The sequence below is a fragment of the Populus alba genome, chromosome 4 (assembly GCF_005239225.2).
Source record: "Populus alba chromosome 4, ASM523922v2, whole genome shotgun sequence".
NCBI lineage: Eukaryota > Viridiplantae > Streptophyta > Magnoliopsida > Malpighiales > Salicaceae > Populus > Populus alba.
Genome location: NC_133287.1, coordinates 13,956,293 through 14,028,381, shown reverse-complemented (window position 1 = coordinate 14,028,381; position 72,089 = coordinate 13,956,293). Strand labels below are relative to the sequence as shown.

Genomic DNA, 72,089 nt, shown 5'->3' with positions numbered 1-72,089 from the left:
GCCATTTTGTTATGGAGTATTAATGCAACTGGTTTGATGAATAATACCTTTGTGAGCATAAAAGCTTTCAAGTTTGAATTCAAGACCGTTATCACTACGAATCATTTTATTGACTCTGGAATCAAATTGGTTTTCAGCCATGTTGATGAAATTGACTAGAAGATCCCTAGTGTCGGATTTGTGTTTCATAAGATAAATCCATGTGCATCTAGTATGATCATCAACGATAGTAAGAAAATATTTGGCACCTGAAATAGAAGGAATTTTATAACCACCCCAAATGTCAACATGGATTAAATCAAATGAAGATGTAGTAGTAATGGAACTTGAAGAAAATGAAAGTCTGGTTTGTTTTGCTAACGGACAAATCAAACACTTGTCGTTAAAGAAAGAATTAACTTTAGGAAATAATGGAGAGACTTTGGTTGAGGGATGCCCAAGACGTTGATGCCAAAGGTTCAGGTTAGAAGTTTTGGCATGGTTGCAGGTTCCTTTCTTGGCTTGGTCGAGAAAGTAGAGACCCTCCCGTTCAATTCCCGTCCCAATCATCTTCCCCGAACGTAGGTCCTGAATCACACAAAATTGGCTTAGAAAAATGGTTATGCAAGAAGAATCAAATGCTAGTTTGCTAATGGAAATTAAATTCAATCGGAAATATGGGACACATAAAACATTATTAAGGATCAAATCAGGAGATAGATGAACTCTGCCTATGTGAGTTACTTGTGCTACTGATCCATTTGGTAATTCAATAGTGCGGCCATTAACCGATCTTGAGTATGTGAGCAGATTTTGGTCATAAATCATATGATATGTGCACCCACTATCCAAAATCCATGTGCTTCTGTTGCCATTAGAGAAGAGTGAAAAAGCTTTACCTGAGAGCTCATCATGAGCTGGATAGTTACTAACATGGTTGGCAGAAGATGTTTTAGTTTTTAACATGCTGAGTATCTGTTTGCACTCGTCAGGTGTGAAAGGAAAGTTCATCTCCTTCCTCTCATTTGTATGGGATGCAACTTGATTTCCCTTGGAAATTGCCATATTAAACTCAGCTTCAGTTACTGCTTTCTTCTTGCGACAATATTCAGTCGTATGTCCCTTCCAGCGACAAAAAGTACATCTGAGATGTGTGCGACAATCCTTGGTGTTGTGATTTGTTTTGTTGCATCTGGAGCATCTCTGTTCAGTTTCAGTCTCATGGCTTGAATTCTTTACAGCAAAGGCAGCAGCCTCTGGTTGAGCAAGACCTTTCCCAGTTGTCACTTCTGATTGTTTTTCATGACGGAGAACCAGTGAATATGCCTTGTTTATTGTTGGTAATGGATCCTGCAATAGAGTGTTGCTACGAACACCCACATATGAATCACTTAGACCCATGAGAAATTTCATAGTTTTCTGTGTGTCCAGGTATGCAGCTACTTCCTTGACTGATCCACAAGTGCAGGTTGGAAAGGTGCAGAGTGCATCACGCTCATCCCATAAACCTTTTAGTTTTGTGAAGTAGGATCCTATAGACATGTTGCCTTGCACACAGTTGTGAATTTCATTCTCAATATTAAATAATTGAACCACATTCACATGTGAGAATCTTTCTTTAAAATCAAGCCACATTTGTCTAACATCCTTGCAGTTGATGACACTGGTTGCAATATCTTTGGACATAGATCCCAGCAGCCAAGTTTTAACCAAACTATTACACCGATTTCATTGTTGATGCTCATCTGGTTTCTTCTCATCAGGCTCCTTCATTGAGCCATCTATAAATCCAATCTTGTTTTTAACTGTCAGAGCCATAGTCATGGATTGGCTCCATGTGCTGTAGTTGTCTTCAACCAAAGGTTGTGGCACAAGAACTGCGCCAGGTTGATCTGAATGGTGAAGGTAAAGCTGGTGATTGGGATGATCCCATCTTGCTCCTGAAGACATGCTTCCTTGGTATTCGTCTCCCATGGAAGTTGGCTAAAGGTTTTGTGTTTTGTTTTGATACCTAGATTAATTGCTCTGATACCATGAAGAGAATGATATATTCTTATTGTATTACAGAGTAAGCAAAGGTTACAATTTATACTAATGGCTTGATACAGGGAGCCTAAATTATAGCCTACGATCAGACCTAATTACCTATGAATAAGGAAACAAATAAGTGAAGATTCAATTACAGTATTTGACAAAACACGATTTCCTATTCTGTGGTTGATTTCCTATGCTGTGCTTGGTTTCCTTTAACACTCCCCCTCAAGTTGGAGTGTATGTTAATTACACCCAACTTGCTAAGTAAAGTCTCAAACTGTGTGGAGCTTAATAACTTAGTAAACAAGTCAGCCGGTTGGTGTGTAGTTCGAATGTAGGTTGTCTGAATCATTCCTGCTTGAATTTTCTCACGTATCAAATGGCAATCTATTTCTATGTGCTTGGTTCGCTCATGAAAGACGGGATTCGATGCTATGTGCATTGCTGCTTGATTATCACAGAACAAGGTTACCGGCTGTGTGTGATTTATCTGCAAGTCCTTCAAAATGTTTTTCAGCCATGTAATTTCGCAACATGTAGTAGCCATAGAGCGATATTCTGCCTCTGCACTTGAACGTGATATTGTTGTCTGTTTCTCGGACCTCCATGAAACTGGTGCTTCTCCAAGTAAAATGCAGTAACCAGTAACTGATCTTCTCGTGTCCTTACAACGAGCCCAATCAGCATCATAAAATGCTCGTAACTGAAGTGCACCTGTGGACGGCAACAAGATGCCTTGCCCATGTGTTTGTTTGATATATTTGAGCACAGAAGGGGTGAGCTCACTAACTGCACCTAATAACTAAGCCACGCATGAACCCAATATATCAGTCACTTCATCAAGCTTTTACATGGAATGGTATCTTAACAAAATAATAATAATAACAATAAATTAACGAAGAGGTGAAAGAAAACTAGCGTCATGGCATTATCTGAGTGGAATTTTCCTTTCATAGGTGAGCAAGAATTTATTTAGTTAGTCCTACCATCCAAGCCAAATCTTCTTATAGAAAGAGTGAGCAAAAATCTTTTACATTTGCTTTTTAAAATTTATCGTTTAAAATTTATAAATTTTAGAGATACTAAAAATTTATAAAATTATTAATTTAAAGGCCTGTAAAATTAATCAAGGTATATATAATTGATCAAATCACCTACATTAATTAAAAATAAAAAAAGTGGGCAAGAATTTATTGGACCTTGCATATTCAAGTGGGAGATAGGGACACTTTTTTCTCTTTGCTTTCTAGCTGCCATTATACAGTACTGGCAACCATGAGAGTCTATGCATCTTCCCATGCCTTTACAGCATGGAACCATGGATTACTTGCATGGTCAGTATCAAACGAGTCCTCGTTGTAAGAAAAACCAGTAATTTTCCTTCCGTTGGCACGTGATGGCACGTTTTCAAGTCTGACTTAAATTCTGAACTTCTTTAAGGAGCCTAAAGAGGATGGTAAGACAAACTGAAAAGGCTTGAGGCAATCCCCGTTCCACGTAGGAAATGCAAAACCTTCTACGAAGGGGCTACCTGCATGTCTCATTAACAAGTCGGTAGGACTTGAGTAAGCAATAAGCCTATTTGGCTAAATCCGTATAGTACAACTCCTCTGAACTATTATCATTTTAAATACTTGCGCTGAACTCAGATTTGTTTTTCTTTATTTCAATATTTGAAGTGTAATATTTAAGTGTTTGGATTGAGACTTCTTTCTTTAAGAAAGAAATCCTTTACCTAATTCGTGATCGAAGGACAAAAGTCATCAAAAGCAATCTGAATCTTTTGAAAAGAATAGATCCTTAGAACTTGAGAGAACATTCAAAATGTACTTCACTTTCTAATTAATTTTTTTTTATGGTACAAATGACTCCGACATATTATTAAACAGTTTTAGGGAGTTTGGTCAATTTCTTTGGGCAGACAATGCGATTTCCCGAGAAAAAAAAGGCTCCTTTATCTTAAGCAACAGCTACGCTAATGGCCGAAACGGACCTGGGGGCAAATTAAAGAAGTCATCTATCGAAAAACATAGATCTTTATAGCTTGATTAATAAGTTGATGAAGACAGACCACCAATATCTCAGCTGAGAGTCACATGAACAGAACCATTTATAGGTGATGATGCAACAAGAGGGATGCAATTCAAATCACTCCATATTTCAAGTATTCTCTCTCTCTCTCTCTCTCTCTCTATATATATATATATATATATATATATATGCGAATCAAACGTCTTACAGTTTCAAGGATTTATTTATGAAAAAGTCGATTCTATCATTCACATCAACCTATTATAAAGTTAATATAACAAATACCAACAATAAAATAATCTTACGAGGATGGCCACAAAAGAAGGGGTTCAATACACTAGAGGCACGCGTGGTTTTAATTTGCGAACACCGGTTGTGATTTGGTCGGTTAAATAAAGAAAACTTAATTTGATATTAAATTGACTTGAAGTTAAATTTAATATTTTATTTTGATTGGTTTTATTTAGGCTATAGTAATGTTAAGAATAAATTTAAACATCAAGTTATTACTCAATTTGATAAAATAAAATTTAATTTTATTGATTTAAATTAATAAAAACTTTTGGAATCCAATTTCAAACTCAAATAAATATTTAGCCTTTTTTTATATAATAAATAACATATTTATCTTAATTAACTTTCTGATTCAATCTTTCATTCTAATCAAAAGATTTATTATTATTTATTAGCACATATAATTTTCAATTTATTTTATTAAACACACATTAAAACTTTTCAGTTTATAATAAGAAAAATTAATGATAATTTTTTTTTAACAACACCAACTTATTTTGTTGCGCTAAGAAAAAAAATACTCCATCTGAAAATATAGCATGGAGAATCAATCTAGTATGTGTTAGATTTATATTGGTTTTTAATTTCATAAAAAATTATAATTTGTTTAATAAAATTATTCTAAAATATTTCTCATATTTTATTTACTTACCATTATAGAATTGTTTGTTTCTTTATGAACAATGAAAATTTAGTTTTACTTTATTTTCAAAAGAAAAAAAAAATATTAAAAAGTTTTTTAGTTTTTCAATTATTTAATATTTGTTTCTTTTGCTAAGTTTGCTTTGTTTACCACTAGAATTTTTTTTTTTCAAATTTGTTTTGCTTATATCGGAATTGTTTTGTTAATTTTCAAAAGGCAACGATAATAATCAGAAGTGTGTCTATATATATCATAATAATCTAGGAAAAACCTTTATCCAAAAGCAAAAAGATGATATTATTTTTATTTTTAGCTGATTAAACATGGAATGATGAAATATGGTAAAGAAGGACAAACAAATTGGTGTGAGCCAACTCTAGCTAACATAATAGACATGTAATATGGGCATTAATAGTAATAGGCAAGCAGGTCTAGGTTAACCCATTAAATTCACATTTTAGGTCATGAAGTTGAAATAATTTGATAGAAATATTTTTGAAGAAAAACCATGAAGCTAATTTTTTTTTTAAAAAAAAAAACAATGTTAACAACAATATCAAAAAAGAGAATAAGCTAAAAAAAGAAAAATATCAATCATTGTTAACTTTTCAAACTCATGACAAAGGTTAATACATGACAAATTGGAATTGAAAAAAAAAATTAAACTTTTACAAAACAGCTAAGAATAAAAAATTAGAAATAAAAAGAAAAAGGATTGAAGCCAAAAAAGCTTAAACAAAGATAACAAACTTAGAATCAAAAAGAGAGAGGAAAGAGAGAAAATAAGAAAAGAAAGAACTACCGGTAAAAAACCACCGAATTGCTACCAACACACACCACATCGTGAGAAAAAGAACACGATGGCACATCTAACAATACAACAAAAGGACAGGTTCTACCATAGAGAGACACCATGCTCGCTAGCGCATTTAACGCATATACCAATCACTTTTAAAATTTTAATATTATTTTATTTTTGTTAAAAGATCATAGTGTCCTAAATAAAACAAAAAAATCACAAAACCAAACCAATATATAAAGACAAAAAAACCCTTAACGGAAGGCTTTTTTCTTTTACTTCAAGGGCATTTAAGTAAGTTTATTGTATATTCATAAATCAAATGACCATAATACCTTAAAAAAATAGTAAATAGCAAAAAAAAAAAAACCAAACTTGAAAAGACAAAAAAAATCCCTTTTTTTTTACTCTGAAATCATTTAAGCAATTTTATTGTGTATTCAAGAGGGAAAAACTAAAACTGCCTCTGGACACCCTGTACATACTACCACAATGCCACTGACGTGCACCCTTACGTTTCAGTTTATTTTCTCCTACTTTTACGGTGGATGCAATATCCTCCATGTCTCTAAACTCTAGTATGAAAGAGGCCACAGGTCCGAATGTATAGTTTAGAGTGTGTGTCTCTATTTTATTGTCAATTACTATCAATTATCACAACTTTACATGTCTCTTTTAAATTTTCATACTAATTATATCTGCACAGATGCAATATCTAAATTAAGGTATTAAAACTCCCGGGTTAATTAATTAGTTAGATATTTATTTCTCATTAATTAACTTCATTTGAAGAGCTAGCAAGTCTGCCATAAATATTGAAGTCCCCACTTTAATTGGTTACAATTATGTAAGCTGCATGCTGGTTGACTTTCGCCCCTTCTTGGCAAGCTGGCATGCACAGGTTCACAATCACAAGAAAGATATAGTCCTGCTTTCATTCTTCATGGCAACCAATAAATAAAAGCTCGTGCCCTCTGGTATTACTGAGGTGCCTGTCTTTTTACTGATATTTCTTTTTTATATATATAAAAACAAGAACGTACAAAATCTGAGAACCCAAAAGGCTCAACAGTACTGTAAATTATATATGCTCTCCAAAATCTAATTTTATTTACGAACTCGAACTCAAACTCAAACTTGCACACAAACAAATTGATGTTGGAGTTTGTTAGGGTTATATTATACGCCACAGACTATCAAGCTAGTTTACAGGAATATTTAAACTCTAAGATAACATCCCTAGCTAGCAGATCAGAATTAAGGTACAGATATATAAGTACCATGCATGATCCTTTGACATTTTCTATTATTTTCTTATCTCATAGTTATTTTTTCCTTTTTAGAAATAATGGAAATAAATAGTTTTCTTGACCGAGGAAATATGACACAGTAATAAATTGTCTGTGGTCTAGCTGTAAAAGGTTGAGAACTTCTCACTGATCCTAAGGCCACTGTGAAATTGTATTTCTTAAAGGCCTAGAGCAAAATCAAAAGCCAAAGATTCTCTAAGTACATAAACAAGGAATCCCTTCCAGAAACATTTACTAGCATATTAATCTAAACAGAAGAGTCCCGAAAGAACCAACAACAATGAAGAGCACCCTGTCTAGAAGAGATTATTTTCATCTGGTGTGACTTCACTAAGGTACTCTTTCCCTTGCATAGCTCCTTCATCAAATAGCCACCTCTCAATCACTGACAATGGCACTTGCGCACTGGAATTTGGTTTGCTTTCGTCTTGGAGAAGGCCAGTATCGGGTGACGTTGACTGGGAGAAATCTATATTTGAAGAGTCAAAACCAAAGAGTGAGTCAAATGCCTCTGATAATTCAGTGCCATTTTCGTCTGCTCTATTTAGAGTCTCTTCACTAGAAAATGAATCAGCTACAGCCATATTGTTGAAGGAATTCTGAGTGGTTGTTGATATTGTTAGGGACTGGTTAGGCCCGCTTCTCATCCAACCTTTGAGCAACTTGGCTATGTTTTCAGTGTTTGATGCATAGAGTGATGCTGGAGCTGGTTTTTCATACCCACAGGAGGGTTTCAACTCAGTTAATAAGCTGTTTGGTTTCTCAGGAGACAAGGCCTCGCTTAGAGCTTGCCTAGCCATGTGGATATCAGTTTGAAGCCTCCTCTCCCATTGGCCTCTAGAAATTTGCTGTGAACCTGTTGATGATAACCCATCTCTAGACTGACCTTCTTGCCCTGCTTGAAACTTTTTTAACTTCTTCAAATGTGTATTCCAATAGTTTTTAATGTCGTTATCTGTTCTCTGAGGGAGGTATGAAGCTATGGCAGCCCATCTGCAAAATAATCAATGCCCCGCATTAATTACTCTTCAGAAACCAATTCAAGCCACCCAAAAGTGTACAGTAAAACTAAGGCCATCTTTTTCGCAGATTATGATCATTTAAATAATCACGATATGTGAACTACTGTTGGCATTAAAGAATAGAATTGACCAAAATTACATTGGCTTGCGTTTACCTGTTGCCTAGAAGGGCTTGGAGGTGGATTATCATCTTCTCCTCGTTAGGGGTAAAATTACCACGTTTGATCCCTGGCCTGAGGTAATTAGTCCATCTCAGCCTGCAACTCTTACTGCATCTGAGCAAACCTGAAAACCCCGTAGTGAAGAAGGCAACAAATTAGGTCAGAAAAAATACCACATAACAAAACAAAATCATGAATATTTTTTTTCAATTGCATTTCCCTAATAGTCAATTAACCAAGAAAGCTTAACACCACCTAGCTAGCTCCAAAATGTAAGAATTAAAACTAGACAACAATAATTATTACAGGAACTGATATAATTAATTCACCTGTATTAGTAGGCACAGCTCTCCAATTTCCAGGACCATGTTCTTGAATATATGATACCAAAATGATATCTTCTTCAGGAGTCCATGGTCCTTTCATCACTCCTATCTTATCACAGCAAGGTGGTCTGCCCATGATCACTTTTTTTTCTTTTTTTTCCTTTCCAAGAATTCTTTCTCTCGAGTAAGAACACTACCCTTGCTTTAATTCTTCTCTTCTCTTGAAATTGCTTTATCTTTTCTAAAGATAGAACAAGCATGTAAGGCCAAGATAGCTAGCTTGGTCTCAATATATAGGAAAAAGACCCTCATGAGAGAGAGGAGCTGACCTAAAAGAGGCACAAACATACACAAAAGAGTCAAAAGATGACAGCAAGTGCATTTATCATGGGGCAAGCCAAAGTCAGCTATGCCAATACCTCTTCTGCCTCACAAAACCGCGTGGCATTCAATGTGGGTTTGAACTTTTAAAGCTAGAGTAAAAAAAAAAAAAAAAAACCCTAATATTATCTGCTTTTTATAATTCCTTGGTGAGAAAAAAACCAAAAAATTAATTAAATCAAGAAAAAAAAACAAATATTGAAAAAACAAACTTATTAAACCGACTAGAATATTTAAAAGAATTTACTAGTTTAGTTCGGTTCGGTTTCGATTTCATAAGTTTAAAACTGAAAAACCAAACCTAACTGAAAAAATCAAGTCAAACCAAAACCAAATTCATTAAAAAATATAAAAAAAAAACCTCTAAAAAATAAATTAAATAATTTTTTATTTGTGTTTCGAATTTTATTCTAAAATAACTTGTACCCTATAAGGGAAATAGTGTAAATGTTAAAGGAGTTCTGATCTTTAACCTGCTCTGGCAAAAGAAAATAAAACCATTTTGGCGACTATTACTGGTGTCGGAACCATCTTCATGTTGAAACAGACAATTATATATTTTGTCTTTTCTATTTTGCTTCCTGATTTATTTTGGAGCTCTTCTTCTCTCTCTCTCTCTCTCTTTTCTTTGTACTAATACGTAGAAATTTGGGGGATGATTTAAATTAAACGAAGAAATCATTGTTTATTTCTTAGATAAAAAAGAAATTAACTATTTACAATAAATGTGAATTGAAGTTTCCTGTTTGGTCTCTCTTTTTTCAAGAGCTCAAAATGAGGATTTTTTTTCTCCCCCATCACACATGAAACCAATCTCAACACCGCCGTGAATTAATGAAGAAACGATTCAAAACTAGAAGACAACAAAAACAATTATTTCCAACTAATAAGAGATAATCATTGAAACTAGGCGCACCATATTCTTATCCTGCACCATACTTGTACTTCAGACTATATTTACGATCTCTAAAAGAATACAAATAAAACAAAATCACGAATAAAAATATAAATCCAAGTTATTAAAGAAATGAAAAGAAATTTAGATAAAGGAAGAAACAAGAAGATACACACACACACAGAAAACATGATTATGAAGAGAAATCACCGGATACGTTTTCAAGGTTTTTTTCCCTCCTTTTCTTTTGATTCATCTGAAGCTTTTCTAGAATGTGAGACAGAGATGCATAAATTTTAGTAATTAGTATTATTGATACTGACAAAAAATAAATAAATCTTCCGAATTAAGACTAGAAAACTTGCAAAATATACATTACCTTCTTGCACATGTCGCTAGAGATAGGTTTTCACTTGTATCATGAGCTTGCATCAGTAATATAGTGCTCCACTAGTTGACGCCCAGCGAATATGCGGCTGGGTTCGGATTATTATTTAAAAAAAAAAACATTTTAAGGTAACAAAATATTTATATCAAAATAAGTTATTTAATATTGTTATTAAACTTGATATAACAATAATTTTGTATTTTTTTAATTAGATTCTTTACTTAAATCAAGTTCAATAATAAACTACATGAGAGAGTTGATAACATGACCTAGTCAACTTAGTTGATCCAAAGACAACTCGGTTGACCAATAAAAATAATATAAGGATGAAATTAAAAAAAAGAAAAAAGATAAGATTAATATAAAAGCTTTGGTGATTCAACTTCTTACTTAGCTTGTGTTTAGAATTAAATTATATAAGAGTTGTATTATTATTTCCGATAAATAAAGGTTGTAACAAAACTTGGATTATAAATTTAGAGTAACCTTCGCTCTTTTTTAAAATCTTATCTCATCCTTTTTAGAATTTGATTCTAAAACTTTTCAAAAGAAAAATCAAGTTTTAGCCGATGATCAATTGGTACTTGTTTTGAGAATAATTTATTATTTTTAACAAATACTTATAATGGATATTTTAATGTTTGACTTGATTGATAAAAGTAACTTCAAAACGGCAATATTGAATCTTGGACTCTTCATAACAGTTTTAGACCTACGTCTTAACTTTCCATCAAGATACACGACACCTAAATCCACGGTCTACAACTCCATGTATGACACCCTCTAACCAACTTATTATTGGTCTCTAGTAATTAAAGCAATAAAATATAAAAACAATTTATAGAATCCAAAAGCAAGGCATTCATCATTTTACTTCTACTAATTTATTTAAATAAACAAACTCTCATTAGATTTATATAGTTGTTACATACCTCTTAATCAATATAATTAATAAATGTTCTTTTTGTGCTTAATATATCAACACATAGTTATGGAGCTTTGCTTAAAAAATAAAACAAATTTTTTTTAATGTTTTTTTTCTAAGGTTAACTCCTTAACCCATGCAACGAGCTTTAGGCCCTATAATTGATCTCTCCATGAGTCGTATAAATTGGTCACCTAAGGAAAGCTATAAAAAGCTTAGATTGGATATAAGCCTTCGTTTGTGAAACCTTGTGTCTTTTGGTTTTATTAATAGCATATTATTTTATTTTGTTATTTCTTATATTTGTTTAAGTGTGTTTCAGGTTTGTCAGTGTTCGTTGTTTCAGATGATGTCTTCTATACTCTATCTTTCTACCTTAGAACATTGAGAATAATATCTCATTTTAGTTAGGGGGGAGGGTAGTAGTTAACATTAAAAAAAAAACTTACTAACTGTTTTTGCTATTATTAAAACCATTTGACAAAACTATTATTAGGATGGCAGAATAAGGAGGAATTTTATTGACTCTTGAGACGTATCTTGGTAAATATTTTTCAATAGTTATTTGCAATATTCATAACAAACTTTATCACACACTTCTCATGAAATATTTAGGTTTACAAACTTTCGCATTGTTATCACTTGATTCTGCTCATATACTCATTTTACAAGTATTTTTAAACCTTTATTTTCACACACACACTTAATTTAACATATGATTATGTGATGTGAACCTCGTGATCACGTGGTCACGCAACCCACACGCAAAGACACCAATTCCCGGAAAGCCAAGTAAATCAGGTTTGATAGGAGTGTGGCACAAAGATAACTTGTACCTAGGCACCAACACTATTGGAAACAGAGACCCCCACCCAACGAATATTGATTCGCAAATGAGAAGTATAAGGATGACACCACGAAGATAGTTGTTCTTCGATAAGTCATTTTCAGTTCTTTAGAGAACCATGGAAGGGAGATTATCTCACCAACACGCACACACAAAAAGTGCGGCAAACAAGAAGTTTTATTAATATGGATTTTCTTTTTTGCATGTCTGATTATGCCCTTATTTATAGTGACTCCAAACTAAAATAAACCCTAATGGACCCCTTATGTGGATTTATATGATGCCCACTTATAATTAAACTCAACTAATATAAATAAACCCTAAACTAAGAAGAAAATAACAATAAAATAAATAAATCCGAATTTAAAATCCTAAATATGATGGGATCATATTTGTTACCCTTTAGAAGTCCCATATAAGATAGGAGAATCAAATCTGAAGGTAGAATTAGTTCTGAAATCTTCTTTCCTTTTTGTAGCTAGGATGAATAAGGAATCACTGTAAGAAAAGGATTCTGAAATATTTATGAATCCTTGCCACACTTGGAAACTATGTTGCAGCCATTAAAGATCTTTGTAGAATTAGGAGATTCCCAAAATAAGTTGTTGCATCCTTTTAGGAAAAGAATCCTAGCCAAATAGGAAGTCCACAAGTCAAAAGGAAGTAAATAACAAAACTCGTACAGCCTATGTTGACCCGTTTTTTGATGCCTTGTCGAACTCTGATTGACATGATATTTTAACCCAAGGTACGAAGACATGTCAGGAACCTCCACGTAAAATTTCAGCCTGATCCAACGGTAGGATTGAAAATTATGACTATTTCCGTAAAACTGGATAGTTGTGCATTTTACATCAAAATCCGAATTTGACCTTGCATGGATCGTATCATTATGGGTTTCATATTAGATTATTATATTATTTATGTTCTTTTGTTAAAGGTAACAGCTAAGGGAAAGGGATAGTATATAATTTGAAAAAAAAAAGCAAAAAAAAATTGATGATAATAAAAACATAGATAAGTTTGGTTTTGTAGCCTCCCTAACCTAAGCAATTAAGCCCAAAGGGGTGTTTTAACATCCAATACCCTAAAGTCAACTGACTTAAGCGCTATTGACCCAATGCTTGTTACATGGGTTAAGGAGAAAAGCTTAAGGGAATCAAACATTGCATTATCTATGTATCAATATCTATAACCCGAGTTATTTAAGCTCGAAGGGGTGTCTCAACACCTAATGCCCTAAGACCAACTGGTCTGGAAGTCATTAGCCTAAAGCTCGTTACATGAGTTAAACATGCATTGTTATATTTAAAAAAATATAATAATCTCAATCCAAGGAAGTCAACCTTAGCTACTAGAACATAATATTGTTTTCTTCCAATAAAAGCCCCATCATCTATGTTTTCATACATTAAGCACATAAAAAAAGAAGGTTTATTAATATTTTCTTTAAGAGGTATTGAGCAGATATATATAAACTTAATGAGAGTTTGTTTATTTGGATAGATTAATGAAAGTTGAATGATGAATGCCTTGCTTTGTGAAACTTGCAAATTGTTTTTCTATTTTAAGGCTTTGATTACTAGGGACTAGTAATAAGCTGGTTAGGGGGGTGTGATTAGTACTTAAAAAGTGTATTTTTATTGAATTTTTATATCATGATTTTGCACTTGAAGTATCAATAACTCTTTAGCTAGAACATGTTTTATAATAACATATCTAATAATATAAGACATCTTTAATTTATGGTAAATGTTCATCTTAAATGCAGGCCTATCACATAAATCAAGGGATTGATTGATGAGTTTAACTACTGAAATTGAGAAGATAAAGAGAGGGCTAAGCTTAGAAAAGATATGCTGGTTTAATCCAAAATGGAACACCATTCAGTTATTAGATCATAACTGGAGCTGTAGAACTTGGATTTAGGTCTTCTCTATATGGATGGAAACCCAAGATATAGGCCTAAAACTTTCATGAGGAGTTCAAGATTTAAAAATGCCGTTTTCAAGTTTAAATTGTAGCAAAAACAGAGAAGTCCAATTGTTGGAAAGCCGGGACAATTTCCTAGAACTTTCATGATAAAAATCTTTTCAAATTTTAACATTAGCATTGACATTTTCTTCAGACAAGAAGATAAGGATTGTCACCAAGTCAAGATGTGGCCACCCAATCAACAATTAGTCATTAAATCAATAGTTCCAAATTTTGGCATATAAAAGGAAGCATTTGCCATGCATTTAGGCATCTTGGTTGTTCAGATCAAGATCATGCTCTTTATTTATTTCCTTATATTTTTGTAATGTTTAAGTTTTATTTCATGTTATATTTTTCTTAATCTCTTGTTTATGCTTTTCATTTCCTTTACAATACTTATGTTCTTATGTTGTTTATTTATGTTTCTCTTCTTTATTATGTTTAGCTATGTTTATTATGTCAAGGTGAAAAGGTTTCATTAATGGTGTTAGGATAAGTATAATATAAACTCAATATGGACTATAATGCTTATATCCTAAATAACTTGCTATTAACATGTCTTATTAGTTTTATCTTATTAATTCTTAATACCTTACTTGTTAAATGGTTAATGTAGATTCGTGTTGTATAACACTTGGTACAACAAATGCTTGGCACTTTCATAGCCAACCGTGTAACCTACACCTGTGCTATGAAAGGAACTTGATTTGTTATTAACATAAGTTAGCATCATAAATTCTTGAAAATATTTAAAAGTTTGGTGTTTCTTAAATAAGATAATTAATATGATCATGTTAACAATTTATAATGAGTTATTAATGACAACTCATCCGATTGGAACCTCCTTTGTATGTAGTTTGTAGTTGAGTATTAAAAAGAGTTTATATTATATTTATTTTGAATACTATTAGTGGATCCTCTAACCTTGACGTTTGTTTTTATAATTGTTTAATCTTCACATTAATCTTAATTCTCAAAGTCCTCTTTAACTCATCATCATCATCATTTATAATTTATATAATTAACCTACCTATGGTTTGACCCCGGTCTTGTCGGGTTATTTATTACTTCGACACTCCTACACTTGGGAGAAGACATCAACTCTTTGATCATGTCAAAAACTGTTCCAAGGGTTCTCATATTTTGAAAGGTGCTATGTAATAGTTTGTCTTAAATGTTATGTTGAATATTTGCCTTTCCACACTTCTCTAAGGACTTGTAATGAAAATTGTATTGAAATATGGATGTGGATGTGCAAACATATAGATATGATGTTATGAATATATTTATTCGGTATCCTCGTTTATGAGGATGTTGTGTTGAGAAATCACATGAGAATCATATGAAAGGAGGTATTATTTATGTCAGATTGTCGTTCGACACTTGTGTTGATAACGACACTAGAACAGGCATGTAAATTCATGAGTATGTCAATATGATGTAATGTAAATGTATGAATATAAAAATATAATATTATGGGCATGTGTATTGAGTATCCGTCTTATGGGAATGTTGATTTACCAAAAAAACTATATCCATATGATGTCATGACAAGGAAGGGAACCTAATTACTAATGCATAGAGTGTCATTGTGAGAAGTACCGAGAACAAAAAAAAAATTCATTGTTTTTCGCTTTAAAAAGTCAGGTCGTTATAACTAACGCTGAAATCGTTAGCGTATATGGTTCATGGCCGACATAGAAATTGTTGATGAAATTGAGTCACTACCAACCTGGGAGTCGTCAATGCAACCCTTGTCGCTTCCGATTCAGAAATCGACAGCGGCGATGAAGTCCTGTTTATTTTAACTTCTTTCCTTCAACCAAAGCATAAGGCTTATGTGGATTTTCTACAATAGTCCCTCGGGTAGAAATGACGTAAATGCTTGTAACAATTTCATTGTATGATGGTGTAAAATGTGGAACACTTGAATGTGAACATATGAACGCTTGAAATAAATGATAAGCCACATGGTTTTCAAAACCCTTTTTGTCTTTGATCTCAAGATCAAAATCTTGTAAAAGCAAGATCCACCTGATCAATTGACACGACCAAAAGATTGATGTCTTCTCCCAAGTGCAGCAATGTCGAAGTAATAAATAACCCGAGCAAGATCGAAGTCGAACTATAGGGAGGTTAACTATAATAATAATAATAATAAGTTAAAGAGGACTATGAGATGTAAGATCAATGTGAGGATTCAACAATGATAAAAACAAATGTCAAAGTTAGAGGATCCACTAATAGTATTAGAAATAAGTATAGTATAAACTCTTTTTATTAATCAACTAGAAACCACACACAAAGGAGGTTTCAATCAGATGATTTATCCTTAATAGTTCATTATAAATTTTTAACATGATCATATTAATTATCTTATTTAAGTAATACCAAACTTTTAAATATTATCAGGAATTCATGATGCTAACTTATGTTAACAATAAATCAAGTTCCTTTCATAGCACAGGTGTAGGTTATACCATACAATTGGCTATGAAAGTGCCAAGCATTTGTTGTACCAAGTGTTATACAACACAAATCTAGATTAACCATTTAACAAGTAAGGTATTAAGAATTAGTAAGATAAAAAGATAAGACATGTTAATAACAAACTTTTTTGGATATAAACATTGAAGTCCATGTTCAGTTTATATTATACCTATTCTAACACCATTAGTGAAACCTTTTTACCTTGACATAATAAACCTAGCTAAACATAATGAAGAAGATAAACAAAATAAACAACATAAGAACATAAGTATAGTAAAGGAAATGAAAAGCATAATAAACTAGTGTTTTTCCCATGTTATATATATAAAATGCCTTAATATTCTTTGTTTTATGTTTTGAAGGCACTTTTGGATGAAAGATGCAAAAAGGAGTAAATTGAAGATAATTGATAGATTTGATGTTCAGTAGATGTTTTGTGCAGAGCGTGAGTTTTAGAGGGTGAAATGAAGTGATTCCAGTGGCACTAAAAAGCTAATATCCATACCTTTCTGAAAATTTAATGCAAGAAAATAAAAAGAGAAGGATGATGGAAATCACATCCTTCAAAGTCAAATCTTCGTTCTGCCAATGTTGACCTTTGGCCATTCAAAATTCAATATCTTGAGTTGCAGAAGTCCAATTGATGCAAACTTAATGTTGTGGATTCCTAACTTAAAAACCTATCAACACTCCAAATTTCAACCACAAAAGATGTCATATGAGGGAGATATTAATTTTCAAAGATGATAACTAAATTCTACCAGCAAACAAGTTTCGTGAAGGAACATGTCCAAATTATGTTTTGAAGCATCTAAACCGGTGTCCAAGTTTTTATTTCAGCAATTTAGCTCTTCTAAATCAAAGCTTGAAGATTTAATGCAAAGCTATTTCTTTTTTTTAGGAAAATAGTTATTGAAGTACTTAAATGTAAATTGTCAACTTAAGGGAGGACTATTTTGTAAAATAGGGACTAGGGTTTCCTAGCACATAAAAAGAAAGAGAGAAGGGAAAAGGGCAAAAAAAGAGGGTGGCAGCCAAAAGTGAAGAAACACAAACTCTCCTATCTACAAACCATAAATAATGCTTTCTTTTATCTTTAGGAGTAGGTGTTCCATGGATATGCAACGCTAATCTCGTTATCTTGGTTGCAAGGACGCAACAAACCTTCGGATTTCAAGAGTCGTAAGATTTATTCTTCCTTTTATTTTCAGTTTATTGCTAAGTTTGATATCAAAACTGGAGTTGTGATATATGAACTTGGGAAGCAACTAAGCTTGATAATTGTGGCAAAACTACATTATTAAACTTAGGGATAACACTCGAACAAAGGAACACAAGCTGCAGACAGCTTTGTTGTCAAGAGATCAATCAATTTATCTAGTTCTTAAGGCTGCCATTGGACTAAATCATTAATGCAAACATTGTGATTGTTTGTTGGTTAAGGTTAGTTATACCGCGAATCCGTTAATTAATCAATGTTAAGATAAGATAAAAAAAATTCAGAATATAAATTGAAGTTTCATTTCAAGGATCGGTTCTAATTTCCATTGGTGGATATGTGCTTGCAACCAAGGTTTGTTTTCTTGATAAATTTTGGTTTCAATTGATTTTGTTTGCTAGTTTAATTTCTTCAATAGTTTAGATCATTACAAATTAAAACCCCCCATTGCATAACATATAGCATAAAAATATGAACTAAACCTTCCTCGTGGGATTGATCCCTTACTTGCTTTATACTATCTTGTGTGTTTTGTTTTAAGCTAGAGTAATTAATTTGTATGACCCCAACATTGCAACAAATTTTGGCGCCATTGCTGGGAGGTAATTTTAGTTGATTCTTGTGCTTGTACTATTATTTCTATTTGCTTTGATTATTATTTTTTTCTGAAAAAAAAAAAAATAAAAAGAATTTTTGCTTGTGGCGGTACTATTCACTTATGGTAGCGGTACTGTTTAAAACAAAATTTTTTAGTAGTATTAGGTGTTGGCCTTTTGTATCCTGAAATGAAACAACATTCTAAACAGGATTGGTGGTAAACCACTATCCCCACCCTATCGAGGCCAAATTTCGTTGTTTTCTAGGGTTCTCTAGCAGTTTTAGTTTTCTAGCGTAGGATTTTTGTACAATTTTCATTATTTTTTTATCTCTTGTATGGTTGGTTTCTTTTTAGTTTTCTTGATAATTTATGTCAGTAACCCGTTCTACTATTCAAAGTCAAGTGCAGTTGGATCTCGAAAAAGAAAAAACTTTATGCAAGTTATGAAAGGAAGCTCACCTCAACACCATGGTTGTTGCACAACAACAAACACTCAACGAACTTGCTGCTCCTAACATGGAAAATAAGTCATTGTGCATAAACATCGACAATAATGTAAACTTTGAGCTCAAATCTGGTTTTATACATTTTCTACCAACATTTAATGGTCTTGCAGGAGAAGATCTTCATACTCATCTCAAGGAGTTCTATATGGTTTATGTCGGCATGAAACCAAATGGAGTTGATGAAGAACAAATTAAGTTGAAAGCTTTCCCTTTCTCTTTAAAAGGGGCACCAAAGGCATGACTTTTCTCCATTCTCTCAGGTTCAACTGAAACTTGGAATGACATGAAGAAGATCTTCCTTGAAAAGTATTTTCCAGCATCTCGAGTTGCCAACATAAGGAAAGAAATATAAAAGTTTTAGGCCTATGTCTTAGCTTTCCATCCATATAGAGCAGACCTAAATCCAAGATCTACAGCTCCAGAAATGACCCAATGACAATGACCTCCTATTTGGACTAAACCAGCATATCTTTTCTAAGGTTGGCCCTCTCATTGTCTTTTAAATTTCAGTAGTTAAACTTATCAATCAATCCTTTGATTTATATGACAGGTGACACGACCAAAAGCTTGATGTCTTCTCCCAAGTGTAGGAGTGTCGAAGTAATAAATAACCCGGCAAGACCGGGGTCGAACCACAGAGAGGTTAATTGTATAAATTATAAATAACAAGACGACAACAACAACAACAACAACAACAACAACAACAATAATAACAATAATAGTAATAATAATAATACTCAGTACGTGGCGTTGTTACACCTGAAAATGATCTAAAAGATCGGGTCACAGGTTTCCAGCCTATATACTGAGTTTATGAAAAGATCAAAGAGATATATTATATAATATAAACAGAATGTAAATAATAATAATAATAATATAGTAGTAGTAGTAGTAGTAGTAGAAGAAGAAGAAGAAGATGAAGAAATTAATGAGAACTTTGAGATGAAAGATTAATGTAAGGATTAAACAACGATAAAAATAAATGTAAAGGTTAGAGGATCCACTAATGGTACTTCAAACAAGTATAGTATAAACTCTTATTACTCAATTGGAAACCACATATAAAGGAGGTTCCAATCAGATTATAAATTTTTAACATGATTACATTAGTTATCTTATTCGAATAAAGCTAATACTTGTAAATGTTGGCAGGCATTCATGATTATAACTTATGTTAACAACAAATCAAGTCCCTTTCATAGCTCAAGTGTCGGTTATACCATACAGTATGGGCTATGAAAGTACCAAGTATTTGTTGTACCAGGTGTTATACAACATAAATCTAGATTAACCATTTAACAAGCAAAGTATTAAAAGTGAACAAGATAACACATATAAAACATGTTAGTATCCAACGTTAAGGTCCATGTTAAGTTTATATTATACTTATTCTTACACCATTAGTGTACCCTTTTCACCTTGACATAATTAACTTAGCTAAACATAATGAAAGAAAGAAACATAAATGAACAAGATAAGAACATAAATGAGAAAGAAGTTAACTAAGTAAAGGAAAGGAAATGAAGTGCATAAACTTGATATTAATGAAAGCAAAACATAAGCAATACAAAGAGAGAAAGCAAGAGCATGATCTTGATCTGGAAACCAAGATGCCTCAATAAACGGTAAGTGCCTCCTTTTATAGGCCAAAATTTGAAACTATTGATTTGTTGACTAATTGATGAGTGGGTGGCCACATCTTGACTTGGTGACAATCCTTATCTTCTTGTCTGAACAAGACGTCATTTCTAACATCATAATTTGCCCAGAATCCTCAGGAATGTTATAGGAAATTGTCTCAGCTTTCCAACAAAAAAAAGATGAGGTCATTTGGACTTCTAGAACTCAAGATATGGGTTGAACACTAAATAGTGTCTGGGCTGCAGGACAGCTTCGGACTTCTTCGTTGTTCCTTCAATTTGGACATCAAAACGGCCTTTTTAAATCTTGGGCTCCGCATGAAAGTTGTAGGCCTTTGTCTTACCTTTCCATCCATATAAAATGGATCTAAATCCGAGATCTAGAGCTCTAGATATGATCCAATTACCGAGCAATGTTCCGGTTTGGACTGCACCAGCATCTCTTTTCTAAGTTTAGCCATCTCTTTATCCTTTCAGTTTCAATACTTAAACTCATCATTCAATCCTTTTATTTATGTGATAGGCCTGCATTTAAGATGAACATTTACCATAAATTAAGGTATCTTATAGTATTAAACTTGTTATTATAAAACATGCTTTAGTTAAGGAGTTATTAATCCTTACATTAATCTTTCAACTCAAAGTTCTCATTAATTTCTTCCTTCTCTTCTTTATTATTATTATTATTATTATTATCTGTTCATAAACTCAGTATCTAGGCTGGAAACTTGTGACCCGATCTTTTAGATCATTCTCAGGTATAACAACGCCACGTACTGAGTATTATTATTATTATTACTATTACTAGTAATTACTATTGTTATTATTATAGTTATTATTGTTATTGTTGAGTTGTTATTTATAATTTATACAATTAACCTCTCTATGGTTCGACCCTGGTCTTGCCGGGTTATTTATTACTTCGACACTCCTGCACTTGGGAGAAGACATCAAGCTTTTGGTCGTGTCAAGTTTTTGGCGCGGTTGCCGGGGAGGTAAATTCTTGTATAAATTAAATATTTAATTTATTTTCTCTTTTCACTTTTCATTTTATCTAACTTTTGTTTTCTTTGTTTTGTTTTGTTTCTTTTTCTTCTATTTTCTTTTCTTCCTTTTATTCTCTTTTTACACGTGCATGCGAGTTTGGTCACGTACATTAAGTGGTCGACTTTGTAGGGTATCCTCATCATTTTTAGAAAATATGGCCGAAGAAGATAATCAATCGCTTCATAATGAGAATAATGAGAATAACCGTATGAGAACACTTAGAGACCACATGAATCCCACAAGAACAAGTGCACCCTCATGCATAGTTTTCCCTCCTGATGCATCTCATTTTAATTTTAAGCCAGGCATTATTCAACTTTTACCTTCTTTTCATGGCTTAGACCTAGAAAATCCATACTTGCATTTAAGGGAATTTGAGGAGGTCTGTAATACCTATAATGACTCAAATTGTAGCATGAACACCATTCGATTAAAGCTTTTTCCTTTTTCATTAAAAGATAAAGCTAAAACATGGCTACAAAATTTGAGACCATGATCTATTCGTGCTTGGGATGAAATGCAACAACAATTTCTAAAGAAGTTTTTTCCGTTTCACAGAACAAACTCTTTCAAAAGACAAATCATCACTTTCACTCAAAAACCAGAAGAAACATTTTACCAATGTTGGGATAGGTATCGAGATTTGCTTAATACTTGTCCTCATCATGGTTTTGAAACATGGAGATTGGTTTCACATTTTTATGAAGGTTTAACACCTAGAGATAGGCAAATGGTTGAATTGATGTGCAATGGAACTTTCGAAGATAAAGACCCTAATGAAGCAATGGAGTACCTATACTTGCTAGCCGAAAATGCTCAAAATTAGGACACCACAGGTACTTATAAGGCACCAAGTAAAACTCAACCTCATACATCTAGTGGAGGTATGCGCAACCTTAGGGAAGATCATGACCTCCAAGCCAAGTTTGCATCTTTAGCTAGAAAAGTCGAAGCACTTGAATTGAAAAAGAGTGGTCAATTAAAATCTATTCAAGACATTGTGTGTCAAATCTGTGAAGCCAAGGAACACTCAACAAATGATTGTCCAACTTTGCCTTCTTTTAGGGAATGCCTCCATGAACAAGCCCATGCTTTAAACAGTTTCCGAAGACCCAACCATAACCCATACTCACAAACGTATAACCCTGGTTGGAGAAATCACCCAAATTTCAGTTGGAAGAGTGATAGCAACAATGCACAAACTTCACAGCCACCGTTTCAACTACACCATAATTTTCAAAATTCTCATGGATATGCACCTCCTTATGCTCCACCTCCTAGAAGAAATTTTGAGGAAACATTGCATGCATTCATTGAAAAGCAGGAGACAATCAACACTCAACTTGCTCAAAGCATGACAGATTTTAAAGATGCTCTTGCAAAATTAACATCTGCTCTCAGTTTCCAAGAGAAAGGTAAGTTTCCATCTCAACCACAGCAAAATCCAAAAGGGCAATACAATGCAAATGCGAGTAGTTCTGGAAGCCAACATATGGATCAAGTCAAATCAATCATCACTCTTCGTAGTGGTTGACACGACCACAAGCTTGATGTCTTCTCCCAAGTGCAGGAGTGTCGAAGTAATAAATAACCTGGCAAGACCGGGGTCGAACCACAGAGAGGTTAATTGTATAAATTATAAATAACAGCACAACAATAACAATAATAACGATAATAATAACAATAGTACTAGTAGTAGTAGTAATAGTAATAATAATACTCAGTACGTGGCGTTGTTATACCTGAGAATGATCTAAAAGATCGGGTCACAGGTTTCCAGCCTAGATACTGAGTTTATGAACAGATAATAATAATAATAATAATAATAATAATAATAATAATATAACAACAACAATAAAGAAGAGAAGGAAGAAAATTAATGAGAACTTTGAGTTGAAAGATTAATGTAAGGATTAAACAACGATAAAAATAAATGTCAAGGTTAGAGGATCCACTAATGGTACTTCAAACAAGTATAATATAAACTCTTATTACTCAATTGGAAACCACACATAAATGGAGGTTCCAATCAGATTATAAATTGTTAACATGATTACATTAGTTATCTTATTCAAATAAAGGTGATACTTGTAAATGTTGGCAGGCATTCATGATTATAACTTATGTTAACAACAAATCAAGTTCCTTTGATAGCTCAGGTGTTGGTTATACCATACAGTATGGGCTATGAAAGTACCAAGTATTTGTTGTACCAAGTGTTATACAACATAAATCTAGATTAACCATTTAACAAGCAAAGTATTAAAAGTGAACAAGATAACAAATATAAAACATGTTAGTATCCAATGTTAAGGTCCATGTTAAGTTTATATTATACTTATTCTTACACCATTAGTGTACCCTTTTCACCTTGACATAATTAACTTAGCTAAACATAATGAAAGAAAGAAACATAAATGAACAAGATAAGAACATAAATGAGAAAGAAGTTAACTAAGTAAAGAAAAGGAAATTAAGTGCATAAACTTGATATTAATGAAAGCAAAACATAAGCAATACAAAGAGAGAAAGCAAGAGCATGATCTTGATCTGGAAACCAAGATGCCTCAATACATGGTAAGTGCCTCCTTTTATAGGCCAAAATTTGGAACTATTGATTTGTTAATTAATTGATGAGTGGGTGGCCACATCTTGACTTGGTGACAATCCTTATCTTCTTGTCTGAACAAGATGTCATTTCTAACATCATAATTTGCCCAGAATCCTCAGGAATGTTCTAGGAAATTGTCTCAGCTTTCCAACAAAAAAAAGATGAGGTCATTTGGACTTCTAGAACTCAAGATATGGGCTGAACATTAAATAGTGTCTGGGCTGCAGGACAGCTTCGGACTTCTTCGTTGTTCCTTCAGTTTGGACTTCAAAACGGCCTTTCTAAATCTTGGGCTCCGCATGAAAGTTGTAGGCCTTTGTCTTACCATTCCATCCATATAAAATGGACCTAAATCCGAGGTCTAGAGCTCCAGATATGATCCAATTACGGAGCAATGTTCCGGTTTGGACTGCACCGGCATCTCTTTTCTAAGTTTGGCCATCTCTTTGTCCTTTCACTTTCAATACTTAAACTCATCAATCAATCCTTTTATTTATGTGATAGGCCTGCATTTAAGATGAGAATTTACCATAAATTAAGGTATCTTATAGTATCAAACTTGTTATTCTAAAACATGTTTTAGTTAAGGAGTTATTGATACTTCAAGTGCAAAATGATGATATAAAACCTTGATAAACATGCACTTTTAAGTACTAATCAGTGGTAAGGTTATTGAAAAACCCATTCTTGAATCTTGTGAGAAAGATGATGAGTCTATCTCTGAGGGTAAGGAAGGGGTTGAACCTGAACATTGCAAAGAAAAGGTTGATTCCCCGCCAGCACTTCCATTTCCTCATGCCATGACCAAACAAAGGAAAGTCAATCACGACTCTGAAATCTTTGAAATTTTCAAACAGGTAATGATCAATATACCTTTATTGGATGCTATTAAACAGGTTCCTTCCTATGCTAAATTTTTGAAAGATTTGTGCACTGTGAAGAGAAAACTGAATGTGAAAAAGAAAGCCTTTTTAGCCGAACAAGTAAGTGCCATTCTTCAAAACAATAATGCTTTGAAATATAAAGACCCTGGTTGTCCTATAATTTCTTGCTTTATTGGAGAACATAAAATTGAAAGAGCCTTACTTGATCTTGGAGCTAGTGTGAATTTACTTCCATATTCAGTCTTTCAAAGTCTTAATCTAGGTGAGTTAAAACCAACCTCTGTAACTCTTTTACTTGCTGATAGATCTGTAAAAGTGCCTAGAGGAATAGTTGAAGATGTGTTAGTACAAGTTGATAAATTCATTTATCCTGTGGATTTTGTTGTCTTGGATACACAACCTGTTGAAGCATGTAATTCAATTCCTGTCATTTTAGGACGTCCATTTCTTGCCACTTCTAATGCATTGATTAATTGTAGGAATGGACTGATGAAGCTATCATTTGGAAACATGACATTGGAGATGAATATTTTCAACATTTACAAGCAACCTGGAGATGATAATGATTTACAAGAAGTGGACTTTATTGAAAAATTAGTTCATGATCAATATCAAACCACTTCTAGTGAAACTGAGATTGATGAATCTGATGATTTGCAAATGGTCTAGTTTCAGGAATCAAAGGCATGCAATTGGAGACCACAAATTGAAGAATTGCCACCACGATCAATTGAGCCCATACCCTCAAGTGTTCAACCACCAAAACCTGAATTGAAGTCGTTACCATTTAATCTCAAATACTCATTTTTGGGAGAAAATGAAACTTTTTCCGGTAATAATCTCTTCCAAACTTAATGCACATCAAGAAGGTAAGTTATTACAGATTTTGAAAATGCACAAAAATGCATTAGGATGGACCATAGCTGACATAAAAGGAATTAGCCCTTTGATTTGCACACACAAGATTTATTTGGAGGAAAATCCTAAACCCTCTAGAGAAATGCAACGAAGGCTTAATCCTAATATGAAAGAAGTAGTGAAAAATGAAGTCATTAAGCTTCTAGATAATGGAATCATTTATCCTATTTCTGACAGCAAATGGGTAAGTCCTACCCAAGTTGTACCCAAAAAGTCTGGAGTCACTGTGATAACGAATGAGAAAAATGAGTTAATTCCAACTAGGACTGTTACTGGTTGGCGCATGTGCATTGACTATAGGAAACGTAATTCAATGACTAGAAAAGATCATTTCCCTTTACCTTTCATGGATCAAATCCTAGAAGGAGTTGCAGGTCATGAATTTTATTGTTTCCTAGATGGCTATTCAGGTTACAATCAAATTGAAATTGCATTGGAAGATCAAGAGAAGACTACTTTCACATGTCCATTTGGTACTTTTGCATATCGAAGGATGCCTTTTGGATTGTGTAATGCACCAGCCACGTTTCAAAGATGCATGCTTAGCATATTCAGTGATATGGTTGAACGTTTTCTTGAAATTTTTATGGATGATTTTTCTGTTTTTGGTGATTCATTTGATGATTGTTTGACTAACTTAGAAAAGGTTTTGAGCAGGTGTGAAGAGAAGAATCTTGTATTGAATTGGAAAAAATGTCACTTTATGGTAACAAACGGCATTGTACTTGGTCACATTGTTTCATCGAAAGGAATTGAGGTTGACAAATCTAAAATCAAGTTAATTGCCAACTTACCAACACCAAAATCTGTTAAAGATGTTAGATCATTCTTAGGACATGCTGGTTTTTACATAAGGTTCATCAAAGATTTTAGTGTAATATCTAAGCCCTTGAGTAACCTTCTAACAAAGGATAATATTTTTGAATGGACTGAACATTGTGAAGAAGCCTTTGTTAAACTTAAAAACTTGCTTACTTCTGTTCCTGTCATTCAACCTCCTGATTGGTCATTACCTTTAGAAATAATATGTGACGCTAGTGATTATGACGTGGGTGCTGTCTTGGGACAAAGAAAAGATAAGAAACCTTATGTGATTTACTATGCAAGTAAAACTTTAAATAGTGCTCAAATGAATTACACCACCACTGAAAAAGAATTCCTTGCAGTAGTATTTGCTTGTGATAAATTCAGGTCTTATCTAGTTGGCTCACTTGTTGTTGTTTTTAGTGATCATGCAGCATTGAAATATCTTCTTTCTAAGAAAGATTCTAAGGTTAGATTGGTGTGGTGGATTTTGTTACTTCAAGAATTTGATATCACAATCAAAGACAAGAAAGGAACCGAAAATGTTGTTGCAGATCATTTGTCAAGATTGACAACATATTCGAAATCTGACATCACACCAATCGATGACTACTTTCCCGATGAATCTTTATTTTCTGTTTCTACGATGCCTTGGTTTGCTAATATTGTTAATTTTCTTGTTTCAGGACAATTGCCAGCTCATTGGAGTACCCAAGACAAAAGAAAGTTCTTGAACGAAGTGAAGAACTTTTATTGGGATGACCCTTATTTATTCAAATATTGTCCTGATCAAATATTTCGAAGATGCATTCCTGACAATGAGGTAAGTAGTGTCATTAAATTTTTTCATTCTGAGGCATGTGGGGGTCATTTCTCATCAAGAAAGACAACTGCAAAAATCTTACAAAGTGGATTTTATTGGCCCACCATGTTCAAAGACTCACATGCATTTTGCAAGACTTGTGAAAATTGTCAAAAGTTGGGATCTATTTCAAAACGTCACATGATGCCTTTAAATCCTATTCTTGTCATTAAGATCTTTGACTGTTGGGGTATAGATTTCATGGGTCCATTTCCTCCATCATTTGGTTTCGTGTACATATTAGTCGCAGTAGATTATGTTTCAAAATGGATAGAGGCAATTCCAAGTCGAAACAATGATCACAAAACAGTGATAAAGTTTCTTAAAGACAATATTTTGAGTCGATTTGGAATCCCTCGAGCCATAATAAGTGATGGTGGAACACATTTCTGCAACAAGCCATTTGCTTCTTTAATGAAGAAATATGGAATCACACATAAAGTTGCCACCCCTTATCACCCTTAGACAAGTGGACAAGTAGAGCTTGCTAATAGGGAGATCAAACAAATCTTGGAGAAAACAGTGAACCCTAATCGGAAAGACTGGTCTTTAAGACTTAATGATGCACTTTGGGCTTATCGAACTGCATATAAAACATCATTAGGTATGTCACCTTATAGACTAGTCTATGGAAAACCTTGTCACTTGCCTGTGGAAATTGAACATAAAGCTTATTGGGCTATTAAAGCTTTCAATTCAAACATTGATGATGCTAGTCAGCTGCGAAAATTGCAAATAAATGAGCTTGAGGAAATTAGAAATGATGCATATGACAATTCAAGAATTCATAAAGCAAGAATCAAAAAGTTTCATGACAAGAAAATACTGAGAAAAACATTCAATGTTGGTCAAAAAGTCTTGCTTTATAATTCTCGACTCCATTTATTTCCTGGAAAACTAAGATCAAGATGGAGCGGTCTTTTTATTGTGAAACATATGTATCCATATGGGGCTTGTGATATCGAGAATCCAAAGAATGGCAATGTTTTCAAGGTAAATGGGCATCAGTTGAAAGTTTATTTTGACAATTTTTTTGTTGAAAATGACTCTACTGAATTGAGTGATCCTGTATATAAAGATTGATTCTTTTTCTCACATTGTTTTGTGTTTGTTTTGGTGTATCTTTTGTTTTGCTAGTTTCTCTCACCCCGGTCAAATGGCGGATAATGGTACTCCGTGACTCTTAAGTCGGTTCTTTCAGTTTCCCAAATAACTGGTATCTGTATATATTTGTACAATTCTTAGCTCTTTCTCCCTTCTTTGAATTGAGTGATCCTGTATATAAAGATTGATTCTTTTTCTCACATTCTTTTTCTCCCTTCTCGTCTCCAATTCTCTTTTGAAAATGGACACCACTCTTGAAAAGTTGAAAAGGTATTTTCATGCTCTGCCTTCAAATGCGATTACAAAAATTTATCGTTTTAGGTGTGCAAGATTGAGGTTGTTAATGAATCATGGAATTCCTGAAGATATTCGTTGGCTGATTGAAGCAACGGTCCGATTATCAGGTGAGTCATCCAATTCTTTCATTTCACACATGCCTGGAACAGGTAAAAGCACTTTTGCAAAGAAACGTCGTGCAAAACGACTGAAAGTCTATCACAGATGTGCTAGATGGACTTGTAATGCGACATGTCGTTCTTTAGGAATGGTATTTGTAAACCGTGAAGATAAAATACAATTCATTAAGGATGGCCTGAGTAAGGGGTCTTTAGATAATCTTTTATTAACCCTTGAGACGCATCCTAGTGGAGATGTGCATCGTGTAATTCATGATTTATGGCCACAATTCCATAAAGAACATGATCGACTTAGTCTTGGGAATCTGACTAAAAAAGACCCTGTTTGCCAGTTTTTAAGAAAACTGGATGGGAAGCCTATCCCCGACCCATAGAGGGCGTTTAAGCCGTTCTTGGACGTAAAACCAATGGAAGATGTGAGCCACAATCACAACTACCTGTACATACATGCTTTGTCAAAATAAATAAATAAAGAGAGAGAGTGTGAGACTACAGCTGGCCTACATGTAGGTGGTATGATTGCATTTTCACTTTTTCATTTATAAATTCTTCTCTTCCTTCCCCTCATTTCTACTCATCCCATACATTCATCAAATATAGAAGTGTGTAGAAATGGCAGGTTCCTCAAGTCATCACATAAGAAATATTTGTGTTTTTGGTGGATCCAGCCCTAGGAAAGAAAAAGAGTTTTTAGAATCAGCAAATCATCTTGGTCAAGTACTAGCTGAGAGAAAGATTCATTTAGTGTATGGGGGGAGGCAGCCTTGGGTTAATGGGAGGTGTTTCAATGGCTGTATTTTTAGGAGGCAGTCAAGTTTTGGGGGTTATCCCCAAAGCTTTAGCAAATGGGGACATCATTGGAAAAACAATTGGAGAGGAACTACAGGTCCCAACAATGTCTGATCGACTGAATGCCATGTTTAGCCATGTTGATGCCTTCATTGCCTTACCAGGTGGTCTGGGCACATTGGAAGAGATCTTTCATATTTCATCTTGGGCCCAACTGCACATTCACCATAAACCTATAGGTTTGTTAAATGTTAATGGTTTTTATGATAAGTTGTTATCTTTCCTTGATCAAGCTGTGGAACAGGAATTTCTAACATCTTCAGCACGACAAATCATAATCTCTGCTGCTACTGCTGAACAATTGATTGACCAACTACAATCTTTCATCCCTGTCATTGATCCTTGCATGAGTCGCCTAGATTGGTCAGCTAAGGAAAGCCGTAAAAAGCTTAGATTAGATTTGAGCCTTCATCTGTGAAACCTTGTGTCTTTTGGTTTTATTAATAGCATATTATTTTGTTTTGTTACTTCTTATATTTGTTTAAGTGTGTTTCAGGTTTGTCATTGTTCGCTGTTTCAGGTGATGTCTTCTATACTCTATCTTTCTACCTTAGGACATTGAGGACAATGTCTTATTTTGGTTGGGGGGAGAGGGTAGTAGTTTAAAAAAAAAAAAAAACTAACCAACTAACTGTTTTTGTTTTTAAAAAACCATTTGGCAAAACTGTTATTACTAGGATGGCAGAGTAAAGAGGAATTATTCTTGAGACGCATATTAGTAAAAAATTTCTAATGGTTATTTGCAATATTCATAACAAGGCCTATTAGAATACTTCTTGAAATATTCAGGTTTACAAACTCTCGCATTGTTATCACTTGATTATGCTCATATACTCATTTAACAAGTATTATTAAACCTTCATTTTCACACACACACTTTAACACATGATTGTGGGTTGCACATTGGATTAATACATTATTTATATTCTTTTGTTGAAGGTAACAACTAAGGGTAAGGGATAGTATATAATTTGCAAAAAAAAAAAAAATGATGATAATATTGATGATAATAAAAACGTAGATAAGTTTGGTTTCGTAGCCTCCCTAACCTAAGCAATTAAGCCCGAAAGGGTGTTTTAACACCTAATACCCTAAAGTCAACTGACTTGGGAGCTATTGGCCCAAAGCTTGTTACATGGGGTAAGGAGAAAAGCTTAAGGGAATCAAACATTGCACTATCTACGTATCAGTATCTGCAACCCGAGTTGTTAAGCTTGTAGGGGTGTCTCAACACCTAATGCCCTAAGACCAACTGATCTGGGAGTCATTAGCCTAAAACTTGTTATATGGGTTAAAGATACATTGTGTTTTAAGTTGTATGTGTATATAAATAAAATAAAATAAAAGAAAAAAAGAAAAAAGAGAGAGAAAAAAAAAGTAATAATAATAATAATCCCAACCCAAAGGAGTTCACCTTAAACATTTGAACATAATATTGTTTTCTTCCAACAAAAGCCCCATCATCTATGTTTTCATATATTGAGCACATAAAAAGAAGGTTTATTAATATCTTGTTTAAGAAGTATGAAGCAGTAATATAAATTTAATGAGAGTTTGTTTATCTGGATAGATTAATAGAAGTTGAATGATGAATGCCTTGCTTTGTGATACTTGCAAATTGTTTCTCTATTTTAACACTTTAGATTACTAGGGACTAGTAATAAGCTGGTTGGGGGGTGTGATTAGTACTTAAAAGTGCATGTTTATCAAGGTTTTATATCATCATTTTGCACTTGAAGTATCAATAACTCCTTAACTAAAGCATGTTTTATAATAATAAGTTTGATACTATAAGATACCTTAATTTATGGTAAATGCTCATCTTAAATGCAGGCCTATCACATAAATAAAAGGATTGATTGATGAGTTTAAGTATTGAAAGTGAAAGGACAAAGAGATGGCCAAACTTAGAAAAGAGATGCCGGTGCAGTCCAAACCGGAACATTGCTCGGTAATTGGATCATATCTGGAGCTCTAGACCTCGGATTTAGGTCCATTTTATATGGATGGAAAGGTAAGACAAAGGCCTACAACTTTCATGCGGAGCCCAAGATTTAGAAAGGCCGTTTTGAAGTCCAAACTGAAGGAACAACGAAGAAGTCCGAAGCTGTCCTGCAGCCCAGACACTATTTAATGTTCAGCCCATATCTTGAGTTCTAGAAGTCCAAATGACCTCATCTTTTTTTTGTTGGAAAGCTGAGACAATTTCCTAGAACATTCCTGAGGATTCTGGGCAAATTATGATGTTAGAAATGACATCTTGTTCAGACAAGAAGATAAGGATTGTCACCAAGTCAAGATGTGGCCACCCACTCATCAATTAATTAACAAATCAATAGTTCCAAATTTTGGCCTATAAAAGGAGGCACTTACCATGTATTGAGGCATCTTGGTTTCTAGATCAAGATCATGCTCTTGCTTTCTCTCTTTGTATTGCTTATGTTTTGCTTTCAGTAATATCAAGTTTATGCACTTAATTTCCTTTTCTTTACTTAGTTAACTTCTTTCTCATTTATGTTCTTATCTTGTTCATTTATGTTTCTTTCTTTCATTATGTTTAGCTAAGTTAATTATGTCAAGGTGAAAAGGGTACACTAATGGTGTAAGAATAAGTATAATATAAACTTAACATGGACCTTAACGTTGGATACTAACATGTTTTATATTTGTTATCTTGTTCACTTTTAATACTTTGCTTGTTAAATGGTTAATCTAGATTTATGTTGTATAACACTTGGTACAACAAATACTTGGTACTTTCATAGCCCATACTGTATGGTATAACCAACACCTGAGCTATGAAAGGAACTTGATTTGTTGTTAACATAAGTTATAATCATGAATGTCTGCCAACATTTACAAGTATTAGCTTTATTTGAATAAGATAACTAATGTAATCATGTTAACAATTTATAATCTGATTGGAACCTCCTTTATGTGTGGTTTCCAATTGAGTAATAAGAGTTTATATTATACTTGTTTGAAGTACCATTAGTGGATCCTCTAACCTTGACATTTATTTTTATCGTTGTTTAATCCTTACATTAATCTTTCAACTCAAAGTTCTCATTAATTTCTTCCTTCTCTTCTTTATTATTATTATTATTATTATTATTATTATATGTTCATAAACTCAGTATCTAGGCTGGAAACCTGTGACCTGATCTTTTAGATCATTCTCAGGTATAACAACGCCACATACTGAGTATTATTATTATTATTACTATTACTACTAGTACTATTGTTATTATTATAGTTATTATTGTTGCATTGTTATTTATAATTTATACAATTAACCTCTCTGTGGTTCGACCCCGGTCTTGCCGGGTTATTTATTATTTCGACACTCCTGCACTTGGGAGAAGACATCAAGCTTTTGGTCGTGTCAAGTACCGTTATCCGCCATTTGACCGGGGTGAGAGAGAGACTAGCAAAACAAAAGTCACACCAAAAAGGAACAAAAAAAAAATGTGAGAAAAACAAAATAATCAAGCTTTATCAATAAGATCATTCAAACCAATGGATTCATTTTCACTAGGAAACTCATCAAAGTAAGCTTTTAAACGATGTTCATTTACCTTCAAAACATTGTCATTCTTTGGATTCTCAATATCAAGGGCCCCATAAGGATACACATGTTTCAAAATAAATGGACCGCTCCATCTAAATCTTAGCTTTTCAGGAAATAAATGGAGTCGAGAATTATAAAGCAAAACTTTTTGACCAATATCAACTTTTTGACAATTTTCACAAGTTTTGCAGAATGCATGTGTGTCCTTGAACATGGTGGGCCAATAAAATCCATTTTGTAAGATTTTTGCAGTCGTCTTTCTTAATGAGAAATGACTCCCGCATGCTTCAGAATGACAAAGTTTAATGACGCTACTTACCTCATTGTCAGGAATGCATCTATGAAATTTTTGATCAGGACAATATTTGAGTAAGTCAGGGTCATCCCAATAAAAGTTCTTCATTTCGTTCAAAAACTTTCCTTTATCTTTAGTACTCCAGTGAGCTGGCAAATCTCCTAAAGGAAGAAAATTGATATTTTTAGCAAACCAAGGCATTGAACTAAGAGAAAGTAAGGATTTGTCAGGAGAGTAATCATCGATTGGTGGGATGTCAGATGTCAAATCTATTGTCACTTTTGACACAAAATCAGCATCAATATTTTTGGTGCCTTTTTCATCCATGATTTCTTCCTGAGAATAAATCATTTGTAAATCTTCAGATTCATCCAACTCAATTTTACTCAAAGTAGATTCAAGTTGATAATGAACTAATTCTTCAATATGATGTACTTCTTGTAAATCATTATCATCTACAGGCTGCTTGCAAATGTTGAAAATATTCATCTCCAATGTCATGTTTCCAAAAGATAACTTCATGAGTCCATTCCTACAATTAATCAATGCATTAGAAGTTGCAAGAAACGGACATCCTAAAATAATAGGAAATGAATTACATGCTTCAACAGGTTGCGTGTCCAAGACAATAAAATCCACAGGATAAATGAATTTATCAACTTATACTAACACATCTTTAACTATTCCTCTAGGCACTTTTACCGATCTATCAGCAAGTAAAAGAGTTACAAAAGTTGGTTTTAACTCACCTACATTGAGACTTTGAAAAACTGAATATGGAAGTAAATTCACACTAGCTCCAAGGTCAAGTAAGGCTCTTTCAATTTTATGTTCTCCAATAAAGCAAGAAATTGTAGGACAACCAGGGTCTTTATATTTCAAAGCATTATTGTTCTGAAGAATGACACTTACTTGTTCGGCTAAAAAGGCTTTCTTTTTCACATTCAATTTTCTCTTCACAGTGCATAGATCTTTTAAAAATTTAGCATAGGAAGGTACTTGTTTAATAGCATCCAACAAAGGTATATTGATCCTTACCTCTTTAAAAGTTTCAAAGATTTCAGAGTTGTGATTGACTTTCCTTTGTTTGGTCATGGCATGAGGAAATGGAAGTACTGGCAAGGAATCAGCCTTTTCTTTGCAATGTTCAGGTTCAACCCCTTCCTTACCCTCAGAGATAGACTCATCATCTTTCTCACAAGGTTCAAGAATGGGTTTTTCAATAACCTTACCACTACAAAAAGTGATGACTGATTTGACTTGATCCATGTGTTGGCTTTCGGAACTACTTGCATTTGCATTGTATTGCCCCTTTGGATTTTGTTGTGGTTGAGATGGAAACTTACCTTTCTCTTGGAAACTGAGAGCAGATGTTAATTTTGCAAGAGCATCTTTAAAATCTGTCATGCTTTGAGCAAGTTGAGTGTTTATTGTCTCTTGCTTTTCAATGAATGCATGCAATGTTTCTTCAAGATTTCTTCTAGGAGGTGGAGCATAAGGAGGTGCATATCCATGAGAATTTTTAAAATTATGGTGTGCTTGAAATGGTGGCTGTGAAGTTTGTGCATTGTTGCTATCACTCTTCCAACTGAAATTTGGGTCATTTTTCCAACCAGGGTTATACGTTTGTGAGTATGGGTTATGGTTGGGTCTTTGGAAACTGTTTAAAGCATGAGCTTGTTCATGAAGGCATTTCCTAAAAGAAGGCAAAGTTGGACAATCATTTGTTGAGTGTTCCTTGGCTTCACAGATTTGACACACAATGTCTTGAATAGATTTTAATTGACCACTCTTTTTCAATTCAAGTGCTTCGACTTTTCTAGCTAAAGATGCAAACTTGGCTTGGAGGTCATGATCTTCCCTAAGGTTGTGCATACCTCCACTAGATGTATGAGGTTGAGTTTTACTTGGTGCCTCATAAGTACCTGTGGTGTCCCAATTTTGAGCATTTTCGGCTAGTAAGTCTAGGTATTCCATTGCTTCATTAGGGTCTTTATCTTCGAAAGTTCCATTGCACATCAATTCAACCATTTGCCTATCTCTAGGTGTTAAACCTTCGTAAAAATGTGAAACCAATCTCCATGTTTCAAAACCATGATGTGGGCAAGTATTAAGCAACTCTCGATACCTATCCCAACATTGGTAAAATGTTTCTCCTGGTTTTTTAGTGAAAGTGATGATTTGTCTTTTAAAAGAGTTTGTTTTATGAGACAAAAAAAACTTCTTTAAAAATTGTTGTTGCATTTCATCCCAAGCACGAATGGATCCTCGTCTCAAATTTTGTAGCCATGTTTTAGCTTTATCTTTTAATGAAAAAGGAAAAAGCTTTAATCGAATGGTGTTCATGCTACAATTTGAGTCATTATAGGTATTACAAACCTCCTCAAATTCCCTTAAATGCAAGTATGGATTTTCTAGGTCTAAGCCATGAAAAGAAGGTAAAAGTTGAATAATGTCTGGCTTAAAATTAAAATGAGATGCATCAGGAGGGAAAACTATGCATGAGGGTGCACTTGTTCTTGTAGGATTCATGTGGTCTCTAAGTGTTCTCATACGGTTATTCTCATTATTCTCGTTATGAAGCAATTGATTATCTTCTTCGGCCATATTTTCTGAAAATGATGAGGATACCCTACAAAGTCGACCACTTAATGTACTTGACCAAACTCGCATGCACGTGTAAAAAGAGAATAAAAGGAAGAAAAGAAAATAGAAGAAAAAAGAAACAAAACAAACACAAAGAAAACAAAAGTTAGATAAAATGAAAAGTGAAAAGAGAAAATAAATTAAATATTATAATTTATACAAGAATTTACCTCCCCGGCAACAGCGCCAAAAACTTGACACGACCAAAAGCTTGATGTCTTCTCCCAAGTGCAGGAGTGTCAAAGTAATAAATAACCCGGCAAGACCGGGGTCGAACCATAGAGAGGTTAATTGTATAAATTATAAATAACAAGACAACAACAACAACAACAACAACAATAACAACAACAACAATAATAACAATAATAGTAATAATAATAATACTCAGTACGTGGCGTTGTTACACTTGAGAATGATTTAAAAGATCGGGTCACAGGTTTCCAGCCTATATACTGAGTTTATGAAAAGATCGAAGAGATATCTTATATAATATAAACATAATGTAAATAATAATAATAATAACAGTAGTAGTAGTAGTAGTAGTAGTAGTAAAAGAAGAAGAAGATGAAGAAATTAATGAGAACTTTGAGATGAAAGATTAATGTAAGGATTAAACAACGATAAAAATAAATGTCAAGGTTAGAGGATCCACTAATGGTACTTCAAACAAGTATAGTATAAACTCTTATTACTCAATTGGAAACCACACATAAAGGAGGTTCCAATCAGATTATAAATTGTTAACATGATTACATTAGTTATTTATTCGAATATAGCTAATACTTGTAAATGTTGGCAGGCATTCATGATTATAACTTATGTTAACAACAAATCAAGTCTCTTTCATAGCTCAGGTGTCGGTTATACCATACAGTATGGGCTATGAAAGTACCAAGTATTTGTTGTACCAAGTGTTATACAACATAAATCTAGATTAACCATTTAACAAGCAAAGTATTAAAAGTGAACAAGATAACACATATAAAACATGTTAGTATCCAACGTTAAGGTCCATGTTAAGTTTATATTATACTTATTCTTACATCATTAGTGTACCCTTTTCACCTTGACATAATTAACTTAGCTAAACATAATGAAAGAAAGAAACATAAATGAACAAGATAAGAACATAAATGAGAAAGAAGTTAACTAAGTAAAAGAAAGGAAATGAAGTGCATAAACTTGATATTAATGAAAGCAAAACATAAGCAATACAAAGAGAGAAAGCAAGAGCATGATCTTGATTTGGAAATCGAGATGCCTCAATAAATGGTAAGTGCCTCCTTTTATAGGCCAAAATTTGGAACTATTGATTTGTTAATTAATTGATGAGTGGGTGGCCACATCTTGACTTGGTGACAATCCTTATCTTCTTGTCTGAACAAGACGTCATTGCTAACATCATAATTTGTCCAGAATCCTCAGGAATGTTCTAGGAAATTGTCTCAGCTTTCCAACAAAAAAAAGATGAGGTCATTTGGACTTCTAGAACTCAAGATATGGGCTGAACACTAAATAGTGTCTGGGCTGCAGGACAGCTTCGGACTTCTTCGTTGGTCCTTCAATTTGGACTTCAAAATGGCCTTTTTAAATCTTGGGCTCCTCATGAAAGTTGTAGGCCTTTGTCTTACCTTTCCATCCATATAAAATGGACCTAAATCCGAGATCTAGAGCTCTAGATATGATCCAATTACCGAGCAATGTTCCGGTTTGGACTGCACCAGCATCTCTTTTCTAAGTTTAGCCATCTCTTTGTCCTTTCAGTTTCAATACTTAAACTCATCATTCAATCCTTTTATTTATGTGATAGACATGCATTTAAGATGAACATTTACCATAAATTAAGGTATCTTATAGTATCAAACTTGTTATTATAAAACATGCTTTAGTTAAGGAGTTATTGATACTTCAAGTGCAAAATGATGATATAAAACCTTAATAAACATGCACTTTTAAGTACTAATCAATAGGCCTGCATTTAAGATGAACATTTATCATAAATTAAAAGTATCTTATAGAATCAGACTTGTTATTATAAAACATGTTTTGTTAAGGAGTTATTGATACTTCAAGTGCAAAATGATGATATAAAACCTTGATAAAAATACACTTTTAAGTACTAATCACACCCCCCAACTAGCTTATTACCAGTCTCTAGTAATCAAAGTGTTAAAATAGAAAAACAATTTGCAAATTCCACAAAGCAAGGCATTCATTATTTAACTTCCATTAATCTATTCAGATAAACAAACTCTCATTAAATTTATATATATCTGTTCAATACCTTTTAAACAAAATATTAATAAACCTTCCTTTTTATGTGCTCAATGTATGAAAAGATAGATAATGAGACTTTTATTGGAAGAAAACAATATTCTATTCTAATGTTTAAGGTTAACTTTCTTGGGTTGGGATTATTATCTTCTTTTTTTTTTTTTTTTGAATATATACATATAACTTAAAACACAATGCATTTTTAACCCATGTAACGAGCTTTCGGCTAATGACTCTCAGACCAGTTGATCTTAGGGCATTAGGTGTTGAGACACCCCAACGAGCTTAGTAACTCGGGTTGCAGATACTAATATATAGATAATGCAATGTTTAATTCCCTTAAGCTTTTCTCCTCAACCCATGTAACAAGCATTGGGCCAATAAAATCTCTAATAAGCAGTTAGGGTTCTTAGTAACCATAATACTAGATGAAAAGGCAAAAAAATAAATTATGATCATTTTAAAAAAGGGAAGAATATCATGTAAATTATGTGTGTGAGGCAAGATATTAAAATATGAAATCTAAATTTACTACAATGAATGAACCAATATGTGAAAGTTAAGTCAACCTCGATGGTGAAACCTATATAGGAAGTTTTGAACCAAACACAACATTGATGTGTGATACCATTAATAAGAATTGAACTTGAAATATCTATAACAAAGTAGACCAACATTAAGTTTTTTAGGGAGGAGAGAGAAAAGAAGAAAAAAAAAAGGTTCATAAGGACAAACCGCCTCACCTCCTCTCGCAGTGCACCAAGAGAGAGAGGACATAACAAATCTTTGAATTACATGGTAGAAGGGTAGTTTTGGCCACTAGGAGATGCTGCATGTGCCAACCAAAGTACGAAGGCAACACCCACGCGTTGGCGAATGGACACGAATGTTTATACTCTTGGTTGAAAGACTAAACTACCCTATAAAAACCAAAAAATTACAAAAACAAATAAAAGAAAAATTATCTTTGATCAAAGGCAATGTTTTTTTTAACATTAAGGGTATTTTATTAACTTAATAGTGAATTCAAAAGTGAAAATCCAAAACTGCTCCCACACACCAAATTTTTTTTATTTTTCTCAAGAGGTATTTTAGTTTTTTTACTATTCATAAAAAAAAAAAAAAAAACTTACTAAGGATCAGCCAAGCTAAATGTTTTTGGATTAAAGGGAAAAATTATAACTTCACTATTCATAATCCATAATGAATCTAAGTCTAGAGCTACAGTAAATGACATTATTGAATACACATTTCTCTTTTAGTTTATTTGTTATATCAATTCCTTTCCCACCTATAATTCCAAAATCGTATTGGAAGATAAATGTATTGAATTGGCCAAATACTATTTAGTACAAAGAGGGCAATGTTGCTAATATGGAAAAGATTATCCATGAACATGCGTACATTTAATACAAATATAACTAGCTATTTGATCCACACTTTTTTGTGGGTTGAATAATTGTTTTAGTAATAAATAAATAACTATGCAGACCTTTTCAACATGTTTTTAGACATTTAAAACTTCTCAATCATAAATCAAAAAGTTTATGCATGTAACTAATTAAATTAATCAAGAATCATCCAAGTCAATAAACATAAAAAAAAAAAATTGTTAACAATAACTAAAGACTAAACTATAAAAATAAAAGGAAAGATATAGATTAAGATATTTTATCTCCCAATGTGGATCATACACCTAGTTGCGTTTAATAATTTTATTTCTTAAGAATAAGTCTTTTATTTAATGAAACCATTATTTGTGCAAATAAAGCATAAAAAAAGTTATTAATAATAACCAAAGACTAAACTAAAAAAAAAATAGAAAGATAGAATATAGATAAAGATATTTGATATTGTAACACAAACACACTATTGTGTTTAATAACTTTGTTTTTTAGAATAATTGTTATTTAATCAAATGATAATGAATAAAGATAAAAATATTTAACTAGATGTGGTGTAGACATCTAATCTTAAGACACGAGTCATAGACTCAATTGCATTTAATAACATTGTTTCTTAAAATCAATATTTTATTTAATAAAACAATTATAAAAAAAAACACATATAGAAAAGAAAACAAAATCTAAGTGTGGCTACAAAGAGAGAATACCTACTAAAATAAAATAAAAAATGATGAAATCTTATTCGTAAAATTAATAAAAATTAAATCATATTTTATTAGAAATATCATGAAAAATTATGAAAAAAAAAAAGCTAATAAAGGAAAAAATTTCTACAAAACAAATGAAAAAAAGGCTCAGGCACATCTGGGCTTAAAAACCATAACCATGTGCGTTTAGGCTGCCTTAATTGTTTTTTTATTAAGAATTAGATGACCCTTCATCCACCCTTAAGTTTGTTGGAAAAAAATATGTTAGCAACAAGAACGTTGTTTGAAATTTAAGCAAAAGGTTTTCTTTGCAAAAGAATCTTGATTTTCAATCTATTAAATTGAAAAGAATAGGTAAAATAGATCTCACAATTCTTGAAATCTGAAGGTTTCTGTATCCTTGCAACTAAGAAAAAGAGTTTTTCCTTGTATATCTATTGAACAACTAATCAAAAAAACAAATGCATGATGTTGGTTTTTGGAGGAAATGGTGTGTTTTTCTTCTCTTTTCTAGTCGCCCCTCTTTCCTTTCTCTCTTTCTTTTTATTTCCTAGGAAACCCTAATCCATTTCCAACAAAATAGTCATTTTCTAAGCAGACAATTTACATTTAAGTATTTCAATAACTATTTTTCTAAAACAAAAAAGAAATAACCTTTCATAAAATCTTCAAGCTTTAAATTTTGACTTAGAGGAGCTAAATTGCTGAAATAAAAACTTGGATGCCGGTTTGGATGCTTTGAGAAGTACTTTGGATTTGTTTGTTCACAAAACCTTTTTTCTAGCAAAACTCATGTGTCATCTTAAAAGACTCATATCTCCCTCATATAAGCTCTTCTTTTGCTGAAATTTGGTCAGATTATAGGTCTTCAAGTCAGAAATCCAAAACAATTGAATTTGCTTCTATAACTAAAGATATTCAAGTTGGAATGGCCAAAGGTCAACATTGGCAGAATGCGAGATTTATCTTTGAAGGTTGTGATTTCTAAGCTCTTTCTCTTTTTATTTTTCTTGCTATATATGTATAGAAAGGTATAGATGTTAGCTTTCTAATTCCACTGTAATCACTTCATTTCAACCTCTAAAGCTCAAGTTTTGCACAAAACATTGATTAGAGGTCAAAACTGTCAATTATCACCAATTTACTTCTTTTTGAATCATTCATCCAAAAGTGTCTTCAAGACCCAAAATAAAGAATATCAAGATATTGTGTGTGTGTGTGTGTGTGTGTGTGTGTGTGTGTGTGTGTGTGTGTATAAACATAGGCAATACTAGGTAAATCTGGGTAAAACTATGAAATAATATGGTTGCATCAACATGCATTGACAAACCTATTAATAACCTTAAATAACCCAAAAATATTCATAAGCTTAGATTAATCATCTCAAGCAAGGAGAAAGTAAGATTATCACCAAAAAAAGGAGCGCCTTTGATGCCGCGTCTCCAAGGCTATAGGGGCGTGCTTTTAGTACTCAATTTCCTTGGCGCTTCTCACGTCGAGGTTTGTTGGTGAGCCACGTTGAGTGTAGATGCATCCCTCCATGGCATGCGAGGATGCGAGGGGTAGGTGCCCCTCGAACCCAACTTGTTCACGGGTTGTTCTGTTATAGAGGTTTCGACAATGATCTTTCCACAGTTTACCTACAAAAACCTTATTATGATTTCTCCTTCCTCTAAATGATAAGGTTCAGTGGACTTCTTAGAACGTTGCCAACACCAAATCAACCACGTCACCACAAAGAAGACCTAAGATAAACTCTCTCATTGAATGAACTCATTAACACCAAAATCAATATTTTTTGTGGTTGCAATCGATGTCAATTGATACTCTCTTTCTACCATCAAAATTCACCCACTTTCTCCCTTCTATCTCAAACTAGGGACTGAAAATTAAGGAAAGTAAGGTTTTGCAACAAAATTAATTTTTTAAAAAAATTCAAATTGGAAGGTTTAATTTAAAAGTAGGAGGACCAAAGTGAATGTTTTCACCTAATTATGAATTGACACTTATTTTATTCGTGTTTTTTACTTTAGTCCTTCTTCTCAATTTTACTAATGAGGTCCAAGCACTAGAGGATCCATTAGAGGTTCCGGTTGGTCTAGTTTAAAGGCTTAGATCTAAGAGATTCAAAGAGGCTTTCAATGGTCTTCTTCAAGATACGTAGGCTAAGTGGACTTCAATAGGATATGAAATAATAAGGAGCAAGCCGTGATTAATCTTATTCATGTTCAAGAGGCGCTTGTTGGTGGAACCAAGACCATTGCACAAGGATTTGGAGAACAAGACTAGATTTGGATAGTTTGACATTTCACTACCCTTTTATCATAACTAGAGCTACACGTCAAATTTTGAGGTGATTTTAGTTGGGCTAGAAACTAGACTTCCATACCTTTCCAAAAATATATGGCACACCATCTAATTATTTAAGAAGAGAAAGAACTATCCGTTTGAAATTGGGTTTTGCTGCTGCTAGACAAAATAGGAAAATAACTGAACTTGTCTTATTAAATTATTTGGGCTATTAAACTTTCTTTATTTTATGAGGAAACACTTGTTTGGGTTTCAAACTTGTTTATTTTATTTATTTTAATTAGTTTGAGCTTGTTTTAGCTTGGGCTGATTACTATTTAAATTAGATTTATATTGACCTATTAGGAAAACTAGGGTTTTTGGCTTGGGGTATAAATACTCTTGAGAATAATTTTCAGCACACTTTTTTTGCCTAATAATATTCTGATTTTTACCGACCTTTGGTTGTCAATCTAGGTACTTGATTGAACTTTCAACTCTTTAAAGAATTGGCCAATATTTTTTGTGAATTTATACTCTTTTTTATCATCTTCAGGTGTAGGCGTTGTGATTGGGTTGGTTTATAGTATTGTTGCCTTGGAGCAAGTCTTCCATTGTGATAAGCTCATCCTATTTTCAGCAAACTTAGATTAAATAGATTTTGGGTTCGCGAATTCCATTAAATTCCGTTAAGGTTCGCATCAGTTGGTATTAGAGCAGATCTAATCACAGGTTATATCCTTCAATTTGTGTCTTTTGTTTCTTGATATATATTTCTCTCTCTTGATTAGTTTCAGCCACATATATTAAAAAAAAAACATAGGGTTCTTGCATCATCTTGAATTGTTGAACACAAAATCATAAGCTAGTGTTCTTGTTGAATTCTTGATCTTGCTGCAATATATACATAAAAAAATATATATTCTTGAATTTTTCTTCTTGATTGTTGAATTGGTATACAAAAAAAAAAAAAAAAGGGTTTAATCTTGAAATTTTGATTGTTTCCACAAAAAAATTAAAAGAAAAAAATCAACATTCTAGAGTTTGGTCGAGAGCTTGGGAAAGAAAATTGGTCATTGGGAATTTATGTTGCTTTTTATTTATTTATTTATTTATTTATTTTCAGATTCTATCATTGCTTGATTTAATTTTTAGTTTGGATAGTAAATCTCTTTAGTATTGTTGCTTCCATTCAGTTTATTTCGCATCTTCAAATCATCATATTACTTGCACAAATTTGCATTGCTACTCGTGAATTTGTCATCGTAGTTTTTTTTTGTTAATTTCATAAATTTCTTGCTTCTTGAGTCTATATCAAATTTATAAATTCATTGTGTAGTTGGTTGCTTTTTTTGAATTGTTGCTAAGTGATTTCAAGAACTAAAGGAAATTTGAGTGGAAAAAGGCATAGGCAGAAGCATATTAGAGTAAAAAGCCTATAAATTTGTGTGAAACATGAGTGTGTGAGGTGTTATTTTTATTGCTAATGATTTTCATGCAGGTTTAAAAAAAGAAAAAAAAATGTCTTCTAATATTATGCCACAAAAGAAGGGTGAAATCCTAGAAGATGGGCTTTCGAGAATACAAAAACAAATGAAATTTATGTTTAGTGAGCTGATGACTAGGATTGAAAAGTTAGAGACTAGGTCTAATAGGGGACGTAGTAAGAAGGGTAGAGAAGATAGGAAGGAGAGTGTTGTTGCAAACTCCACAAATGAAGTCGAGGATGATCTTAACCGTGGTAGTGGATTCCATACAGGGAGAGAGGTATTAGAATCGGCCAAAGAGAGGACATATTCGGCCACATAAGGATTTTTAGTATAGAATGGCTTTTGATGATTTGGATGATGTAGACCAAAATTTAGGTTTTATTAAGTTAAAAATCCCAACCTTTAAAGGAAAACCTGATCCGAAAGCTAACATAGATTGGGACAAAAAGGTGGAGATTATTTTTGACATCTATAAGTATTATGAAGAAAAAAAGGTTAAGTTAGCTGTAATGGAGTTTACTGATTGTGTCATGGTTTGGTGGGAGAGATTGGTGGTAGAAAGAAGAAGGAATAGAGAAAGACCAGTTAGCACGTGGGAGGAGTTAAAGATAATAATGAAGAAGAGGTATGTTCTTAAACACTATTATAGGGAGTTGTTTAATCATTTACAAATTATTACATAAGGTAATAAGAGTGTGGAGCAGTATTATAAAGAATTAGAGGTGGCTATTATTAGAGCTAATGTTAATGAAGTTGAGGAAGTTACTATGTCTAGGTTTTTTAATGGCTTGAATAAAGACATGGCTAATATTATGGAGTTGTTATCTTATGTTGAATTGGAAGAGTTAGTACATTTGGCCATTAAGGTTGAAGGATGGTTGAAAAGGAAGGGTAGTACATGATTTAGAGCTTATTCGGAGTCTTTTTCAAGTTAGAAGTTGAATTATAAGAGAATGAGGGTAGTGCTCTATCGAAGCCCTTGGTGACTTCTAAAGTTGTCAAACCTACCTCCATGAAGAAGTAGGTTTCGGCCAATGATAATAAACTTAAGGGAGAAGTCCAACTGAAGCGTAATCATGATATAGTGTTTCAAGTGTCAGGGATTGGGATACTATGCATTAAAGTGTGCAAATCATCAAGTTACGATTATAAAAGATGATGGAGAGATTGTGTCCACTAGTAAAGAGTCTGATTGTAATGAGATGCCACTACTTGAGGATGCTAGTAATTTAGAGTATGTTATTGGTGATAACGTTTTGGTGATTATAAGGTTGCTCAGTGTTCAGACTAAGAAGGATGATGTGGAGCAACAAAGAGAGAACATCTTCCATAATAGATGTCTAATCAATGATAAGGTATGTAGTATGATCATTGATAGTGGTAGTTGTACTAATGTTGTTAGTGTTACTTTGGTTAGAAAGTTAGAATTTAATACCATAAAACATAAAAGGCCTTATCAGCTTCAATGGTTGAATGAATGTGGTGTTGTTAGGGTGAATAGATAGGTGATGATTTTTTTTTCCAGTAGGCAAGTATAAGGATGAAGTGTTATGTGATGTTGTGCCTATGCATGATACTTATCTATTATTAGGGAGGCCTTGGCAATTTGATAAAAAAGCCAAATATGATGGGTTTAAAAACAGGTATTCATTGAAGAAGGATGGTAGAATTTAAACACTTGCCCTACTAACACCAAAGCAAGTGTATGAAGATCAAATTTAGTTGAAGAAAAGCTATGAGAAGATGCACTCAAATTCCACCAAAGTGGAAGAACAAGTCGAACAACATGGTGAGAATGTGAGGAAGAGTGAAAATAAAGTGAGCCATGAGTTGAAAACAAAAGGGATAAAATTTCGACCCTTAGGAAATTAAGGGAGGTCACAGCCAAAAAGAAAAAAATAGAAGGGAGGCCAAGAGTGGAGAGAAGAAAGAAAGGGTGAGAAAAGAAGAATGGGTAGAAAAAGTGAGGAAAAACCTTAATTTCTTTGCAAAATCTAGTTATCTTAAACATGCTTATCTTTCTGAATTGCTCATGATTTTACTTGTGTATAAGAAGACATACTTTAACTCTGATAATTTAAATTCTTGTGTTTCTAGTGTTGTTAAAGTTCTTTTACAAGAATTTAAAAAAGTCTTTCCAAAAGAGATTCCTAATGACTTGCCACCAATTAGAGGAATTGAATATCAAATCGACTTTGTTCTAGGAGCATCTATACCAAATAGGTCAGCATATAGGAGCAATCCCGAAGAGTTTAAGGAACTCCAATGACAAGTGGAGGAGTTGATGTCAAAAGAATACATTTGTGAGAGCATTAGTCCTTGTGCAACTTTCGTGCTTCTTATCCCAAAGAAAGACAAGACTTGATGAATGTATATCAATTATAGGGCTATCAATAACATCAATGTAAAGTATCGACATCTTATTCCCAGATTAGATGATATGTTGGATGAATTGCATGGTTCTAAAATATTTTTTAAAATATATTTAAAAAGTGGTTATCATCAAATTAGGATGAAAGAAGGGGATGAATAGAAAACTACTTTTAAAACTAAATATAGTTTGTATGAGTGGTTAGTTATGCCTTTTAGACTTACTAATGCACCTAGTACTTTTATAAGGTTGATAAATCATGTTTTGCGTGCTTTCATTGGTAAATTTATAATTGTCTACTTTGATGATATTTTGATTTATAGTAAAGAGTTTGATGAGCATATGGATCATTTGAAACTTATTCTTGATGTGTTTAGAAAAGAGTTCTTATATGCTAATTTGAAAAGGTGTGATTTTTGCATGGATATAATTATTTTTCTCTTATTTGTTATTAATGTGACTTTTGCATGGATATAATTATTTTTCTTTTGATGTGGGTGATGATTTGAGGTTAAATTTTTTTGAGAAGAGAGGGAATGATATAATCCAGACACCAAAAGATCCATTGGAGATGCCGGTTGGTCCAATTATAAAGCTTAGAGCTAAGAGGTTCAAAGAGACTTTCAATAAACTTCTTCAAGATACATAGGCTCAGTTGGACTTTAAAAAGATATTAAATAATGAGAAGCAAGCTTTAATTAATCTTATTTATATTCAAGCGGGGTTTATTGGTAAAACCAAGACCAATACAAATTGAGAGAAGATTAGTTTCTAAAAGATACCATAAAATCAGAAAATTGAAACTATGGTCCAATTTTTATCCCGCCAATACGTTTTTGGAGCTACCCTAATCAACAACACTCACCATCCTCAGAGCCTTTGTTTCTCCTGTTACAGGTTTGATTCTCAATTATGTGGTTAGCTGGACATCAATAATTAGTCCCAGCACCTGTTAATATTTAGCCTTGACAATAGATAATTGCTAAGCCACAGCAAACAAAGTAAAAGGAACTCATAGAATCAGAAAAGCTACTGTAAAAACTGAAGTTCTCGTGTTCAAGCAATCTAGATCAAAATCTAGCCTAATGTAGAAGTAGAAGATTATAATCGAGACTAACAAGGAACCTATAGTCAGAGACACTGAGCACTAAGATCTAAGATCCTCTACTTTCACAAGATTATTAGAAACTTCTGAAGCAGATCTGTACTGAAGCCAGTCCTTTGCACACACAAGGGCTTCCACGGTTTCAGGTCTCAAAGAACTCCGATACTCATCCAGCTCTTTGATCTCGGTATCAAATACAGAGTCAGGATCAGCAGTAGACACCTGCATGGTCAATATATCACGAGCCATTTTTGAAAGAACTGGATATTGGAGCCTGTTCTCTTCCCACCATTTCAGTACATCCATCTCTTGGAAGCGAGGCAACAAAGACTCTTCTAAATACTGCTCCAGCTCCGACTTCATATTTTGGCTAGTAGTCTCCACATACGCATCAAAATCTGTGAGCTCATTGTATGAAATTTCTTCAGTCTTCATGTTCTCAAAATTTCCATCTTCAGCATGAGCTGGTGTAAGAGGGAGAGGAAGCGCCGCATATTCGAGAAAAAGCTCATGGAGTGCATCATCAACAATCTTAATGTATTTGCTAGCTTCTTTACCATAGAATTTCACAAAACTGAACTCAATCAACTTCATCCTAAACCGAGGATCCAAGACTACAGCAATTGCCAAAGCTAGGATGCACTCCTTCAAATACTTGTCTATCTTTTCTTGCATTATTTCAGCAAGACTGATGACAAAGGGATCCCCATGACTTGTAATAGAATGATACAGCTCATGCATCTTCCAGACTTCGTGGAAGAATGTCTTCTGGTTTGGGTTAGTTCTAGAGGCAAGGAAGTTGGCTGCATCAAAGAGAGGTTTCAAGTACGTGCATATAATGTCAACCCGCTTCCAGTCTTCCATGGATGGGGCCTCTTTGTAATCAGGATCGGAAGTATCTAGGCAAGAAAATACTTCCTTCAACTCTGAAGCAGCAACCAGCATCTGATACGTTGTGTTCCATTGAGCTTGGTTGTCAAGAGAAAGGTCTTTTTCACTGGGGACTTGAAGCTGCTCCTTTAGCTCAAGGAACTTTTGCTCATGGAATTCTGAGGTCTTCACATACTTTACACTGTAACGGACTTTCTTAATGATCTCTCGCCCTGCCCATAGCACATCTTTTGCAAAGTTGCTTAAAGTACGAGCACTGCAGTTCCCAAGGATTAACTGACCATTGATGATAAGGGGATTTTTGACAGAGAGTAGAGATCTGAGGTTTTGAAGCCCAGGTTCACCCACTGGATGATTGAAAGTGATAGAAAATAGCTTGCCTTCCAGACTCCAATCGGATAGGCAAGTAGCAACAGCATGGCTAAGAGCTGCATCTGAGTTAGGGTTCGGTTCCATCACAACATTGAGAATCCGCCTCTGTGGCTTCCAATAACCATCAATGAAGTGTCCTGTTATAAACACATAACCTAAGCTTTGGCTAGATGTCCATACATCCAGTGTAAGGCAAACACGTCCAGGCAAACCCTCAATGAACTTCATAACATTTTGCTTTTCCCTCAAGTAACTTGAGACACAATCTCCTTGGACAATATTAAAGCTCACCATGTCAAATCTGGGTTCAAGACTCTTGAGAAAAGTTAAAAATCCAGAATGTTCAACCATGTGAAGAGGGTAATCATGGATTATCATCATTCTGGCAATTTCAGGGCGGCAATGGTCTGAATCAAATGAAATGTAGGCTGAGCTATGGGATCTGTAGTGACGTCTTGGTGGATCAGAAATACTGCCATTTCCATTCATCCCTGGTGTACCAGGTGTTTGTTGATTCCCCTGATTGCGTAGTAGTGCTAGACAAGTTCCCTTGGCAATGTGACGTTTAAGATGGCTGGTACCAGCTACTTTTGAACCTGTGCTGTATGCAAAGCTTTGCTTGCACTGCTTACAGAATGCCCTTCTACTTTCAGCACTTACAGTTTCTATGGTGAAGTGTTCCCAAACCATGGACTTCCTTTTCCTCCTCTTGTTAGGCTGTGTTTCAGGAGCAGGCATAGAATGATTGTTTTCTTCAAATGTTTCCATCTGGTATTCTGGAGTGGTAATCAGCTGATTATTCTCTTCAAGGGTTGCCAGCTGGTATTCGGTAGTAATCAAGTGATTATTGTCTTCAAGGGTTGCCATCTGGTTTTCTGGAGGTGTCATCAGCTGATTATTCTCTTCAAGTGTTGCAATCTGGTTATAAAAAAAAGAATTACAACTTTATACAGCAAAATGAAAATGAAACGTGACTGCACATTTATTATAAGATTTGACCACAGCATAAAATACTGATTTCAATATGGTGATATCACAAATGGATTTCATACAGGAAGCATGGACAATTTAAATTGCAAGGAGATATTCTCATACAGAATATTTTCAACATGCTATGCAGACAACCACTGATACGAATGAACAGAGGCAAACAAACTAGAGAGAGATCGATTTTGGGCTTGGAAGCAAACCCAAAACCCTAACTGGACCTAAAAGGGAAACATTTTGTTCAAGGATTAGAAACTTTTAAGGAGATAGGCAAGCACGATAGTTTTTTTTTTTTTCCCTCTTTTGAGTATATATATATATATGGACTTCAGCCTTTAGGATCCATTGTTACTGTTAAATACTATACTAGAATTACAATTATTGTGACTCGGCCTACTGTCCCTTCAATTGGTACGTGTGACTTTAGGACTTTTTCTTCTTTCGGAAACAGGCATTTAGCACACATTTGGATGCCCCCCCCCCTCCCCACCCCTTTTTTTTATTATCATTGTGATTCTTTTCACAATATGGCAAGCCCTAAAATAACAAAGCAAAATTCTAAATAAATAAAATATTTAGGGGTGAAATTGAATAAAAAAAGTATCCAAAACAAAAGAAATAACAATTAAAAGAATGTAGATTAAATTTGATAGAAAAAAAAAAATTGAAATTGAATATTAAGGGACTAAGAAGAGGGAGGTATCAAAAAATGAAATGGGTCGGAATGGATTTCTTTTAGTCTCATACCAGCTCACAAAAATTCCAAACACAGCATAGTAGGGAAAACATCCAGGTGGTACATTGTAAATAGATTGAAACAGATATCAAAATGGGTATTATGAGATGATAATTCATTCCCAAAAAAATTTATTTATACATTGATGCAAACATGATTAGGATTCAACTAAGCAATTCCAGGATCATTTTCAATGGGATAAAAATACAATCTAGTAAATACATTACTGAGTTAACAGCTTTCCAACTTACAGATGGCAGGATAGAAGACCAAATCTAGCTCAAGAAATCAACAGAAACAAACAATGACAGTATGATACTAATACAGGACTGAAATGACAGACCAAATTACTCCATTGAATTTCAATACAATAAAATATGCACACGTAAATTATCAAAGAAATAACTATCATATAAAACTATCCAATGCCCACAACTCCAAGTGTCTCAGAGATGACCTCTGCAATGCTGAACACTTGTGGAATTATACCCGTGATTGCTACCGTGAAAGCAGGAGCAGATTCTTATGACTGTACATAGCATCCTTTCACAATGAACTAAATGTATAGACTGCAGCACCACTAGAAATCTAAATCTAACATGTAAAATTCAATTCAGCACTATCTTCACACAGAGCCAAAACCAAACTAATAGCACTGCCTCCCTCCAGTCAATATTACAAAAACATAACAAAAATAACATACCTCAATGTTATTAAGCACTTCAAGCAACTTCTTTGGATCTGGATAACCATCTCTACTATACTCCGCAATAGCAATATTATGAAGTGCCTAATAAAGCATAACCCAGAGATTACAAACTTAAAAGGAACGAGAAAAAATGAAAAGAAAAGAAAATTCTCACATCAATTACATATTCCAAATACCCTAATACATTGCATATCTTCAGCATTCGCGTGCCCACCTAGATACTGTCCTTACATATTCCAAATACCCTAATGCATTGCATGTAAAATTCAATTCAGCAACATAATTTTTCCCTTCGAAATCACTATCCTCTGATAATTAAAGAACAAACCCATCTTCACACAGCCAAAACCAAACTAATAGCACTGCCTCCCTCCAACCAATATTACAAAAACATAACAAAAATAACATACCTCAATGTTATTAAGCACTTCAAGCAACTTCTTTGGATCTGGATAACCATCTCTACTATACTCCGCAATAGCAATATTATGAAGTGCCTAATAAAGCATAACCCAGAGATTACAAACTTAAAAGGAACGAGAAAAAACGAAAAGAAGAGAAAATTCTCACATCAATTACATATTCCAAATACCCTAATACATTGCATAACTTCAGCATTCGCGTGTCAGCCTAGATACTGTCTTTAAATTTGAACTAACTAAATAAAGTGCAAACTTAAGCTTTTCAAGTTAATTAACTAACTTAATCTAAAAAAATACTAAGAAATAAAAAGTAGCAACTAAATTAAGTGAGTTAATAATTAACTAACTTAATCTAAAATTCATTAAAATTAAGAGGCAGCAACTCAATTAAGTGAGTTAAATCACAAAATTAACAGTCCATTACAACATTTTACTCGAAGTTAACCTAATTTCTAATCAAATAAAATCCGACAAAAAAAAAATAAGTGACTTTATATTATTTGTGTAATTATCACCTTTGGATCGTCTTCCTTTTTCTGCTTTAGCTGATACAAAACCTCGAGGCACTCATTGAACCGGCGAGAGTTAAAGTGTAACCAAGCGTCTTTGGCAAGCGTGGCAGTGACGGAAAGGATAGGATCCTCTTCTCCCCCTCCAACGCCGGTGGTGGTGCCGCCGCCGCCGCCGCTCGACGAGACATCTCGGTTCGATGTCGAATCTCGTGCGTCCATGATCAGATCCAAAAAATAACCTAACGGTCACGATTTGCGTCTTTTTTTTGGTTTATTTGAACTCTCGCTATCTAATCTAATCTATCAATGTGTAATTGTGACTGAACCGTATGGAAATGTAAAAACCCCTAACTTATGGAAATTGAGATTTTGTTTTTTTAAAAAAAAAAAAGAAGAAGTTTTTTTTAAGTTTTTGGGAGTGTTGAAAATACAGAAAGGGCCCTAGGGTTTTTGGGATTTTGCAGAGAAGGACAGATAGCGAAGAGGGAGAGAACTCAAATGTGAGATAAGGATAGAAAGAGGAAAGTACTTAATTTTTACTTTTATTTTTACACATTGAGGTTATTTTAGTGGAGTAAGTGTGGAAGCATGATTGATTTTGTTTTTGATTTTGTGTTTTTGTTGTTTTGAATGATTTTTTTGATTAAGTTATGTTTTAGTCCCTCTTGATTCAACAATGCTTGATTTTAGCTCCCGCGAGCTTTGAATTTTTCAATAATAATAACAACAAATTTGTTAACAAATATTGAGTTAATTTAAAAATATAAAATATTATGAGTTGAATAATATATAAAGGTGTTGAAATAACAAAATTCAAGATTTGATGTGGTTTTGAAATCGAACAAAAATTGCAATGAAAAAGATGGAGTTGCTTAATTTGGAGATTCAATACTCACATTTAGGGTAGGAAAAAAAATTAAACATCAAGAAAAAAAATAAAATTTTACATGAATTGTTGGATTTAAAGTTGTCAAAAATATTTTTTTCACGTAACACGGAATATATAATATAAACTTTCAACTTTTTTTTAATTTTGCCTCTAGATCAAATGCAATTGGACCCCTAGATTTATGCATCATTTAAAAAAATAGTCCTTAGTTATAAATTTATTCAATTCAATCCTTAACTGACTCCTCAAACTTTTAATTATTTCAAATTACCTCTAGTAAAATAAATTAACTTCCTATAGTATCAATGCCTATTAACTTCGATCCCTAGAATTTGATTTCTTGTAATTTTGACCTAAATTGACCCTGAACTTTGATATTTCTCTAATTAAGCCCCTAATTGCATTAATTAATCTAATTCAAAGTTTAGTTAAGTCCTTAAACTTATCAATTATTTCTATTTTTTGTCAAATTGACTTCCAATTTTATAATTCCATCCGTATTAGTCCCTCAAACTTTCAATTTGTGTTGTCTTGATTTAATTCTCAAATTATTTTTTATTTTTTGAAAATTTAAATTTGGTTTATGATAGGCATGATGTTGGTGGCGGCAATGGTGATAAATAAAGAGGGAGAAGGCTGGGAGAGAGGAGAAAAAAATTCAAGGAGAGGGGAAGAGCTGATTTTTTTCCCCAACTTTGACCTCAGATTTCTTGTTCTTTAATGCTTGGAATCCATCCCTATTTATAAAGGGCGGAAGATGAACATTTTATCTTTATCGGGAAGAAATCTTGACTCTTGATTTAAGCTAGAAGGATTCGGTTATCGGTCAAAGGTGTCATCATGGTTTGTCAAAACGGGTTGCTATATATAACAACATTAATTAAAACACTAGGTGTGGTTGCTGTTGCTTTTCACTCAGAAAAGCATGTCAATAATTTTTTTTTTATTTTTTAAAAATTATTTTTGAGATTAGCACATCAAAATGATTTGAAAACATCAAAAACATACTGATTCAAAGCAAAAAAAAAAAAATTAAAATTTTTCAAAAACGTTTTTGAAATGTACTGCCAAACATGCACTAAAGCTTATACAATTCCACCAATTTTCATACTTTTATTTTCCCACATTTAAAAAATATAAACCAATATCCAAAAACAATTTCCACCAAATACCAAAACACTCAAGCATAAACACACTACCATTATTATGCTAATCCAATTTAACCATAACAACATCATTTAAAATACCAAAACTTGCATAATTTCATCAAATTCTATATTTTCATCATTCTAAAATATACCAATAATAACTAAATTCTTACCAATCCACATTATAATATTCATAACCAATTTTAAACATCTCTAACATCGTTAAAACATAAAAAATTAACCAAATTTAGTCTAATTTTTAAATCCCCTAAAATTTCCAAACCATGGTTGGCCACTTAATGTCTTAATTTTCCATAGTTGGTTTTTAATTTAATCCTCAATCATGTCATCTAAACCCATAAGTACACAAATTTACATTTTCTTTCACAAACACACATAAAACCTAAATGATGTGCCGTGAATGATTTGAAAATCGGCAACAATGATTATAATGAAAATGGATGAAGGATGGGTCTGGTTGTGTTGTCTTTCTTTTGGTATTTAGGCTGGATTGTAGTGATTTAAGGTAAATAAGATGGAGATAGACTAGAATGATACTTTGATAAGTCGATCTGGACGCCACAAAGATCAATCTAGGATTTCGACGCCACACTCTTTGTGATTGAAGAGTGATAAGTCAGGTAGGGTTCTTCACAAAACGAATTTGGAAGAACAACTCTTAATTCTCTGAATTAAGTTTTCAAATCTTGGCCAAAAGTGTTTATTTCATTTTCTGATACATATTTATCTTTGGAACATCCCTCCAAAGTTAGGTGAATTCAACATGACAGAAGTCAAGCCTAAAAACTAGACTTTTAATAAAGCAAGTAGACAAATTTAACTAACACACGTTTTTTTGTTGACATTTCTAAAACATATGCAGATGAAATTTAAAACAGCCATAACTTTTGACACAAAAGTCCAATGCACTCATGGTTGGACAATATAGAAAGATCACGTTCTGAACTTGAATTTTACCTACATAAATCTTGTTTTCACATGCATTGGATGACTTCAAATTCGGGTTCAAATCCATCTACTGTTCTGACCGTAAACAGCATCAATTCCTTCACTTGCATTATCAATCCAAATACAAGTAGCCCAGCATGAAAAGAACCATTAAGGGCTTTTCCCATCTCCAAGTTCCAATTGTAGGCAAATAAGCACCCTTGAACCAATTTCACACTGATTGCTAATTTTTAACTCCGACGCAGCTTCAATCATTGCAATTTGATTCGTCAAGGCCCGTTGTAGTTGTTTCGCTCTCGCTCTTGTCATTGGACCATCTGAATCCTCTTGTATATTAGATTCAGCTTTACGAGATGGATTATAATTCCCATGATGCACATCATCAGCCCCGGGTTGAAAATGATTTGTCCTCAAATCAGAATCGTCATCATCATCCAAGTACGGAGATAAGTCTTTCACATTAAAAGTAGCTGATACGTTGTAATCACCAGGAAGATCTACCTTATACGCATTGTCATTCACCTTCTCTATAATACGAAATGGACCGTCAGCTCTTGGCATCAACTTGGACTTACGTTTGCTTGGAAATCTGCCCTTGCTAATATGAATCCAAACAAGATCTCCAGGTTCAAACCTGACCATCTTTCGCCCCTTGTTAGCTTGATTAGCATACTTTGTTGTTTTCTCCTCAATATGTAGTCGAACCTGCTCATGTAGTTTCTTCATCAATTCTGCCTTTCTAATTCCATCCATAGATGTCCTCTCATCAATTGGAATATGAACAAGATCAATAGGAACACAAGGATTAAAGCCATAGACAACCTCAAATGGTGAAAATTTTGTAGCCCCATGCACACTACGATTATATGCAAACTCCACAATCGGCAAACAAGTATCCCAACTCTTCAAATTCTTATGTATAACAGCTCGTAACAAAGAAGATAAAGTTCGGTTTACTACCTCAGTTTGTCCATCAGTTTGTGGATGACATGCCGTACTGAAAAGTAACTTTTGTTCCAAGTTTCCTCCAAAGAGTCTTCCAAAAGTGGCTTAAGAACTTTGTATCACGATCAGAGACAATGCTTTTAGGAATTCCATGCAAACGAACAATCTCTTGAAAGAACAAATCAGCAACATGTACTGCATCGTCAGTTTTCGCACAAGGAATGAAATGGGACATTTTGGAGAATCGATCAACCACCACCATTATTGAATCCTTCCCACGTTGTGTTCTCGGTAGTCCAAGTACAAAGTCCATGCTAATGTCCATCCATGGTTGCTCTGGAATAGGCAGTGGCATATAGAGTCCATACGCATTCTCTTTACCTTTAGCTCTCTTGCAAATAGCACATCTTTCAATCACCTTGTGTACATCCCGTAACATACTGGGCCAAAAAAAATGTTCTTTCAGCAGCTCATAAGTCTTCTTCTCCCCAAAATGACACTAAGACCACCACTATGAGCCTCTCGCACAAGCAACTCCCGTAACGAACCTGAAGGAATACACATTCTGCCATTTTGAACAAGTAACCTTCATGCATGAAGAAACCCATCACAAGCTCCCTTTGCACATTCGGCAACCACATTAGCAAAGTAGGAATCATTGGCATACTGATCCTTCACCTGTTCAAAACCCATCAGCCTTGCATTCAACATAGAGATCAGTGCATACCTCCTAGAAAGAGCATCAGCAACCACATTAACTTGCCCTTTCTTGTACTTTATGACATAAGGAAATGACTCCATGAACTCCACCCATTTAGCATGTCTTCGATTCAACTTGTTTTGCCCCTTAAGATACTTCAAGGCTTCATGATCAGTATGTATAACAAATTCTTTAGGCAACAAGTAGTGCTGCCATACCTCCAGAGCCCGAATCAAAGCATAGAACTCCTTGTCGTAAATAGAGTAGTTCAAACGCGCTCCATTTAACTTTTCACTGAAGAATGCAATCGGTCTCTTTTCTTGCATCAAAACAGCACCAATTCCAACCCCAGAAGCATCGCACTCTATTTCGAATGTTTTAGCAAAGTCTGGAAGTGCTAAAACTGGAGCAGTACACAACTTTTCCTTAATTATCTCAAAAGCTTTCTGGGCATCTTCACTCCATCTAAACTCCTTCCCTTTTTTCAAGCATTCTGTCATAGGAGCAACAATAGAGCTGAAATCTTTCACAAATCGCCTGTAGAAAGAAGCTAAACCATGGAAACTCCTCACATCAGTGATACTAGCAGGTTTTGGCCAGTCTCGAATTGCCTCAATTTTCTCCTCATCAACTCTAACTCCCCTGCTAGAGATAATATATCCAAGAAACACGACACTTTCTTTACAGAAGTAACACTTTGTGAGCTTACCATACAACTTAGAATCTTGCAAAGTCTCAAACACAACTCTAAGATGCTTCACATGATCGTCAAAGCTCTTGCTATACACCAGGATGTCGTCAAAATATACTACAACAAACAGCCCAATATACTTCCTCAAAACATGATTCATAAGCCTCATAAATGTACTAGGCGCATTAGATAACCCAAACGGCATAACCATCCATTCATATAATCCCTGTTTAGTTTTAAATGCTGTTTTCCATTCATCTCCCTCTTTCATTCTAATTTGGTGATAGCCACTCATCAAATCGACTTTAGAAAACAATGCAGCACCATACAACTCATCAAGCAAATCATCAAGTCTGGGTATAGGAAATCGATACTTAACTGTTATTTTGTTGATAGCTCGGCTATCCATGCACATCCTCATGGTACCATCCTTCTTCGGTACAAGCAAAGTAGGTACGGAACATGGACTAAGTGATTCTCGCACATAGCCCTTCTCTAAGAGCTCACCAACCTGCCTTTGAATCTCTTTCGCTTCCTCTGGATTACATCTGTATGCTGGTCTATTAGGAAGTGAAGCTCCCGACACCAAATCAATTTGATGCTCAATACCACGAATAGGTGGTAATCCTTTAGGTAATTCATCTGGAAACACATCTTTAAATTCTTCAAGTAATTCCTTAATCTGTCTTGGTAAGTCCAATCCTTCTACTTGTAGTAGTTGCTTTGCCCAGACCATGAAAACAATCCCTGTTGCGGCTAATGCTTGTTTGATGTCTCCTTTTTTGGCTAACAACAGCCCCTTTCGTGATGTCACCTCCTTTTGTTGGCTTCGTAACTGATCCTCTCTAACTTGTTGAGAACTCAGTGGTAACAAGTTCACCTTCTTTCCATTCAGCATAAAAGAATAAGTGTTCTTTCGTCCATTGTAGGTCACATCCTTATCAAACTGCCATGGACGACCCAGCAACAAATGGCTAGCTGACATTGGTGCAACATCACATAAAACCTCGTCATGATAGGTTTTAATGGAAAAAGGTACACGAACTTGCTTTGTCACCCGAATCTCCCCATTCTCATTCAGCCATCGCAAAACTATAGGGTCTGGGATGTGGAAGGGTATTTAAACCCAATTTCTCCACCAAGGTAGTTGACGCAACATTAGTGCAACTTCCATTATCAATGATCATCCCGCACACCTTATCTCGAATCTGACATCGAGTATGAAAGATGTTCTCGCGTTACTCATCACTAACGTCAATTTGTGCATTCAGAACCCGTTGAACAACCAACAAATCTCCCTTCACTGGTTCGAAATCCTCTTCTTGTTCAGCCACTTGTACCTCATCTTCGTCTTCAGTTTCAACCTCATCTCCACTAATCAGCTCTCCATGATCCCCATGCAAAATCATCACCCTTTTATTTGGACATTCAGAAGCAATATGCCCATGTCCAAGCACTTGAAGCACTTAATGTCCCCGAGACCTCCTAGGGTGTTGAGGTTCTGTCACCTTCTCCTTTCCCTTCAAAGAATCAGAACTGGTATTCCCCTTGCTAAACTCCACCTTCTCATCTCGTTTAGGTGTGTTCCATGTTTGTGTAGGCGTAGAAACAGCCCTTGTCGCGCTTGACGTAGTTCCACCAGTTCGGACACCTCCTCGTCTCTGCTGCCTCTCTACTCGGGTTGCAAGCTTTATAACATCCTCAAGGAAGATGTACGGCTGTAACTCAACAACATTAGCTATATCCTTCCTCAACCCTCCAAGAAATCTAGCTATTGTTTGCTCTTGAGGTTCCATCAATTCACATCGAATCAGCAGCAGCTCAAACTCTTTCACATACTCTTCCACAGTCAAAGATCCCTGTCGCAAAGTTTGAAGTCTGATGTATAGCTCCTGTTTATAGTAATCAGGAACAAATCTCTTCTTCATCACTCTTTTCATAGTTGCCCATGTTGCAATCTCCTCCTCTTCATCCCTTCTCCTCTGAATCTTTAAGTTTTCCCACCATAAAAAGAGCATAATCTGTAAACTCAAGTGCTGCCACCTTGCACTTCCTTTCTTTAGAATAATCATACCATTCAAACACCTTTTCAACCTTCTGAACCCACTCCAAGTATTCCTCAGGTGAACTACTTCCTCTAAACGGTGGAATCTTAAGTTTGAGACCATTAGGAGGATTATAATTCTGCCTTCTTGGTCTGACCCTATCATCAGCCTCATCATCCCCATTTGGATCTTCGTCAGCTTCTATAATATCATTTCGTGGCACCCTAAGTGCTTGCCTCGGTTGGGGTTGCAAATTATTTCTTTGCATCCTTTGTATAAGGGTATTCAACTGTTCACGAATTCCCGTCATCTCATCCCGGATCTCAGCATGAGATCGTTGTAAGCCCATAACCTGTGCCTGTTCCAAACTTAACCCTCTTGGCAAATCTTCTTTATCTCCAGCCATAGTTAAGTTTATCAACCTCAATTCCAGCAAACCTTTCTTCTTTTTTTTTTTTTTTTTTTTTTTTTTTTTTTTGGCTCCCGCCTAAGATCGCAACTGATGCTCTGATACCAGATGATGTGCCGTGAATGATTTGAAAATCGGCAACAATGATTATAATGAAAATGGATGAAGGATGGGTCTGGTTGTGTTGTCTTTCTTTTGGTATTTAGGCTGGATTGTAGTGATTTAAGGTAAATAAGATGGAGATAGACTAGAATGATACTTTGATAAGTCGATCTGGACGCCACAAAGATCAATCTAGGATTTCGACGCCACACTCTTTGTGATTGAAGAGTGATAAGTCAGGTAGGGTTCTTCACAAAACGAATTTGGAAGAACAACTCTTAATTCTCTGAATTAAGTTTTCAAATCTTGGCCAAAAGTGTTTATTTCATTTTCTGATACATATTTATCTTTGGAACATCCCTCCAAAGTTAGGTGAATTCAACATGACAGAAGTCAAGCCTAAAAACTAGACTTTTAATAAAGCAAGTAGACAAATTTAACTAACACACGTTTTTTTGTTGACATTTCTAAAACATATGCAGACGAAATTTAAAACAGCCATAACTTTTGACACAAAAGTCCAATGCACTCATGGTTGGACAATATAGAAAGATCACGTTCTGAACTTGAATTTTACCTACATAAATCTTGTTTTCACATGCATTGGATGACTTCAAATTCGGGTTCAAATCCATCTACTGTTCTGACCGTAAACAGCATCAATTCCTTCACTTGCATTATCAATCCAAATACAAGTAGCCCAGCATGAAAAGAACCATTAAGGGCTTTTCCCATCTCCAAGTTCCAATTGTAGGCAAATAAGCACCCTTGAACCAATTTCACACTGATTGCTAATTTTTAACTCCGACGCAGCTTCAATCATTGCAATTTGATTCGTCAAGGCCCGTTGTAGTTGTTTCGCTCTCGCTCTTGTCATTGGACCATCTGAATCCTCTTGCATATTAGATTCAGCTTTACGAGATGGATTATAATTCCCATGATGCACATCACTAAAATTCAGATTGAGGATTTACAATCCCTTATCAAAATTCAAGAAGAAAATTGCATTTAATATAAAAGGAATGTGTTACCACTACCAATTAACCAAATTTAATAAGTCTTTTATAATAATTCCCAAGAATTTCTTCTTTCTTCATCCAATTCATAACCTATCTTTCTTTATCCCTTAAACTCAGAACCCCTCCCCCCTCTCTCTCTCTCTCACTAACTTAGGTTCGTTAATTTGATTTGATTTTCTTGGTGTAGAAATTACTTGCTCACACTCTCCATGCCATGTTATTTGAGAGGAAATGGAAGAGATGAAGGAGAAGCAAAAATTTCAAGTCTTTCTTTCTCTTCCAAAACCGTCGATTGTTTTTAAAAAGAGGGAAGACTAATTTTTCATCTATTTATGATAATGCCACTTGTTTAAATGTCTTAATTGTTAATTTCTATCAAATCTCTAAGTGTTAGTATTTTTCATGTACAAATTGTTTTTTTTTTTCATTTCATCAAAGGTTTTACGCTAATTAACTAAGAATTTCCACACCTAATCATAAAAATTTTCCTTTTACTTTATTATTTTCTGGTTGGGAATTATACTATTTAACATAGGGTTTATAATTAGCAACTTGCATTTGCTTTTGAAATTTCATATTGATCAAAATCATAAGTTTGAAATTTGTGTAGAATCCCAATTGAATAAGGCATCTTCCTATTCCATAGACAAAAGAAATAAGCCTCTAGATTTAATTAACACTATTACATATGATTTAAATATTGTGCAAAAGAGAGATGGTAAAAATAAATTTTATTATTTTTTATTAATGATTGTACAAGATATTGTTACTTCTATTTGCTAAGAAACAAAGGTGAGACCTAAAAGTGTTTAGATATTACAAAAGTGAGTTGAAATTGATTCATTTTTTGATGAATTTTGTTTCAAGCTTAGCGTTATCCATCAAACCATGACCCCTTAGTCATTGTAACAAAATGATATTGTTAAATACAAGAACTGGACTTTGAAAGAAATGATAAATGGTATATTAACAAGTTTAGGATTACATTAAAACTTTATAAAGAAGGATATTTTATTTGGAAATTATATTTTAAATAAAATACTCCATGAAAAATTGGATGAGGCATCATATGAGTTATGAAAGGTGAGAAGGCCATCATATAAATACATGAAAATGTAGGGTGTCTATATAAAGTTATTGTTCCTTTATATATATATATATATATATATATATATATATATATATATATATATATATATATATATATATCAATTACATAATCATAGGATATGATAAAGATAATGTCAGTCATCAATTTCTTATGCATAAGTTAAATATTTATGATATTTGTGTCAATACAATAATTAAATATAGGAATGTTTCATTTTTAAAAATATTTATGTTATAAAAAAACATATGAAGAAAAGACTACTAAGAGAACTAATGAGTTAATTAGTAGTGATCCTCAAATAGTTGAGAATGGAAAAGAACTTAGAAATATCGTGGCTAAAATATCTTAAATGTTTAGTCCTCACTTAGTAACTTATCTATTAGAAAATAATCCTTAAAGCTTAGGCCATTAGAAAAGATCCATTAGAAATAGGCCAATTACAATATTAATGGAAAACAATATCAAATATACATTCATTGGGCTTATTCCAAGTATTTCGACCATTGTGAATTTCAAGAAGGCTACAACTTCAACAAGTAATGATTAGATTTATGGGAGGATTCCTTAGTTAATTTCAACAACTATACACTTATTTGTTTCCATGTGTGATGCGATCCAATCATCAAATGATCTATTGGAGGTTCCAGCTGGTTTAGTTACTAAGGTTAGGGTTAAGAAGTTCAAAGAAGTTTTCAATAGACTTCTTCAAAATACATGGGCTAAAGTGGACTTTAAAAGGATTTGTAATAATAAAAATCAAGCCTTGATTAATCTAATTCTTGTTTAAAAGGGGCTTGTTGGTGGAACTAAGACCATTACTCAAGGATTAAGAGAAGAAGACTAGATTCAGACAGTTTGACCTTTTGTTACTCTTTTGTTCATAAATGGAGCTATAGATTAAATGTTGGTATGATTCTAGTTGGGATGAAAACTATACTTCCATACATTTCCAACGATATATTGTACGCATTCTAATTCATTAAGACGAGAGAGAACCATTCATTTTAAGTTAGGCTTTATTGCTGCCAAACAAAATGTGGAAACAACGAACTTGTCTTATTTAATTAGTTGGGCTATCAAACTTTATTTATTTTTAGAGGAGAAATTTTGTTTGGGTTTTAAACTTGTTTATTTTAATTATTTTGGACTTGTTTTAGTTTGGGTTGATTATTATTTAAATTGGGCTTATGTGAGATCAATTAGGAAAACTAGGGTTTTGGCTTAGAGTTTAAATGCTCTTTACAAATAATTTCAAGGGAGACTTTTGATGATAATTTCAGCATTGTAGCCGACTTTTTGGTTGCTCAATCTTGGTTTTTGATTGAAATTTTAACTCTTTAAAGAATTGACAATTCTTTGTTGTGAATTTATACTTTTTTTGCTCGTCTCCATGTGTAGGCGTTATGATCGAATTGGTTTATAGTCTTGATGCCTTGGAGCAAGTATTTCATTGTGATAAACTCATTTAAATCTCAACAAACTTGGATTAGATTGATCTTCGGGTCGCGAATTCTATTAAATTCTGCTAGGGTTTGCATTAGTTGGTATCAGAGCTGATATAATCACATGTTATATCCTTCAATTTGTGTCTTTATTGTTTCTTGTTTGATTCTTGATAGATTTGGCCACCACTATTGACACAACCAAAAGATTGATGTCTCCCAAGTGCAGGAGTGTCAAAATAAAAAATAACCTGACAAGACCGGGGTCGAACCACATAGAGATTAATTGTATAAATTATAATTAACAATAATACAACAACAACAACAATAATAAGAATAATAGTAATAGTAATAGTAATAATAAAGAAGAAGAATAAGTTGATGAGAATTTTGAGATTAAAGATTAATGTAAGGATTAAACAATGATAAAAACAAATGTCAAGGTTAGAGGATCCACTAATGGTATTTCAAACAAGTATAGTATAAACTCTTATTATTCAACTGGAAAACCACACACAAAGGAAGTTCCAATTAGATGATTTGTCATTAATAGCTCATTATAAATTGTTAACATGATCATATTAATTATCTTATTTAAGTAACACCAAATTTTTAAATATTGTCAAGAATTCATTATGCTAACTTATGTTAACAACAAGTCAAGTTCCTTTCATAGCACAGACGTAGGTAATACCATACGGTTACCTACGTCTGTGCTATGAGAGTGCCAAGCATTTGTTGTACCAAGTGTTATACAACATAAATCTGGATTAACCATTTAAGAAGCAAGGTATTAAGAATTAGTAAGATAAAAAGATAAGATATGTTAATATTAAATATTAAGGTCCATGTTGAGTTTACACTATACTTATTCTTACACCATTAGTGTAACATTTTCACCTTGACATAATAAACTTAGCTAAACATAATGAAGATGAGAAACATAAATAAATAAAATAAGAACATAAATAAGATACAAGTTAACTAAGTAAAGGAAATGAAATGAAAAGTATAAACAAGATATTCATGAAAGCTAAACTTAAGAATTACAAAAATATAAAGAGAGAGACCAAAAGCAAGTTCTTGATCTGAACAACCAAGCCCCTAAATTCATGGCAAATGCTTTTTTTTATAAGCCAAAATTTATAACTATTGATTTGATGACTAATTGTTGAGTGGGTAGCCAACTCTTGACTTGGTTAAAATTATTATCTTCTTGTTTGAATAAAACATCATTGCTAGCATCAGAACTGGAACCACCTGTACTCATGAAAGTTATAGTAAATTGTCTTATCTTTCTAGAAAAAAACATTTAGGTCATTTGGACTTTTAGAGCTCGAGATATACATTAAACACTAAACAGTGTTTGGGCTGTAGGACATATTCAAACTTCTCCATTATTGCTATAATTTGGACTTGAAAATGACCTTTTTAAATCTTGGATTCCACATAAAAGTTGTAGGCCTATGTCTTAATGAATCTGTCCAAAAAATTAATGTCATTTGGATATCTAAAACTCAAGATATGACCCAATTACCGAACAGTATTCCAGTTTGGACTGCACCCACATCTCTTTTCTAAGTTTGGCCCTCTCTTTGTCTCTTTAATTTCAATACTTAAACTCATCAATCAATCATTTTATTTATGTGATAGGCCTGCATTTAAGATGAACATTTACCATAAATTAAAGGTATCTTATATTATTAGGTATGTAATTATAAAACATGCTTTAGTTAAGGAGTTATTGATACTTCAAGTGCAAAATAATGATATAAAACCTTGATAAAAATGCACTTTTAAGTACTAATCAACTATATATATATAAAAGAGGCTTGAACTTGAAATCTTGATTGCCGCCACACAAAAAAAAGAGGAAAAAATCACTTTTTTTTAGTTTTGGCTGAATAGTAATTGGTTTGTCTTGATTTGTGAACTTTTTGTAGTCTTGATTGTGTTTCTTGAAAATTTGGGTAGTTTAGTTGATTTCTTGAGTTTTTGAAATTTTTTTTGAATTAAATCCTTAGTTCTTGATAATTTATAATTGTTTAGCTCTTTTCTGAATTTTTTTTTTATTTCGTGTCTTCAAATTGTCATATTATTCGTATAAATTTGCATTGTTATTCGTGAAATTGGCATCGAGTTTTGTTTTGTTGGTTTCATAATTTCTTGCTTCTTGAGTCTATATCAAATTTATAAATTCATTGCATAGTTGGTTGCTTTTTTTGAATTATTGCTAAGTGATTTCAAGAACTAGAGAAAGGCAATTTGAGTGGAAAAAGGCATAGAGAGCATATTCGAGTGAAAAACCTATAAATTTATGTGAAACACGAGTTTGAGGATTTATTTTTTTATTACTAATGATTTTCGTGCATGTTTAAAAAAAATAATATCTTCTAATAGTGTGCCATAGAAGAATGGTGAAATCCCAGAAGATGGGTTTTCAAGAATACAACAATAGATGAAATTTATGTTTGGTGAGTTGATGACTAGGATTAAAAAATTAGAGACTATGTTTGATGGGGGCGTAGTAAAAGAGGTAGAGAAGCTAGGAAGGAGGAGAGTGTTGCTGGAAACTTTGCAGATGAAGCCAAGAATGATCTTAATCGTGGTGGTGGGTTTCGTACACAGGTAAAGAAACTAATGATTGTGATCATGAACATATTGTTATGATTCAACAACCTAGAACCCATAAACATGGGAGAGTTTGACCACATGATTATTTCCTCTATAAAAGAGCAAATAGGAAGGATGATTTTGTGATGGTTTGAATAAAAAATTAAGAAATATTAAGATGAAGATTTCAATTTTTTAGAGCAAAATTAATCGTGAGATATATTTGAAGTGGGGGAAGGAAGTAGAGTTGATCTTTGGTGATAGAAAAATAAGGTAAAAACTTGTTGTTATTGAATTTACTAATTATATATTTCAAAATTTTCAAGTTATAACTGAATGTATATTTTGTTTAGTTTTATTAATTTGATGATAAAAAGTATTATAAGAAAGTTTATATATCAATCAAATTAAATTAAATCATATCCTCTGCAATTTTAAAAAACATTCTACATCGATATGATATATTAAGAAGAATTTATAAAATTTTCTTAGTAATAACCTAATATTTAAATTCATATATAAAATAAAAGAAAGGCATATAATCCTTGTAAATATTTTTTATTTTAATAAAAGCAAGGAAATGTTTTTTTCCAGCCTCTCCCTTGTAAATATTTATGATTTTAATAAAAGTAATTAAAGGTTTTTAATTTGGCCCCCCCTAATATTTTGTTCTTGTTCCGCCCCTGATTATATGCACATAACTCTTTGTTTTTAATAAATTTATAGCTAAGAACGAAATTATGTTAAAAAAAATTGGTATGGATTTCTTAACAGATTTTCGAATTTATAGAATTGTAGATAGATCCTTTTCTTTTAAGGAATCGCTATGCCTAATCTAAATTAATTATTCATTTTTCTCTTAGATGTCTGTATAAAGCCCGTTCTTCTTTGTGCGATATATTATATGCATGGGATTCCAACTGAAATTTTAACGTACGAAAGGGATAACACATGTCTATTGGTTGATCTTGTACGAATCCAATATCTCCAAGAAATCTACTTTTACTCTAAAGAAAATTTCGGACCATACATATTTCTTATTATATAAAAGAAAACATTATACTCCTAATTTCCCCTTCTTCTTTGACCTAATAATGGACTCTCCGAGACTTTCTAAACCCCAGAAAGGAAAACAAAACAAAACATGTAAAAGCTTAATTGATATCTTGAGAACTTCGTTGCTTTCTTTTGGTGTTGGCCTAACTTCCCTTGTTTTGGTTTTCACCATCTAATTCTTGTCACAACTTCCAAGCCATATGCGATTTATTTCTTACCGGTCTAAGTGCCCACTGCGCATCCCATTCCCATTCCATATTTGAGTTTGGTATGTTTTTCCCACTCTAAAACCTGTCACAAAGCGTGTACTTTCAATTTAACCCAACTCTCCCTCTCTCTCTCTCTCTCTCTCTCTCCTTAGAGTTAAGAAGAGAGAGACCTCTGTTCAGGAAATAATAGAAAGATAAAACAAGGACCCTTCAACAGAAGAGTTCTTCTCTAAAAATCTAAATCAAATAACGGTCTTGAGGATTCCAAGGCTCTAAGCAACCAAAGATTAGCTCCAAAACCCTAGTTGCTGACATGTTCTTTTCTTCCCTCAACCCTCTCCTCTCAGCTAAACAATCCCTTCTTATTAGGTCAGACTTCAACTTCTCTAAATTTTACCATGCAAAAATTCTTGCTTTTCTATTTTCTATAGGTGAAAAGTCCATTCTTTTTTCAAGAATTCAAACTAGAAATCAGTGCTTCAAGGACTCCTCTGTTTTTGCTTCAGGATGAAAAAAAAAAAAAAAAAAAGAAGACAGATTAATAGAGTTATATTGACGGGTTCCTAAAATAAAATTTTGCCCACCTCTCAATTCTGATTGCTGAATATGGGTTCTGTTAATGCGTTTCTTTATAAGAAATTACTTCCTTTTGCAGCCTCTTTCTGGCTTTCTGTCTCCAATCTGTTCCTTTCTCTGTTTGGTTTCTTCGATAGAACCATGTTCAGGTACTCAGTTTTCTTTCTTTAGTTACCTTGTTAGAAGTACTCTAATTTTGCGTCTATTAATTTAAATTCCTTTTTTTCAGAGTGAAGAGCGATAAAAGTTTGGAGGCCAAGGAACCAGAAGTTGAAGTTTCTGAATTTAAGGGAGCAAAAGAAATGAATGAGTTAGAAGAAAAGGAAAGGCCAAGTCAAAAAGAAGCCAAGGAAACAGAAGTTGGAGTTTCTGAATTTATGGAGACGAAAGAAATTGATGAATTAGAAGAAAAAGAAACACCGAAGTTCTTCTTCAAATTTCAGTTTCAAACTTATAGAGAGGAAGATGAGCCTGTTCTCTTGAGTTCGGTACCTCCTACAAGCACTAACAAGTATGAGTTCTTGTCAGAGAAGGATTCCAGTCATTACTTGGAGGAGCCGGAGGTTGTTAGTCTTACCGTGAAAGAGTTATATGCGGGTTCTAATGGTGAATTGTTTGCCAATAAAAAGATTATGGAGGATGGGGTTTTATCTGATAAGGACTTTGCAGAAAAAGAATCAGAAGCAGAATCTGTTCGTGAAGAAATAAAAGAGATTTCTGCAGATAGTGTGCGTGATGAATATGATGTTTCGAGAGATGATGATGCTCCGTTTCTAACAGAGAAGGGCTTTATTCTTTCAGATTCTATTGTTTCAAGCCATGAGTTTATGAGTCGTTGTGTAGCTTCAACCAGCGATGGGTTCTTGTCAGATAAAGATTTTGAAGATGTATCTGGACTTGATATTTTGAAGGAAATTGATGGGAAGACGGAAGAATCAACTGACGAAAATTTGGAGTTAAAGTATTTAGATTTGAAGAATTTGAACGCCGGTTACGAGGCTGATGATTTTGATGAGGAAGATAGTAACATAGTGGAAGAGCTTGAAAAGAAAGAAGAGGCTGTGCAGAAACCAGCTAAAGTAGAAGAAGACACAGAAATGCTGTCTGACAAAGATTTTGAAGACAACAACAATTCCAGTAAAAAGGAACATGGCTGCAAAGAAAATGAAGCCAAGGATATTTTAGATATGCCAAAGTCCAATTCTCAGAATTCTTCGGCTGCCGATTCCGAGGATTCTAATGGCTTGGAAACCTTATGGGAGCATCAAGATTTGATAGAACAGCTCAAAATGGAACTGAAAAAGGTCAGAGCTACAGGTCTGCCAACAATTTTAGAAGAAGACGAATCACCGAAAATAATGGAAGATTTGAAGCCATGGAAAATTGATGAGAAGTTCCAGCATGAAGATAGAATGGGTGAGCTTCACAAGTTCTACAAGAGTTACAGAGAAAGAATGCGGAAATTCGATATCTTGAATTACCAGAAGATGTATGCAATGAGTAAGTTACATGTCACTAGCCTTTTCTTCATTCAACTTTTCTTTCTGCAGATGTTTTATCTTTTCCTTTCCAGTTCTTTTGCAACTAAAAAGAAGCATTCGAATTTTTTTGCTATTGATACCATCAGTATTAACCTGCTAATTAAGTTCTTTTAATCAGTGTTATCAATAGCACAACCTACCTTTGCAGTCTTTTAGAAGTTAGGGGCAACTACAAGGACCCACTAAATCTAGTTTGTTTGGTTCCTGCTCATATCATAGGCATTTAGAGTAGTAATTACACAAAACTAGGAGGTTGAACCGAATTGTGTCGACCTTTTCCACTACCCACACATGCATACACAACATGATATCTGATGTTAACATGGCTAGTAAAATCCTTCTACGAGTTCCATTCTCGTACACCGTCAAGAATGCTTCTGTTGCTTTCCTCCTTTAAAGCTATTTATCCATCAGAGTTGAAAGATAAACCTATATTTATGCATTTGGGGCCACCTCATTTTATAGCTAGTTGAAGATGCGGATGGCTATTCTTTAATGTCATTCTACCAACCTTTATCTTTCATTCACTAGAATGGCTTTACCTAAATCTCAATTCTCTGCTACATTTCAAATAATCTTGCACTGACTTCAATGCTCCACGTAATCTATTTTCTAAGCTTGATTTCTTTTGCAAACAATCTTCTTCTAATAGTGGAATTGGAAAAGAAACGTGCATTATTTAAAATGACCTTTAACCTATAATTATATGTATGATCTATGTATTATATGCACAAGTGGTCACTTACATCTCCTGCTTTATTACATTTCAAGTTTCATAAGTGCCTTGTTCCTCGTGCTTCATCACAATCTCTAGGCTTTCTTCAATCGAAGGACCCACTTAAATCGATTACAAGGCGTGAAGCTTCAGCTCCAGCGTTGACATCCCTTCTTTCGCAGAAATTCCTGCTAAGCAAGCGCAAAAAGTCCAGTTCTGACCCGATGATGAACTTTATTAGGGAATTGCATAACGATTTGGAAGTGGTGTATGTTGGGCAACTGTGCCTCTCATGGGAAATCCTTCATTGGCAGTATGAAAAAGCCCTAGAACTATGGGATTCTGACCCTTATGGGATGCGGCTCTACAATGAAGTCGCTGGTGAATTTCAACAGTTTCAAGTGCTGTTGCAAAGGTTTATAGAGAATGAACCTTTTGAAGGTCCAAGGGTACAAAATTACATCAAGAATCGATGTGTGCTGCGTAATCTCCTTCAAGTTCCAGTAATAAGAGGTGAGCTATTGAACTATCATGAGTGTGCATATCCATTGATAGTGACGTACTCTATGGTTGTTTTATGCCCTCAACTGACTATACCAATGAATAACACATTAAGCTAGATGGGACTCCAAATAACAATCGATAAACCAGCTCATTTCTTGATTTGTTAGGCAAAAAGAATGAAAGCAGCATTAAAAGCTATCCAGTCTGGCCTTTTTTGCATACCAATTAAAAGAAGAAAAGCTTAATTGTTTTGCAGAGGACAATATGAAGGATAAAAAGGCAAGAGGAAAAGGGAAAGATGGTGATTCAATTACAAGTGATATGCTAGTAGAGATCATGGAAGAATCAATAAGAATTTTTTGGCAATTTGTTCGATCTGATAAAGATGCAGACAATGTGATATCAAAGGGTCGCAAGGGAACTCAAATAGAACCCCAAGATCCCACTGAACTAGAGCTATTGACAGAAGTTCGAACAAGTCTTCAAAAGGTTAGCTTCATAATTTTTCGCCATCTATTGCTTTAGGTACTAACCATGTAATCTTGTTTACTAATTTTTGATATCTCAACGGGAAAACAGAAGGAGAAAAGGCTTAAAGACATTTGGAGGAGTGGAAACTGCATATTGAAGAAGTTCCAAAAACATCAAGGGGACAATTCTGA

General features: G+C 33.7%; 4 protein-coding genes and 1 pseudogene across 4 annotated transcripts in view; 2 read left to right on the top strand and 3 right to left on the bottom strand.

Moving 5' to 3' along the window:
- LOC140955539 (uncharacterized) overlaps window positions 1-1,953 on the bottom strand; it is a 4,013-nt gene extending 2,060 nt beyond the window's left edge. The window contains exons 1-3 of the mRNA XM_073408908.1: window positions 1,721-1,953; window positions 724-1,642; window positions 421-567 (exon numbers count right to left, since the gene is read on the bottom strand). Of these exons, the coding sequence (XP_073265009.1) occupies window positions 421-567; window positions 724-1,642; window positions 1,721-1,953 (1,299 nt within the window). The remainder of the gene's footprint in view (window positions 1-420; window positions 568-723; window positions 1,643-1,720) is intronic.
- A 5,264-nt stretch (window positions 1,954-7,217) lies between these two features.
- LOC118050849 (myb-related protein 306) lies at window positions 7,218-8,918 on the bottom strand. Its single transcript, XM_035061326.2, has 3 exons — window positions 8,603-8,918; window positions 8,268-8,397; window positions 7,218-8,083 (listed from the first exon to the last, which is right to left on the bottom strand). The coding sequence occupies exons 1-3, from the start codon at window positions 8,733-8,735 to the stop codon at window positions 7,387-7,389; spliced, it is 960 nt and encodes a 319-aa protein (XP_034917217.1). The 5' UTR covers window positions 8,736-8,918; the 3' UTR covers window positions 7,218-7,386.
- Window positions 8,919-22,242: 13,324 nt separating this feature from the next.
- Window positions 22,243-29,485, top strand: LOC140955518 (uncharacterized; annotated as a pseudogene).
- An 18,541-nt stretch (window positions 29,486-48,026) lies between these two features.
- Window positions 48,027-53,118, bottom strand: LOC118050848 (zinc finger BED domain-containing protein DAYSLEEPER). The gene is made up of 4 exons (XM_035061323.2): window positions 52,747-53,118; window positions 52,220-52,306; window positions 51,804-51,890; window positions 48,027-50,295 (listed from the first exon to the last, which is right to left on the bottom strand). Exons 1-4 carry the CDS (start codon window positions 52,960-52,962, stop codon window positions 48,157-48,159), a joined length of 2,529 nt encoding a protein of 842 aa, XP_034917214.1. The 5' UTR covers window positions 52,963-53,118; the 3' UTR covers window positions 48,027-48,156.
- Window positions 53,119-68,182: 15,064 nt separating this feature from the next.
- The window catches only part of LOC118050846 (uncharacterized), a 4,141-nt gene continuing 234 nt past the window's right edge, over window positions 68,183-72,089 (top strand). The window contains exons 1-5 of the mRNA XM_035061319.2: window positions 68,183-68,816; window positions 68,897-70,167; window positions 71,023-71,436; window positions 71,684-71,916; window positions 72,007-72,089. The exon at window positions 72,007-72,089 is cut by the window's right edge and continues 234 nt beyond it. Of these exons, the coding sequence (XP_034917210.1) occupies window positions 68,698-68,816; window positions 68,897-70,167; window positions 71,023-71,436; window positions 71,684-71,916; window positions 72,007-72,089 (2,120 nt within the window). The 5' untranslated portion in view covers window positions 68,183-68,697. The remainder of the gene's footprint in view (window positions 68,817-68,896; window positions 70,168-71,022; window positions 71,437-71,683; window positions 71,917-72,006) is intronic.

Coding starts and splice junctions, on each gene's coding strand:
- LOC118050849 (XM_035061326.2), bottom strand. CDS start 8,735: ATGGGCAGACCACCTTGCTGTGATAAGATAGGAGTGATGAAAGGACCA. Junction 8,398..8,602: donor AGCTGTGCCTACTAATACAG/GTGAATTAATTA, acceptor CGGGGTTTTCAG/GTTTGCTCAGATGCAGTAAG. Junction 8,084..8,267: donor CAAGCCCTTCTAGGCAACAG/GTAAACGCAAGC, acceptor ATTATTTTGCAG/ATGGGCTGCCATAGCTTCAT.
- LOC118050848 (XM_035061323.2), bottom strand. CDS start 52,962: ATGGACGCACGAGATTCGACATCGAACCGAGATGTCTCGTCGAGCGGC. Junction 52,307..52,746: donor AAAAGGAAGACGATCCAAAG/GTGATAATTACA, acceptor ATGCTTTATTAG/GCACTTCATAATATTGCTAT. Junction 51,891..52,219: donor AAGTGCTTAATAACATTGAG/GTATGTTATTTT, acceptor ATGCTTTATTAG/GCACTTCATAATATTGCTAT.